We start from the raw sequence: 72,089 nt of genomic DNA, 5'->3' as shown, positions 1-72,089 counted from the left end.
GATAGCATACTGGGAAAGCCTCCAATGTTATTGCACACATTATCCTTAAGCTAAGCAAAGTGCTAGGCTCCACCGTTAGCATTGTGAGGCTGCCAGAGAAAAGAGGTCTGGCTACAGAGGCGGAAGGCTAGCCCGGTCCAGCTACACTGCAGCAGAGTCTTAGCCTGCAACCTGATTTAATGCACCAGGCAGGCCAGGCAGCATCCTAAAGCAGCTAGCAGATCACATGCCTTTTAGAGAAATGAAGACTACTTCATATAAATCCTCTCCAAATGGAGCTGTGTAAATCTTAAGGGAGAATGTACTACAGTACGACAGCCTATAGTCAGTGTTCAGATTCTAAGGAGGAGTTTTCCATTTGGTGGATATTTCGCTAGCTGCACGACTAATCTTGTCTAAGTGTAGCGAATATCAATCCTGGCAAGTTTGATTAATGAAATTGATATAGTGTGGCAATGGGCATTTCCATAACCTGTTTGATATATTGTTCTGCAGGTGGTGTCGTCGTCACCTAATAAATGAGCAAAGGCTTTCTGTCTTTCCCAAATGAAGATGTATCACCACGCGTCACCCAGATCAGGGATCAAACTCCTATCTTGACTCGGATCCTCTTCACACAGATCATCGACACAATGGAACGCTTGTGGTATACAGAAGATAGCCCTATTTGGTAAAATACCAAGTCCATATTATGGCAAGAACAGCTCAAATAAGCAAAGAGAAATGACAGTCCATCATTACTTTAAGACATTAAGGTATTTTGGTATTTGGTATTTTATTAGGATCCCCATTAGCTGTTGCAAAAGCAGCTTCCTGGGGTCAACAAGGTCAGTCAATACGGAACATTTCAAGAACTTTTAAAGTTTATTCAAATGCAGTCGCAAAAACCATCATGCGCTATGATGAAATTGGCTCTCATGAGGACCGCCACAGGAACGGAAGACCCAGCGTTACCTCTGCTGCAGAGGATAAGATAATTAGAGTTACCAGCCTCAGAAATTGCAGCCCAAATAAATGCTTCACAGAGTTCAAGTAATAGACACATCTCAACATCAACTGTTCAGAGGAGACTGCGTGAATCAGGCCTTCATGGTCGAATTGCTGCAAAGAAACCACTACTAAAGGACACCAATAAGAAGAAGAGACTTGCTTGGGCCAAGAAACATGAGCAATGGACATTAGACCGGTGGAAATTTGTCCTTTGGTCTGGAGTCCAAATTGGAAATTTCTGGTTCCAACCGCTGTGTCTTTGTGAGACGCGGTGTGGGTGAACGGATGATCTCTGCATGCATTCTGCAGCGATATGCCGTCCCATCTGGTTTGGGCTTAGTGGGACTATCATTTGTTTTTCAACAGGACAATGACCTAACACACCTCCAGGCTGTGTAAGGGCTATTTTACCAAGTAGGAGAGTGATGGAGTGCTGCATCAGATGACCTAGCCTCCACAATCCCCTGACCTCAACCAAATTGAGATGGTTTGGGATGAATCGGACCACAGAGTGAAGGAAAAGCAGCCAACAAGTGCTCAGCATTTGTGGGAAATCCTTCAAGACTGTTGGAAAAGTATTCCAGGTGAAGCTGGTTGAGAGAATGCCAAGCGTGTACAAAGCTGTCATCAAAGTAAAGGGTGGCTATTTGAAGAATCTCAAATATAAAATATATTTTGATTTGTTTAACACTTTTTTGGTTACTACATGATTCCATATATGTTATTTCATAGTTTTGATGCCTTCACTATTATTCTACAATGTAGAGAATAGCAAAAATAAAGAAAAACCTTTGAATGAGTAGGTGTTATAAAACCTTTGACCGGTAGTGTAGATTATGCATGTTTTCACGCTGATTCTATATTCTTTAACAACATTTAAACAACATATACTTTAGAGCAACACACACTTTGGCTGAGTCCCAAATGGCACCCTATTCTCTTTATATAGGGTATATAGGCCTATAGGGTTCTGGTCAAAAGTATTTCACTATATAGGGCAGTGGTCACCAACCTTTTCTGAGTCAAAATGCAAGCTGGGATCTACCGCTCAGATTTAAAAAAAAAACATAACTTAAAAATCATAAGCCTATGCAACATTAACCAATTAAAAACAGTTCTGTAGTAATGAGGTGTGTGCAGTAGGTTATAGGCCTAATACATTATCACTGCATATTGGCTATACTTGAATTGCCCTGCCATTGTTGTTCTTCTCAGACAATTTTGAAACGATATTAAACAATTTTAGGTACATGATCACACTGGTAACAGATCATTTGTTGTGTTACTTTTGAGGCACAGCTGAGTGAGCATAATAATTAGCTTTTATTTTTACTGGACTGTGGGCCTGCATCTGATGGTCAGTCTGAGGGGAGGGAAGGAGCAGCGGTGAGGCTGTCTCTCACCCGACTCACTGTCCCTCCTCTCTCTCTCCCTCCCTCCTCTGAGAAAATGGGATACAGTTCCAACTGATGGAGAAACTCAAATTGCACTGCATTATTTCTGCCTCATGCACCAATTCGTGTTATTACTCCTATGACCAAAGAAAGTGAAATATCCCAGGATATTAAAAAAGACACAAGCCGCTAATAATAACAACGCAAGCTTATCTTATCGGAACACTTTGCTATACTCATTAATTGCAGCTACTGTGCTGGTTGTAGCGTGAGTGGAAGTAGAGAGAACGTGCATTTTATATGTTGACAGTGCTGCTGAATAACAACTTAAACATGAACTTACTCATAAAAACAGCAACTATTTGCAGTATTCATTGAGTCTCTCTCTAGTCATGGTTTTAAACGTTTTGAAATCTCACAGTATCAACTTTGCTGTGCGTTCGAGGCTTCTTTTTACAGTCTATGGCTCGACGAAACTCAGCAGACACAGTGATCTGAGGTATCTGATTGGCCAGCTGTTGGCCTATAGGTGCATTTGATTTGCTATCTGGGCCTTCCAGGTAGGTGGAGTTCTGCCTTCAGACACATGAAGTGGTTCATAATGGGAACACTGTATCTTCCAGGCGCTAGGGCTGCTGAATGAAGTGCTCCTACCGCCATCAGCGCGAAACGAATAAAAAAATAGGAACGCAAGGCTTTATAGTTGTTTTTTTTACAGAAATGTTTGGTGATCGACTAGGAATGCCTTGGAGATCGACTGGTTGGTGACCACTGATATAAGGGATAGGGGGTCATTTGCGATGCATACCTTATCATCACTTTGATTGGTAATACTTTACTTGAACCTTCTGTCATCCCATTGATTTATAGTGTGCATGTACGTAAATTGAATTGTGGCTGTTTATTACTGACGTGGGTGGATAGATTTAAAGGAGGACTGAATATTATAGGGGGCCTTTCTAAAATACAAAGGACACTCCTCGACAGTACGTGTATAATTATACCTTCTGTTGTAGGACTTGTCTTTGTTTTTAGACGCTCTATTGCTCTATTCCTTCTCTGTTTGAACATCACAAACGTCATTCAAAAACACAGGAAGTGTCATTTTGAAATCATTACCAATGGAGTCAGAATGAGAATGAGCTACATGGATTCACTGTGTTTACATCAGCTACATCAGATGTGACAGATGCAGTCAGCATCCAGTTGATCATGAACTCTGTCTCTCCAGATGTAGAACTCAGGAATCAGCCTGACAGTTTGATCAGGTTTCCTCTGACTGGATGACACTTTGAAATTGGGGGAATCCTTCCAATCCTGTCATTGTTTTGGGGGGAGATGAAAAGGCAAAATGAATTCCGGAACACCCATCGTGATGACAGATGAAGGGAACAGAGGAGAAGAGCCCTTTGAATGATCCCAGCTACATGTTGGGGTATTGGTACTAATGCAATTTGGGTATTGATCCAATAGTTAAATGACAGTACTTTTTTATTGAGGAAATTATGGGGGATCTCTCTGTTTTTCTCTACCTCTCTCTGTCTCTGTCTCTATCTCTCGCTGCAGCAGTCAGAACAGGGTTTCTGCCTCGCCGGCTGTGTCTTCCTATATCTCTGTCACAGAGGGGCCTTAACAGACCTGTTATCGCTCCATCTCCTATCAGTCATTCCCGCCGCATCCTGCCATCCCAGCATTCATAGCTCCCGGTTGATAGCCCTCCGCGCCGTCATAGCTGGGTTATCTCCTGTCGTTGTAGCAATGCCGGTCTCCTCTCTGAATATTGGGTAAAGAGAGCTATCTTATTAACAGCACGCTCCCTTCAGGGGAATGCTACCCCCATCCAAAACAGTTTCCAGAGCAAAGTACTTCTTCTCACAAACGCCACCAACATGAGGAGAGCCCCATAGGCTTTTATGAAAGCTTCAGGTATTGGTTGATGTTTGTTTTAATGTGAATCAATGAGTCACTTGATTCTGTTTTTGCTGTTGCTGTGTGATTTTCGATGCCATCTTTAATCGTGACTTATCCTAGATCCAAGTCCCAAATATGACTAAACTGTGTTGCCAGCATGACAACATCCCAGCTTCCCTGCATCAAAAATTTGCCTGATTTCAATGTCACACCATAAGAGAGAACACATTTGGACAATCTTGGACAGTTCTTTATTAGTAACTGGGGCAAAGAAAGGGGAAAAAACTGTATTTCTTGGACCCATCTGTGGACGGATGATTCATGACCACAGTATATTACAGATTGAGATGTTATTATCAAACATTAGCCTTCTGGCCCCCTGCCTCGCATAGGGGTGGGATAGAGGGATAGAGGGATGGAGGGATGGAGGGATGGGTGGATGGGTGGATGAAGGGAAGGGAGAGTGGGGGTGGGGGGGGGGGGGGGGGGTAGCTCTCACCATACTTCACTGCACCGTTGCCCATCTGTGAGTGTCTGCCTATGCAATCTAATAAAAGGACACAAAGAATGAACAATTTGTTCCCAAGGGGCTGTCTGATGTATCATGCCCGTCATGAACACAAAACTTTGTGAAAAAGTTTGGTTTGCTAAGTGTAATATTGTGCTTCTGGGCTATATTTCAAAATGTGTTTTCAGAGCTGGTTCATTATACAGCGCAATGGTTAAACATAAAACTGTAATGGCAGGGTCTGAATAAACATTGGGCTGTTTTATGACTTTGCTTCTAGAGCAGATGAGGCATGATGATGGTTCTGTGGGGAGAGAGATGGAGGGATGGAGGAGGAGAGATGGAGGGATGGAGGAGGAGAGATGGAGGGATGGAGGTGAATAATGACAGTGTGTGATGTTAACAACCGACTATGAACAACAGATAACCACTAACCTTAAAAACCATTCAACAATGGGCGGTAGGCCTGGGCTGGGCCCTTCTCAACTTAAACATGCAACCATATATTTGCACTTCTATGCCTTTGTATCAATCAGACAGCTCCAGAGTCAGCAGTAATGTAATTCAAACAACCGTGGTATATATGATGTAATGACGCTATCGCTATTCTATTTGAAGTACATTTTCTAATTTGTTCAGTTCAGTTCAGGACTTTGTAATCCCTATAGCTTCCAGGCTTGTCTCTCTCTCTCTCTCTCTCTCTCTCTCTCTCTCTCTCTCTCTCTCTCTCTCTCTCTCTCTCTCTCTCTCTCTCTCTCTCTCTCTCTCTCTCTCTCTCGCTCTCTCTTCGGTCTCTCTTCGGTCTCTCTTATGGACTGTGTTTCCTTTCATATCTTTCATGCTTCTCCATATCTATTCCCTGTGTATCTAACTCCCCATTGGCGATAAAGGGGTTAATCTTCTTCTTCTTTTTTTATGTCAGGCTAAAAGCCTGGATGACTAAAACACATGCCTAATCATACAGCACCCTAACAGCTGTTGGAGATTTGTTCTTGAGCGTTGTCATGGTGACAGCTCGCCATGTCTGTCCACCCGCCTCGCTCTGTGTTTTCACAGTCCCCTCCAATCACACTTAGAGCTCTGAAATGACTCAGGACAGTTCTGTGTCAGTGGAAATGCATTTGACAGCACATCCAATACATTTATGATATTCTGGGTTCTAATCTAAAGTTCATAAGAAACATTGAAGGGCATATTGGGGTTGTACAGTAGCTTTGTTTGTGAATTTCTTTCAACAGCCAGGATTAGTTTCCCCTAATTGCAATGAAAACAGAGCTTGTTATAATCTATGCAAGGTGTTATATAAGGTCTACCTCCTGAGAGGTGAGCGGCCTCATACCATTAGGCTATGACACAGCAGATAATCATTGAGTTTGTATTTGTATATCTTATTGGTTGCATACTGTAATTCTTTATGTGGCTACACTCAACCTTGAGTCCCTTTAAATGCACTCCCTCACCTCTTGCAGAGCTTAGTTACCTCATTCAGTATTCAACATTCAATAAAAACATTCAAGAAATAATCTTGTCACATGGCCTCTAATAGGGTTCGAGAGAGGAAAGTCAAATATCATAAACCTGCTGTTTGAATAATCAGAATAAGCTTTTGGGGGAGAACTCCCTTGACATATGTCAGCTTTGCCGACAGGAATTTTATGGTTCATGTTTGACATTAATCTTGTTTTTAAGAGGGTCTACTTATCAGAATTTGATAGATACTTAAAGGACCCTGCATGTCTGTAATTCATAAAGCAACAATGCTATTTCTGTCAGGTTCAGGAAGAAGAAAAATAGGTTTGATTAAATATCAAGTTATTTTATATAATTGAACTTAGAAACAAACATTGTTAAGGTATTTATACTACTTCTTTGGTCTGTGGTTTTGTTAATGGAAACTAGGCTATTGTACCTGCATGTGTGTGGGTGCATAAAGAACTGTTTGGTGAGACAAAGCCAAGTGAACGATGCCTCTCGGCACTAATATTGCAGCAATGAAAATCACATACTCAACCCCCTCGGCATCCAATTTATTTTTAACTCGTCTCTTGCTCTTGCCCTGCTGTCTGCGAAAGATGCTCTTCGCTTTCCACTACAGCATGTGTTTAGCAATGCATGAACACAGCGCAAACCTCCCATGCGCACATTGATAAATACATTTCACTGCCTGGCTCACAGAGACCTGTAGAGCATGAAAAGGTAGGGCTGTGACCACGGTAGAGAATTTATATTACTGTAATATAGTTAAATTCTCTGAGGCAGGAATTGTCCACAAGTGACAGTAATTCAATCAACGAGGAATGGTCTCCTGAGGAAAGCAAAAAGTTAGACACGTATGTAATAGTTAGCAGAAAACCACTAAAGTACATTAGGGCTATTTGGTCAGTAATTATCAATATCTGTAAATCTATACTGTATGAATAGGGCTATATTATTGTGGCATTAGAGATGTGATGACGGATTTGAAGGATCTTCTGCAACATGGACAGAATGGTCTGGGTGGACCAGTTCTGTAATGTACATGGCAGCTCACAGGCTGCAGGGTACCTGAAGTTCTTAGAGCTGTGAGGGGAGGTGTGTGTGTGTGCGCGTGCATGCGTGCGTGTGTTAATTCATCAGTGTGCGTGTGTTGGACCAGTTTACAGTAGCGTGGTTTGTGGGCAGTGTTGTATCTAATTGATTCAACATTTCATGGGCTGTCTACTGTCAAGCAAGCCCTGTGATTGTTACTGTAAATATGTTTTCTGAGGTTTCTCTGTAATGGTAACCTACAGGACAGGACACTCATTCAGCACAGCTCGCGTTGTCCTCATTATATAAACCTATCCTAGTCATGATCAGACACTGACCTACACAGATCCCTCTCGTACCTTCACAATGATAATTTACTGACGCGTGTGTGTTTTAGGAGTCATTTTCAGGCCAATCAGGCATATCCCACTTTATTTCTATGCTGTTATCACTGCTCTGATGAAGCATGAAAGTACCTCGCTCCCTCACCTTGAGTTTGGATGTTCGAGGGGAGAGGTGTGTGTGATGGGAGAGAGGTGTGTGTGTGCGTGTGTGTGTGTGTGTCGAGTGCCTCTCCGGACTAGCACTTTGAGAATGAGGGGCGCTGTCTTTGTTACAAGTTGAATCACTAGCCTGGAGACAGTTGTGTTAACACTGTCATTCCTACTTTGTGATAGGTTTTCACATATGCAGACATATTACAAAAAAGGTGCTATCTTAGAGGGTTCTTCAGCTGTCCGCATAGGAGAACCCATTAAAGAAACCTTTTTGGTTCCAGGTAGAATCATTTTGGTTCCAGGTAGAACCCTTTTGGGTTCCATGTAGGACCATTTCCACAGAGGGTTCTACGTGGAACCAAAAAGGGTTCTCCTATCGGGACAGCCGAAGAACCGTTCTGTAACCCTTTTTTCTAAGAGTTCCTGTATTTGAGGATGGCTCCATCTCTTATACATCATACATTTGCTTATAATCTACTACAACATATGTTTCCTCCTCAAAATTAAAAAGTCAGTTCATTCTTTTGACACTGATTCTACATACTGTCATCATACTCCATAATACTTTCTGGTGGCCTATAGACAGTAGTATCCTCCTTGCCAACCACGTCTGTACAGTACGCATTTGACAGAACAGGGTTTCCTGAAAGGCTTCTGTGTTGCTTATTTGTTGCTGCGGGGAGTGTGTCTGTGAACACGTCTGCTTATGTTTGGGCTTCTGGATGCTAAGTGGCTAAGTGATGTGACGTTTGGCTCATTGTGCTTGGCAGTTCTGTCATCCATTTTGAGACGAGAACCCCTTTGGCTGGGCCTGTGGAGCTAGGAGTCAAGGCAGCAGGGTGATGAATGGGACCGTTCATAGAGACCAGGATGGGGGCCCTGCCTGGCTGCACTCAACGTATTGTATGGTGGTGGGACTGGGAAAGACACATTATCTTTCATGACTGATGGGTTTGGAACCGGTGGTAGGCAGCACACAGGTGAGGCAAGAGCTGTTTTGGCAGATGGACAGACCAGCCCACCTGCCATTAGTGCAGAGTAAAGTGGTGGAGTAGGATGTCTTACTGTAGAAAGGAAAATAATCTATGAATAGACTAATAAGTTCAATGGCGACGATGGGGATGGCTGCCGTTTTACGGGCTCCTAACCAATTGTGCTAGTCTGTGTTTTTTTGCAACTTGCTTTGTACATAATTTGCCACCGTCTCTTATGACTGAAAATAGGTTTTGGACATCAGAACAGCGATTACTCACCTCGGACTGGACAAATATGTTTTCTTTAATGAATCAGAGGTGAAAGATTTACGGCTCCTCCCGGACCAGGCCCAAATCCCCGTCATTCGCATGAAGAGGAGACGCAGATACATGGGCCGCAGATCCGGGTGCTTGATGAGAATTCGTTGGCGAGTGGATAATCCGCCTTTACCATCTGTCTTACTGGCGAACGTGCAATCACTAGAGAATAAACTGGATGAGCTCCGTTCGAGACGATCCTACCAACGGGACATTAAAAACTGTAATATCTTATGTTCCACCGAGTCGTGTCTGAATGAGGACATAGAATGGCATTTAAGCCCAAATCATTGGAACCCTCAAGTAACTTCATTGCAGGGGGTCTGTTGTTTCTTTCCATAGAAGCATAGTTGAAGCTCTGAATTCTCATGTCAATTTCTTTTGAGGTTAAATGCTCATTTGGCAAGTGCTGTAGTAGCATTTTCACCTCATATTGTCCAAGATGTCAGGCATGATATCAACTGAAATATTCTCACTTGTTTGAAAGTACTGTAATGAATTTAACAGGTAGAATTGTTTAACACCATCACATAGGGCAGAGTGGGATTTCTCTCCATTGTTTGTTCCACATGCATCTCTTTAGTTCGCAATACTATCTTGGGACTGTCTTCACTAAACTCTGTCTGAAATACAAGAGTTGAATTTGTATCACGTTTCTCTTTTGAGAATAGAGCATGATTCTTAAAGAAATATCCATCACGCAAGTCATAAAGTAGACTTTCTTTGGGACCATCCACAGGCTGCAACATTTTGTGTGCATTTTTGTAAATAGACTCTAACGTCTGCAAAATGGGTATGTACAGTACATTCATTTATCTGTAACAATAACCTGGTCATATGTTCCAGTGGTTCTATTGCGTCTTGTGTCAAATCTTGTGCCAAGAACATATTCAACTGGATCTACAGTTCCCCACTTCTCTGAGAAATATTTCAACCATTTGGTTTCAGAATTCAATACACTGAAATATTTTTCAATTTGCCCAAAACACTGATCTATTTTACACCCAATATAATTGTTGCCAGTTTCCTGTAAAGACAGACATGTCTTCACTGACTCTTTAGCTTGGCTGTGGATATCATCAACTATCTCTTCCATGGTACTGACTAAAGTGTTCAGTGTTGTTTCACCAGCTCCTGCTGCTTTGAGTTGAGCTATTGTTGCAGTACAATTATCCACAACACTCTTATTATAGAGAGCTGAATCACAATGTGAGCTTGGTGCTGGCACATCACCAAAATAATTTGCTGCAAAACTGTTAGCAGCGGTAGAGGGGCCTCCACCATCATTATCAGAAACTGCTTCGGTACGCTCTTCATATGCCCTGTTAAGATGCTTTCTAAATCCATAAAAAGTACTAGACCTTCATATAACAGTATAAAGTGGTATGTCTGTACCATTTTCCACCTCAGCTGTGGACTCAGCGTTGTGTATCAGGTCCTGAAGCTCGGTTGTTGGTGTGTGTCCATGGCTCTGCAGGATGACCTTCTGTTTGAAGACAGTAGGCCATTTCTCCAGGAATTTTGCGGAAGTTGCTTCACCAAACATCAGTCCAAAATCTTGCTTGATCTACAGACAAGACACACAAAGACAACAATAAAATCTCAGCTACAGGATTTCAAAGACATGGTCCTTTCGCTTTTTAAGGGTAATAGCCACCCTGTGACATGGTCATGCTTTGGAAAAAACAATACATCAACATGTCATTCATACGTTCTCACACGTGCATGCTATGGAGTTGACAGAGTCTATTTCATACATACCATGCCTGGTATGTCCAGGAACTGCGGAAACACTGAGTATGTCAGAGGAGTTCTGTGGGTCATGGACGATTTTTTGGCGGTAGGCAAAGGTCAGCTTAATCTTTTCTTTTACGGTTGCTTCATCAGACGTGTGTTTCATCAGCGCGATGGCCTCTCGACACTGTCCTTCTTCACTCAGCTGATGATGAGAAGAGGACATGAGGAGCCAATGATAGACAAATTGAGAAAGAGCTCAGTGGTAGCCAGCCATCCTCCTGGAGAGCTACTGTGCAAGCATTGGTTTCAGCCCTGCTCCAACACCTGGCTATATCACTAAGCTGCACATTAGGATCTTCCAAGATGATTGAAGTTAATAAGAGCAGGACTGGAAAAAGCCTACATACTAAGTAACTGTCTGGGAGTAGGCCAACCCAACATCACAAAGATGGAACCTCAGGAAGATGAATACAGTTTTTAATTATAAAAATACAATCATAGAAAATAATGAAAGGCTTACTTTGGCTGCACTATCTTCCTCTGCTCCCCTTTGTCTGTTAGGACTTGTCTGGGTAACAGTGACATCAGAGTCACATCCACGGAGCAGCTTGCAGAAGAGTTAACAATCTGCCAATTACATGAATAAATTAATACTATGTTCTCAACAATGCTACAGGGATAATACAGCCAAATTGCATATGTGTCTTTACATTTGATTGTTAGTCCTACACTAAACCCCATTTAGCATGCTTTAAATGTCAGGCCCAAAATAATCTGTTAAGAAATCATTAACCTACAATTCTATGTGGGATGTTGAGATAAGACATACAATTAATGGGGCCTAATGTGATCTGTAACATGCCACAGAATGTGTGACATGTGACTCCATCCCTCCAAACCTTGGACCCCGTGCAAACTCCCCCCACAGGCTTTGACATTTAAATGTCTCAGCGGTGCCCCCAGCAGGCTTTGGGAGATGGGGACGGGGACGGGGACAGGGTACCATCCCTGCAAACACCGACCTCCACCTGGATCCGGGTTCCAGAACTGGACCAGCGGGATTAGATCTGGCCTGACAACTTGAAAGACATTAAACAAAGTTACATTTGGCTCGCTGTTAGGGTTTCTGTAATCATTCACCTCCTTCCAAGAAGTCATTGCAAGTCAATTATCCTTGTGAAAAAATAGACTTCTTCTCATCTTTCACTCGTACAGCCAGCATCCTTAGTGAAAGGAAAATTAGACACTGTTAATCATCTCATATTAAATGTCACATCTAAAATAGTCAGCAGTACCCTAACACAGCTTATATAAACACAGCCACGTTCAACTTCAACACATTCTAATAAAAATGTAGCCTAATGAACAACGCAGGACACGATATTGATATTTACACTAACTTACCACTTTGACAGCCTCAAAACTAAGCCAAGGTGAACTGTTGCATGCGTGACATTTACATATCGCGCATGTGGATTTCAACATGAGATTGAGCTACTCCTAGCTACCTTTCTAACATTTGCTATGGTAACATAAAATCACTTCAACCGAACAACGTATTCCGTGCTTTCTCCCTGGCTTTGCTGCGCTGCACTTATTAACTCAATATTTAGTAACGCACACAAGGCACGCACCACATTTGACTCTACATTCCTTAGCTACTACACACAAGGCACACATGCCTAGAAAAAGTATTGACAGCTGACACAGATAATGACATCATAGCTATCCAGGCACATCCATTACTGAATTATCAAACCGAATGCAGGTTTAGGTTATCTATCTAGCTAGCTAGTTTGGACGTGTGGCTTTGGTAGACATCTAGCTAACGTTACTAGCCAGCCATCTAGCTAGCCAATGAAGCAACACACACGTCAGCCAAAGTGGTGGTGTATAGAATGAATGATTGACCTTAACTCGACTATATAACCTGCATTTGGTTTGAGTATTCTAGCAAATATCTTTATAACTAACCCTCATTGTTCCATCTATGATTCTAGTTTGCAAACGTTAGCTAGCTACTGTAGGCCAAGCTAGTTAACGTTAGCTATTAGCTAGCTAGGTGACGTTACCTAACTGCTGTAGCTAGCTAAATTACCCTGGCAGCTAACTGTCAGCCAATGTTAGCTATTTGGTACGGTAAAGTTACAAAACATTTGTCGAATTGCCACACGTTAATTAGTTTATTCAACTGTGGTGATAAAAAAAACACCCGATTAAACTACAATCACCCCATTAAAAGGTGGAAATCATCTTACCAATCACACCATTCAAATGGTGAATGTGGTACCCCACAGGCCACATGTTGTACATGTTACCTTTGAAAAGTGATTCAGAACCACACACCGTACTGTGTGATACGAGAACCTTTCAATGGTGATTTTACCTGAGTGCTCATGTTCACCATAGAAGCCAAACCTAAAACATTTCTTGGGACTTTTTAGTGTCAAATTCCTGGGTTTCGCGGGAAATTGTCTTTGAGCTGTTGATCGGGAGTGTACCATGTAATATTTACAGGTAAGGAAAGATAATTATTATTATCATTGGCAAGTATAGTCTATCTTATTTAGATTTAGCATGATTCTTATAAAAGCATGCTTGAATTATAACTTGGTGAGCCCTTTAGACCCTGATTTTCATAGTTTCATAGTCTCTGAGCTAGCTAAGTTAGCTGGTATCGCCAAAAGAATGTTAGCTACAGTAGCTAGCTATAAAAAGATTAGCTAGCTATCCTCATCACGTTGTGGCTACATGTATCTTCTCTGTTCCCACTCTAGTCTGTTCCCACGCAATGATGACTTCTCCCATCACTCAAGGTATGTTCAACAATTCCCTTCAATGTTTGTCTCAAAATAATAAGTAAAACACTTCAACAGGTTAAATATTTAATCAGATTAGCTAGCTACTTGTCATTAGGCTTTTAAAGGGGAAATCAGCAGTTTCTACATCCATCTTTGGACTTGTAAATTAATGATATGTACCCATTGATTCTTGAAGAATATAACTTATAAATGCCTTTTGAGCTTAGTTCAACTGTCATACCCTACCAGAATCCCAAATATAAGATTGTTTTACTCCAATGTTTGTAAACAAAATAAATGTAAACAAACACTGTATAACCTCAAGCTATATCATGGATGATCAGTCCTTGCATCCATAGCTCTGTCTAAGAATTTGAGAGTGGTAACATTTCTCCAGCCCCATCCCATAGCTTTTTATCGAAACAGGGACATGGAAGACGCTTTACTTTTTCTAGTGTTGATTGCGCTTTAAGTGCTTTTCATTTGCTTCATATTGTAACCTGCAGTAGGCTATCTATGTGAGTGCAGTATAATGAAAAGACTAGCTCCTACTACCCTGACCAAGGGCTTTTGTTCTTGCTGGCAAAGGCTAATTTTAGTATTTTTTTAACCTTTATTTAACTAGGCAAGTCAGTTAAGAACAAATTCTTATTTACAACGACGGCCTAATCCCCTGTCAGTTAGACCAAAAGGACTGAAGGCTCTTGTTCAAAGACTAGGAAACACTTACACACACCCATGTTACAATTTAATATTTAATATATCTTTGTTGTTGTTGTAGGAAGACACCTCATAATGGCTAACATCAGGGGCACCCTTGTGTCTTATCATGAACGGGGTATGAAAGGGAGGTCCTCAGCCCTGGTGACGGAGGCTGCTGCAGCTACAGGGCTACCTGTGTCTGTAGTTAAGGTATGAAATGGAGGGAAGGGAAGGGGTGGGTGGGGGGGGGGTGAGAGGGAGGTGGAATTAGGGACATGTGACCACAGGGTTGGTGGATTTTGAGGGGTTAGTGGCAAGAGGGGATTGGGGGGACAAATTGATTTCGGGAGAGTGGGGAAAGAAATAGGCTGCATTCCGATACCCTGCATCTAGAAGTGTTCACATTTTCATTTCACATCATGCATTTAAAAGCATTGGATTGGACATTCCACCACAGCACAAGACCACTGAACGACCCCAAAGCATTGGACATTCCACCACAGCACAAGACCATTGAACGACCCCAGGCCAAGTGTTTTCTTTCCTAACCCCCTGTATTATTAGAATATTGTGAAAAAATTAAATAAACAATCCACCACCTAAAACACTGCGGATCAGGCAACAATGTCAAATCCTGTTTAATTACGGTACTGTAAATGGCATTTTATCAACACAGAAGTTATACAGTGTTATGCTTGAATGTTTTTAGTTGAGTTACATCTAATGACAATGCTTTCCTTTCAAATTACATAAGTGGATTGGTAACTATGAGCGTTCACTTAATACCTCCTGCAACACCCAATGCCGCAAAATTGCTGGTTATAAGCGCAGTGTGTCTGCCTATAACTTATTTTGCACAGAGGTGCTGAAGGGGAAAGGTATGTATTCTCAGATTAATGTTTATTCCAACATAAAAAATGTAGTCCTACATTCCATAATGCGTCTTTCCACAGTAATCCTTTTTTAGTCAGAAGAATATGATATATTCTTAATTTCAAATATGTTTCCTGCTGGATTCTTTAAGTTTTTTTTAAAGTAAGAGCATTACTTAAAAAATTATATTAACTGGCCAACGACATGCTTTTTTGGGGTGTTTTTTCCCCGATACACTACTACTACTAATAATAATAATAATAATAATAATTTTAATTTGGCGGACGCCATTCAGGACACTTAAGGACATCTTACATTAAAAGTAGGCCTACATAAAATGAAGTACGATACATAAAGTAATCAATCAACAGTGCAATATAAAATAGAAACAATCTCAAATCAAAGGACTAGACAAAATAGGACAGATAATATTTAAAAAAACTTAAAGAATCCAGCAGGAAAAGAGGAGGGGTTGGGAAGAGGATACAAACCCGGTTTAGGGTAAGGGTTTGGTTTAAGGTGGTAGGGTACCCGGTTTACGGTAAGGGTTTAAGGTGGTAGGGTACCCGGTTTAGGGTAAGGGTTTGGTTTAAGGTGGTCGGGTTGGGAATAGGAGCTAAAGACCCGGGCACCCATGGTGGAGAGGTGGAATGGGGGGGAGACAAGGAGACCAGCAGAGGATGAGCAGTGGGAGCAGGAGGGGGCATAGACTGGGAGAAGACCAGAGAGGTAGGTGGGTGCCAGGTTGTGTAGGGCTTTGTAAGTGAGGAGGAGTATTTAAAAGTTATTAGAGGATTGCACAGGGAGCCAGGATTGGTTTGATGTGTTCAGTTGATCTGGTGCTGGTGTGGATTCTGGCAGCATTTCAGAACCAGTTGGAGTCTATTGATGAGTTTGGTGGGGATCTGGTGAGGAGAGTGTTACAGTAGTCTAGTCGGGAAGTAACGAAGACATGGATGAGGGTTTCGGTGCTGGAGTGTGACAGTGAGGGGCGGAGCCTGGAGATATTGCGGAGGTGGAAGAATGCTGTCTGGGTGCTGGTTTTTATGTGGGGTTGGAAAGAGAGGGAACTATCCAGGGAGACACCGAGGCTTTTGACTTGTGTTTACAGAAACCATCTGTGGTGATGCTTGGAGAGAGTGGATTTGGAGCAGATGTGCATGACCTCTGTTTTGTTGCTGTTGAGTTTGAGGAGGTTCATGCTCATCCAGCTCTGGATGTCGTGAAGGCAGCTGATGAGGGAGGGGAGTGGTGGGTTTGGTGGAGAGGTAGAGCTGGGTGTCATCAGCATAGCAGTGGAAGTGAACTTTGTGATGTTGCATGATCTCGCCCAGGGGTAGGAGGAATATGGATTCTTCTGACAATAAGCATTCATGGTTGAGGAAGGTTTTTTCACATTAATGAGTGATTTACGGGAATGAGGTCCATGGTTTGAATCATAAGTGAAATGTATTCAGAAATCTACTACTTAAAATTATGCGGTTCACTACAAATCACTTATCAATCCATAATAATTCAGCAATTGTGAGATGGATGCCTATGTAAGTAGTAATGACAATGTATCTAGTCACACTACATCAAGCTGCCCTCAAACATATATAACTAGTACACGTTAATAAATGCAGTATCAACATTGTTCTGAAACATGTTGGCTGGAGTTGTGCTGTTATCTAATAACCAATACCACTAGACTGTAATTACATAGTAGTTACATAGCAGTTATTATGTAAGTAAAGTGATGCCATGTTTCCTAATTGGTTTCCAAGTGAACAGTAAGAAAGCATTTCTATCCAGCACTATCACACCTGAATTGACTGGCCAACGAATCACAAAGCCATTGATACAGCCTAATGCAATTAGTTGTATCTGATGTGCCTGAGATAGATTTTCAAATAGAGAGCAGCATTATTTTTCTGAAGCACCAATATTAAAGAGTCACATCTTTTTAATCACCATTGGATCGCTCCGCAATAATATCACACAAACTTCAGCGCTAACGCTCATACAATGATCCTATCACCACTTCCTAGCTTTCACTTTAAATTAGAAACAGCAATACATACAAAGGTCATAGGTTTAGTGAGGGGTGCCCAGGGAGAAGGAGAGCTGCTCCTGGCTGGAGGTCATACTTTTGCCATACTTACGATTCAACTACCAGGCTGCCATTACTGGAAATTTGGTCTAAGTCACCTTCACTTCTCTTGTCCTCTCAAGGCACTCCAACCTTCACAAATAATGGGAATCTTCTGGCCACTGGGAAACACTGGAAATGTATAGTGAAAACCCCACCCACCAATAACGAGACGCACCTGGGCGCAATCAGTTAGGTGATGCATGTCACACCAATAAAACAGTTGATTTGGGTATTCCATAGTGTTTAATTAGAGAACAATTTAAAAGTGAATTGTTTTATTACACGTATTACATAAAGGAATTTGTTTTCCAACATATTTAGAAAGAGGTTAAGCTACGCGTGACTAAGTCGCATGACTAAGTCGCTTAAAAGTGTGCTTAATGGTGTATATTATTAGATCATATTATGTGGACTATAATGTCTTTATAATATTGATACAGTCATGGGTCATGTGTGTTATTGTGTGTTTATAACCTATATCTGGCCTGTTAGTCATTTGATTATCTGGTTGAATAGTGAAACAACATGGTGTGCTCGCCTTAGATCTGTCACAGTAGAGCTGTATCCCATGCGCTGGAGCAAGAGTGCCCATTGTCTTGTAACACCACATCTGTACAATAAACTGAAGATTCGTGCCAGTTTTTAAACGTTTTTGTGTGCTATTTAGGGGGGCTGCACTGCTAAAAGCAACGTCTCCTATGGAGCGGAGCCTGGTGCAAGGGATGATGAGGAGGCCATAGTTAGAGGAGTGCAGTGAGCAGGTCGGAATGTAGGGGTGCGAGAAGGTAAGTAAGGTATGAGGACACCAGTCCATTGAGTGCTTTGTAGGTGAGCATGAGCAGTTTGAAGGTGATCCTGTATTGTTCAAGTAAGCCACACGCCACTTTCACCAGGACAATATCCTCTGTTATAGTTGACATCAGTATACAATATTGTCATCTCAGGTGACCTGACAACCCTCAGTGGCAGGTGGGGGAGTTTAGGTGAGATGGAGAGGAGGAGATTCCAGAAGATGGCTGAGGAGCTCATGGAGTCAAGGGATAAAGGACAGATGACTGAAGACGTTAGGGCAAGAGAGTTGATGACCACATAAAGTCATTTAAAGCCTAGGGTCAGAGTATCAGTCGTTCGGATGGAAGCCTAACACTACATTTTAGCCCACACTTTTTAGCCACTCATTTGTAGTTTATAATTGTTTCATAGGTAGTTTATTGGACCCTTATTAGGTATTACTTAAATTCGATTTCAGCAACCCTCCAGTTTGAACCAGTGACCTTGCAGCCATTGACTCTTACTTAAAAGCTGCCAATTAGTTCCTGATAAGTGTGGGCTTAAATAAAGTGTTACTGTTTTAGAACCTTACATAGGGTAAGATAAAAGTATGAAATAAGAGAAGATGTTAATATAGGTTCAGAGATGACTTAGACAGAATGATTATGTGTTAAAGAAATGTAATTAGGCATTGGTTTTCAGTATAAAAAGTGTACAATTTACTTGTTTTTATAAAATAAATGTAATGTTTGGTTCCTCCTTATGTAGTTTAATAAATGTTGTCTGATTTCGAGGATCTGGGGGTGGAAGCTGTTGTCCTCATCTTGAAGAAAAATGGAGAACAAAAGTAGGTGCAGCACCTGGCCACTAGCGGAGCGCAACAGGTTGTCATGCCAACTGGAGTTGTCAGAGAATTTGGCCTTTCCTTTGCAGATAAAGTCTTATTGTAAAACAGATTAAAAGCCAGACAACGTGGTTGCTGTGTTTCTTGTTTTCCTAAGCATATTTTCAATAAATACCTATAATAATAATTATAATTATAATAATAACAATTAGGTGGGTGCTTAAACTTGTCCTATATTATGTCAAGTGTCATTTTGCACCATGTTATCTTAATTGTTCATAGGTGTAAACACAACTGGACCACAGGAAGGTCAGAGGAGCCGAGCAGTTCTAGATGTCTTCAATTCTAAATTTAGTATGTTTGTTTAAAATGATTTCCTTTCTCACAATAGCAAACAACAGATACATTTAATCACATCACTAGATTGCAGATACATGCAGTCACATCACTAGTTTGCAGATACATGTAGTCACATCAATAGATTGCAGATACATGCAGTCACATCAATAGATAGCAGATACATGTAGTCACATCAATAGATTGCAGATACATTTAGTCACATCAAAAGATTACAGACAAAATGTAATTTGGTTAAAATCAAATCACATTTTATTGGTCACATACACGTGTTTAGCAGATGTTATTGTGGGTGTAGCGAAATGCTTGTGCTTCTAGCTCCGACAGTGCAGTAATATCTAATAAGTAATATCCAACAATTTCACAACATATACCCAATACACACAAATCTAGTAAGGAACGAATTAAGAATATATACATATATGGACGAGCGATGTTAGAGCGGCATGGACTAAGATACAGTAGAATAGTATAGAATACAGTATATACATATTAGATGAGTAATGCAAGATATGTAAACATGATTAAAGTGACTAAGATACCGTAGAACAGTATAGAATACAGTATATACATATGAGATGAGTAATGCAAGATATGTACACATTATTAAAGTGGCTAGTGTTCCATTTCTTAAAGTGGCCAGTGATTTCTAGTCTATGTCTATAGGCAGCAGCCTCTAATGTGCTAGTGATGGCTGTTGTTTAGTGTTACCTGTAATGTATTATGTAAAATGTGATGTTTGTTATATACAGTATGTATGTTATCCATGCCAAGCTCTCTGTGTCTTCCCCTTTAGATGAATGTGGTGGAAAAGGTCGGTTCCCCTACCGCTCTTTTGAGGAGGGGACCATCAAGCGTCTGTCATCTTGAGTTAACCATCAAGCGTCTGTCATCTTTTGGAAAGAAACAGCTAGAAGACATACTGGCAAAGGCAGGAGACTTCAAATGTGAAATTAATAGGTGTAAATTAATTATATCTTTGTCTCATTCTATCTTGTTATGGTTACATTTTCCAATTAAATTATTACTTGAGATAACTGAATAGATATTGTAGGCCGGCCCAGCCACTGAAATGACTCTTAACAGCTGTAACAAGAGGTTTTATTGTGTGAAAAATAAGTAAGGGAAGCACTGCACAATAATAGATGTTTGTAGATAGAAGTTGCTCTTTTGGTTAAGGGGTTAATGTCTCTCTCCCTCTCTGATGATATGTAGAATAAAGCCTTATTAATGGAAGTAATGTCCTGTAACTTATGGTTTTACCTTGTTATTCAACATTTGCCTTTGATATGAACCTTTCAGATCTTTCTTGATAGCCTATTAGTGTAACTTAACGATAGTCCTTTTGCACATTGCTCCAGTCCTCCCCCAGACGTGGCGAGGGCCATCCGGACCCCAGTGGACCTCCAGTCCCCCCAAGAAGTGGCGAGGTCCAGCTGGGCTCCAGTGGACCTCCAGTGCCCCCCAGACGTGGTGAGAACAGTCTGGCCTCAGCGGACCTCCGGGGCCCCCCAGACCCCTTGTTGCATCCACACCTGATCAGCCGGTGGATCTACATTCTCCCCAATCATTTGATGGCCATTTTCAAAAGTCTGTCCTAAATATGCTTCAACAAAAACAGGGTTGTTGACACCTAAATGTTCAGTTGAGACCAATCATATTTCAGCTACATTACAGTAGGGGAGGTGTTGAGGGGGCTGAGCTACAAAGTAGTAGCACCTACCTGTTTGTGAATGCAGGGGAAAGGCTATGGGCCATATAACTGCTATGATGTATAATTAGCCATTTCCTATTTTTGTTTCAGACCTTTGTGGTTTCTTCTGGGTATCCTGCCTTGGAGACTTTTCTGGTGGGTCCACATCGCTTCACTCCACTGATAACCAAAAGGCCATATATTTCCTCATCATCCTTGCTTCTTCAGCTAGTAGTCCACTACACCTGTCACTCATATAAACAATCCTGAACCCATTACAGATGATTGTATTCAAGACCAAACCTTGGTCATATCAAGCAACACCAATCTATCAACACTCATCTATCAACAATCATCTACTAACTTCGACGGAAGAACAACCACCATGGGAACCAACACAGCAAACATCAGGACACTGCACGCGGCGAAAACAACAAGGAGGTTGAGGTGTAAGTGAGTTGGGTGCTAGAGCTGAAGACGGCGTTCATCATACTACAAACCGGAACCCATCGCACTCAAAAGGGAGCCCCAACAGGCACCTGGGTTCCTCCGGTACATGAGGTTGCAGGCCGGGCGCCACAGAAGGAGTGAAATACAACACACAACATGAACACCGAGGGACCACTCTACAGGTAAGTTAACACATGACAAGAAGCACTACACCATGTGTGGCTCACAAGCTGGTGGCATGCTCACAGTGGCTAGCGAGTGGTGAAAAAAAAGACAACGAGGGAGCAACCGTTCATAACAACATGGGAGCAACTGTTCAGCAAACGTAGGTCAAGGCACACGGACCGGTGGACAACGGGGTCACAGGACGCCTCACAAAAAACAATTGAATATACAATTCGTCCCACAACAGCCTCCCACACTCCTTGGACCAGTCGCTACAGAACTACACAAGTCGGATCCAAAACAAACACAGAAGGAGCCCTCAACGAATCGCCCATGCCCCTGCATGACGTACAGTGAGGGAAAAAAGTATTTGATCCCCTGCTGATTTTGTAAGTTTGCCCACTGACAAAGAAATGATCAGTCTATACATTTAATGGAAGGTTTATTTGAACAGTAAGAGACAGAATAACATAAAGACACCTGTCCACAGAAGCAATCAATCAATCAGATTCCAAACTCTCCACCATGGCGATTATTCGCAAATGGAAGAAACAAAATAACTGTCAATCTCCCTCTGCCTGGGGCTCCATGCAAGATCTCACCTCGTGGAGTTGCAATGATCATGAGAACGGTGAGGAATCAGCCCAGAACTACACAGGAGGATCTTGTCAATGATCTCAAGGCAGCTGGGACCATAGTCACCAAGAAAACAATTGGTAACACACTACGCCGTGAAGGACTGAAATCCTGCAGCACCCGTAAGGTCCCCCTGCTCAAGGAAGCACATATACAGGCCCGTCTGAAGTTTGCCAATGAACATCTGAATGATTCAGAGGAGAACTGGGTGATCAGATGAGACCAAAATCGAGCTCTTTGGCATCAACTCAACTCGCCGTGTTTGGAGGAGGAGGAATGCTGCCTATGACTCCAAGAACACCATCCCCACCGTCAAACATGGAGGTGGAAACATTATGCTTTGGGGGTGTTTTTCTGCTAAGGGGACAGGACAACTTCACCGCATCAAAGGGACAATGGACGGGGCCATGTACCGTCAAATCTTGTGTGAGAACCTCCTTCCCTAAGCCAGGGCATTGAAAATGGGTCATGGATGGGTATTCCAGCATGACCCAAAACACATGGCCAAGGCAACAAAGGAGTGGCTCAAGAAGAAGCACATTAAGGTCCTGGAGTGGCCTAGCCAGTCTCCAGACCTTAATCCCATAGAAAATCTGTGGAGGGAGCTGAAGGTTCAAGTTGCCAAACGTCAGCCTCGAAACCTTTACGACTTAGAGAAGATCTGCAAAGAGGAGTGGGACAAAATCCCTCCTGAGATGTGTGCAAACCTGGTGGCCAACTACAAGAAACGTCTGACCTCTGATTGCCAACAAGGGTTTTGCCACCAAGTACTAAGTCAAGTTTTGCAGAGGGGTCAAATACTTATTTCCCTCATTAAAATGCAAATCAATATATAACATTTTTGACATGCATTATTCTGGATTGTTTTGTTGTTATTCTGTCTCTCACTGTTCAAATAAACCTACCATTACAATTATAGACTGATCATGTCTTTGTCAGTGGGCAAACATACAAAATCGAAGTGGCCCGGGCCTTACTGACCACCACCCGGAGGTCCTGGTAATGGCGGAGAGGTCCGAGGCAACTTCCGAGCTCCCAGGAAGACGTCTCGGGGCAGGCTGCGCTGACTTCAGGCAATGAGCATAAAGGGATATAAAGGGGTTGTGTTGCTGGAGCCAAGAGAAACCCAATACCACGGGAACCTGAGGAGACTTAATTAGCAGGAATTGGATCGTCTCGCTGTGGTTCCCTGATACTCGTAGGTTGATGGGGGTGGTATTGTGGGTGACCCGGCCTATAGAGTGCCCATTCAGCACTCTAACGGCCATGGGAATGGAGAGGGCCTGAGTGGGGATGCCCAGCTCGGACGCCAGGGTAGTATCCATAAAGCTCTCATCGGCCCCGGAGTGGATGAGTACCCGGAGAGATTTCGACTGGTTCCCCAACAGCAAGATGGCATGAAAGGGGTTGCGAGTAAGGGGAGAGGAAAGTTATCCGTATGGCCCACCAGAGTACTCGCTCCTACCGGTGAGCCTGGTCTTTTAGTGGACAGGTGGACACAAAATGACCAGTAGTCCCGCAATACAGGCAACTCTTCAGGCAACTCTTCGTGTATTGCCGGTCGGCTGGAGACAGCCTAGCTTTGCCTAGTTGCATCGGCATGGGAAGAGGTGAATCGGCAGACTTCGGAGACTCTCGGGGGGAACTCGAGTAGCCTCGGGTTCTCTCGGCAACGGAGCCGTCGGGGACTTCCGGGATGCCTCGGAGGCGAGGTGGAATCCTTGGGCGGGCAAGTGGAATCGGACTTCCTCTCCTTCCTTCGTTCCCATAGTCGCCCATTGATCCAAATGGTCAAGGCGATTAGCGAGTCGATATCCGTCAGTAGTTCCCGGGCTGCAAGCTCATCCTTTACTTCCTCTGATACTCCGTGCAGGAACATGTCGAACAGCGCTTCCGGGTTCCAACATGTGGAAATCCACTGCATAGTCTACCACACTGCGGGATTCTTGTCAAAGCAACTTCCCTGGCAGCCTCTCTTCCGGACAATGGAGCATCGAAAACCTTCTTTACCTCCTGCATGAACTCCTCCAGACTGAAGCATACGCCCGACTGTTGTTCTCACACTGCCATAGCCCAGGCAAGAGCCCTCCCGGACATCAGCGTAATGAGGTATGCTATCTTAGAGCGGTCCGAGGGGAAGGAGGAGGCCTGCAGCTCGATGATGAGCGAACACTGAGCGAGAAATGCCCGACAGGTTCCCGACTCTCCTGCGAAGCGTTCCGGGGGAGGTAAGCAGGGTTCTCGGGAAACCGGAGTGGCCGGGGAGGCCGCGCTGCAAACAGCCGGGTTACTGAGGAGCTGGGAGGTTACCGCCGTGGTAGGCTGCCTAACAGACAACCCGCGGAATTGCTCCAGCAATGTGTTAAACGCTCAGTCATGGCGTTCGGCCAAGGTCTAGAACCCTTCCATGAGACCACGAAGCAACTCCTTGTGCCTTCCAATAGTGGCTTCTTGGGAGGAGATGGCATTGCGGAGCTGGTCCGTGTCTGCTGGGTCAGTCATGGCCAGTTCGTACTATCGCGTTTCAGGAGAAGATCCAGATGCAGACAGTGTCAAAGTAACAAATGTTTATTAAAAAAACAGGGGGCAGGCAAACAACAGGTCAAGGGCAGGCAGAGGTCAGTAATCCAGATCAGAGTCCAAAAGGTACAGAACGGCAGGCAGGCTCAGGGTCAGGGCAGGCAGAATGGTAAAAACCTGGAAAGCTAGAATACAGGAACTTGAGAAAGACAGGAGCAAGGGGAAAACGCTGGTAGGCTTGATGAAACAAAACGAACTGGCAACAGACAAACAGAGAACACAGGTATAAATACACTGGGGATAATGGGGAAGATGGGCGACACATGGAGGGGGGTGGAGACAATCACAAAGACAGGTGAAACAGATCAGGGTGTGACAAAATGTGAATTTCAAAACCATATTACTTACCTGGCTGAATGCAAAGACTACTTCTGTCAGTATCAGCCTGACATGCTGACTAGACCAGGCACGCACGTGCGCCATCGCACGCATGTTGATTTTGTCCATCCACACCAGACACGATCAGGACACGCAGGTTGAAATATGAACCAACTATATTAATTTGGGGACAGGTCGAAACCCATGAAACCTTCATGTCAATTTAGCTAGTTAGCTTGCTGTTGCTAGCTAATTTGTCCTGGGATATAAACATTGGGTTGTTATTTTACCTGAAATGCACAAGGTCCTCTCCTCTGACAATTAATCCACAGATAAAAGGGTAAATTTAGTTAGTTTCTAGTAATCTCTCCTCCTTCAGTCTTCTTCTTCTTCTTGGACTTTATATGGCGGTTGGCAACCAACTTTAAGGTGCATTACCACCACCAACTGGACTGGAGTGTGGACCTCAGTTAATCTTTCAATCACCCATGTGGGTATATGCTCCTAAAAACCAATGAGGAGATGGGAGAGGCGGGACTTGCAGCGCATCAAGCATTAAAAATAGAACCAAACTAGAACCAAGTTCTATTTTAGAGCCTGGCTACGCAGACGCTCATTGACCCATGCGAGCAGTTTGGATGAAATTATTGAATAACATGTATGTGTACATTTGTCTTGCAACCCTCGCACATGCAACGCGGCCAGTGTGGTCAGCATGTACAGCCACACGTCTAAGCTAGCTTGATAGTTAACCTAAACCTGCATTTGGTTTGAGAATTCAGTAATGGATGTGTGCCTGGGTAGCTATGATGTCGTACTCAGGACGCGTACTCAGAGCATAAGCTGACCAACCTGCAATTGTCTTCACTGACATTTTCAACCTCTCCCTGACCGAGTCTGTAATACCTACATGTTTCAAGCAGACCACCATAGCCCCTGAGCCCAAGAACGCAAAGGTAACCTGCCTAAATGACTACCGCCCCTTAGCACTCACGTCGGTAGCCATGAAGTGCTTTGAAAGGCTGGACATGGCTCACATCAAAACCATCATCCCAGAAACCATAGACCCACTACAATTCGCATACCGCCCCAACAGATCCACAGATGATGCAATCTTTATCGCACTCCACACTGACCTTTCCCACCTGGACAAAAGGAACACCTACTCTACCAGTCAAAAGTTTGGACACACCAACTCATTGAAGGGTTTTTCTTTATTTTTACAATGTTTTACATTGTAGAATAATAGTGAAGACATCAAAACTATGAAATAACACATATGGAATAATGTAGTAACCAAAAAAGTGTTAAACAAATCAAAATATATTTTATATTTGAGATTCTTCAAATAGCCACCCTTTGCCTTGATGACAGCTTTGCACACTCTTGTCATTCTTTCAACCAGCTTCATGAGGTAGTCACCTGGAATGCATTTCAATTAACAGGTGTGCCTTCTTAAAAGTTAATTTGTGGAATTTCTTTCCTTCTTAATGCGTTTGAGCCAATCAGTTGTGTTGTGACAAGGTAGGGGGGGTATACAGAAGATAGCCCTATTTGGTAAAAAAAATTCATATTATGGCAAAAACAGCTCAAATAAGCAAAGAGAAACGACAGTCCATCATTACTTTAAGACATGAAGGTCAGTCAATACGGAAAATGTCAAGAACTTTGAAAGTTTCTTAAAGTGGAGTCACAAAAACCATCAAGCGCTATGATGAAACTGGCTCTCATGAGGACCGCCACAGGAATTTAAGACCCAGAGTTACCTCTGCTGCAGAGGATAAGTTTATTAGAGTTACCAGCCTCAGAAATTGCAGCCCAAATAAATGCTTCACAGAGTTCATGTAACAGACACATGTCAACATCAACTGTTCAGAGGGGACTGTGTGAATCAGGCCTTCATGGTCGAATTTCTGCAAAGAAACCACTACTAAAGGACACCAATAAGAAGAAGAGACCTACTTGGGCCAAGAAACATGAGCAATGGACATTAGACCGGTGGAAATGTGTCCTTTGGTCTGGATTCCAAATCTGAGATTTTTGGTTCAAACCACTGTGTCTTTGTGAGACGCGGTGTGGGTGAACGGATGATCTCCGCATGTGTTGTTTCTACCGTAAAGCATGGAGGAGGACTATCATTTGTTTTTCAACAGGACAATGACCCAACACACCTCCAGGCTGTGTAACAGCTATTTTACCAAGAAGGAGCGTGATGGAGTGCTGCATCAGATGACCTGGCCTCCACAATCCCCCGACCTCAACCCAGTTGAGATGGTTTGGGATGAGTCGGACCGCAGAGTGAAGGAAAAGCAACCAACATATGTGGGAACGTCTTCAAGACTGTTGGAAAAGCATTCCAGGTCTCCTCCCCCCCCCCCCCCCCCCTCTTTTACGCTGCTGCTACTCTGTTTATTATCTATGCATAGTCACTTTAACTCTACCCACATGTACATATTACCTTGACTAACCTGTACCCCTGCACATTGACTCGGTACCAGTACCCCCTGTACATAGCCTCGTTATTGTTATTTTATTGTGTTACTTTTATTATTATTTTTTTGAGTTTTTTATAGAGTTTTTTTTGCACATATTTTCATACTTAAAAAAACAACAACTCTGCATTGTTGGTTAAGGGCTTGTAAGTAAGCATTTCACGGTTGTATTCGGCGCGTGACAAATAAAATGTAATTTGATTTGAATATAAAGTAGTCACAGCTCAACATGAAGTTCAACCTACAAACAAATAGGCTTTGAAGATCCATAAATAACATACATTTGAAATAATCCTCTTGGAATTCATGATCTCAGTCAGACAAACATGGTATAGAGATAGAAATATTAATTACTGTATATTTCTATGGTCTGAAGTATTGAGTTAGTCATTAGTCATAACTCTGCTTGCCTTGTTGATTGAATACACAAAGTATATGATGGAGGAGTGCATCAAGGCTCTCTCTCCTGCCCACTCTTTATTTAAATATGTTTTCTCCTTTTTCAATCCCCTCCCTCTATCACTCTTTCCTTCTCTCTCTCTCTCTCTCTCTCTCTCTCTCTCCTTCATATAGATATGGAGCCAATGGGTTTCTGGCTGACAGACTTGTGAGCAGATGCTGATTTGTTTAACCTGAGAGAGCACAGCAAGACAGCCCTGAATTCAGCCCAGTCTTTGGCATGATATTTCCTCTACAGGTCCACTCTACAGTGTTGGAGAGAGAGAGCAGGAAACAGAGTGGGAAATCTGGTGACCTAGTCTTTGACTATTTTCCATCTGTCGCAGGGGAGGCAAGAGCAACTGGATCAGTGTGTGTGTGTGTGTGTGTGTGTGTGTGTGTGTGTGTGTGTGTGTGTGTGTGTGTATTTGTGTGCGTGCGTGCATATGTGTGTTGTCGCTTGAGACAAACAGCTGACTCGTCTAGGCCAATAATGAGATAGACATTATAAGCTTAGATGGACTTAAAAAATGTAAAATTCCTCGTTTGTGAAACAGTGTGTGGCAAATGTAACGATCATTGGTGTTGTTCATGGTTCTGTTGATTCTGTTGCAGTCTATAGATGTAGGATCTTATTTTGAGCCAGTTTGCTACAGCAGATAAAAGAATCCTGCAGCAACAGGAAATTGTAATTACATTTTTGTAGGGGTTGATAAATTTTTTTATTAGGGCAAATCAAGTCTGACATTTTAAAGTGGAAATGCACTTGCACTGCTGTGCAGCAACAAAAGAGTGATCAAATTAAGATCCTACATCTGTAGGTACTGTTCTGATTTCTCAGTCACAACTACACAAACAGATTTGTTTTGAGTTGTAATTTTCTCCCCGTCAAATCAATTAATGAATTCCACTTTTATTGTCTCAGCACAGTGATACCGAACAGGTTGGATTATTAAAAAGTAATCGCTGTTCTACATGGCTGTGCCAGGGAAAGGAGCAAATTAGGTTGGTAATGTATGAATGCCCTCGACGGGTAATTATATTGAAGGTTCACGTTTATGAGAGGAAATGTCTCTATACTTTAGATTACATATGAGTCATTGTCTTTCTTTTGCACACTGTAAAATATATCTCCTCCGTTATCAACCAAGGCACAAAATGTTCTTTCTGAAGCTGAAAAGGCTCAAAGTAAATATCAGGTGAAGAAATGTGATATTGCTGTTTTGATATCATGACTGGAATATGAGTAGAAATACATTTATTCAAGGTATTGGATTGAATATGTGTAGGCCTCTCATGGATAGGTGGTGCTGAATATTACATTTCCCCTATGCAAATGTGTAATTCTGTTTATTTAACTCCTTTCAAATAAAACATCTTATGGAAGACAATTCAACAGATTACATGCCACTCTTCCCCTACATGTGACATGAGCTGAAATGATTAACATTTCCTGTGTGTCTCTCCCTCTTGGTGTCACGTCTGGAGATTGGCTGACAGGGATAAATAGTGGAATGGCTGTTTGAATTGATCCCTGTGAGTTGACAAGATGTTTGGCCGATTAGGCATCATCATTGTCCCGTTGAGATAGATGACTTTGAGCATGAAGTGACTGTGAGTGATGGATTTATTTTCCGTTGAGTATTAATCAACAGAGGATTTATTTTTGCTGTGTATTACAGAGACTGAGACTCACCCTGCCACTGCCATATAATATCGTTCCACCCCTTTGAATATCGGTACTTCTGGGGGAAAGAAAATGAATAATATTTTCCCTTAATTCGGCTCATTCAATTTTTTTTGTCATCATAGCCTTTCCGAAGTTCTCTTTGCTCTTGACAGATACACTGAATGTGACAGCTTTTGATTTAGGCTATGATGTGCCTGCCTCTCCAAACATTCACTTTGTGCGACATACCCAGTCCATCACATTGATTTCTGTGAAGATGAAATTGTGATTGAACAGGCCTCTCCTCCTGCAGGCTCTCACCGTATGTCTCATGTAGTTAGAGAGTATGAAGGATGAGCTTTATAAAGCCTGACACCTGACCAAATATGAGGTGAGGAGTGTACCTGCTAAACACGTCTATGCCTGCTGCCGTGCCAGGCAGGGTTCACCTGGGGGTGGAATGTGGGGGGCATAGAGTAGGTGGGCAATGTGGGGTGGAGGAGGGGGGTTAGTTGGGCTAGATGGGTTGAAAGGGGTTAGATAGGGTGAGGGTATAGGCATGCAAGGTGGCAGCTTGCTATCCAGCCTGCTATCTCTAAATAAACCTGCATAATGTGGTGGAGAGGGGTGGAGGGCTTTAGGTAGGTAATATGGTGTGGGATGTTGAGGCAGAAGGAGGATTCTATGTAGGCCTAGGTAATGTGAGGTGAAGTGGAATCTGGGCATTTGAAGTGAGTGGAAGGGGGTCTGGTAGAGGCTGCCTGGGGAGAAGAATGAAGCGGTGGCTGTTGCTAGGTAGGCAAAGCGACCCAGACCACAGACCTGGCGAGGCACAGTGAACAATGATAAACATCAGCAATTTAGGTCACTCAGCTGGAGGCCTCAGATCTGGGTCTCTCACCGTCTGAGTGGACCTGGCCAGGGTTATCAACACATTCAAACCAACCGCCGGACAACAGGCAAATAACACACACTCTCACCACCACACCTCACCATAAGGACACAGCTCTGCATTTTTTATGAATGCTAAAATCACTGAGGACTTAAGAAGGGGATTGCCTCTGCTCTATATGAAGAGAGCAGAAGAGTGTGGATACTGTCAGTGTTGGGGAAGCTACTCTGAAAATACCAAGCTTTACTCTGAAAGAAGTTAAGCTACACTATAGCTACCCCATGAAAAATATTGTTTACTTAACTAAAGTTGATTTGAAAAAGTAGTTCACTACATCTAAACTACTTAGTGAAAAATTATCATATGTAAATCTGAAATGTCAGACTATGAATTGCAAGAGCACACTTTGGGTCATATGTTAACAGAATGTGTAATTTATCTGATCACCCATATTTTATTGTATTTTTGCAAAACAAGTAGAGTATAGTTCCAGTAGTTACAGTGCCTTCAGAAAGTATTCATACCCCATTTTGTTACGTTACAGCCTTATTCTAAAATGAAGTAAAAAAAATAAAAAATCCTCAGCAATCTACACACAATACCCCATAACGACAAGGAGAAAACATGTTCTTTGAAATGTATACAAAAACAGAAATACCTTATTTATGGAAGTATATCTCAAGGATGATCAATGGAAACAGGATGCACCTGAGCTCAATTTCGAGTCTCATAGCAAAGGGTTTACTATGAGACTCGAAATTGAGCTCAGGTGCATCCTGTTTCAATTGATCATCCTTGAGAAGGACAACCATCTCTGCAGCACTCCACCAATCAGGCCTTTATGGTAGAGTGGCCAGACGGAAGCCACTCCTCAGTAAAAGGCACATGACAGCCCGCTTGGAGTTTGCCAAAAGGCACCTAAAGACTCTCAGACCATCAGAAACAAGATTATCCGGTCTGGTGAAACCAAGATTGAACTCTTTGGCCTGAATGCCAAGCGTCACGTCTGGAGAAAACCTGGCACCATCCCTACGGTGAAGCATGGTGGTGGCAGCATCATGCTGGGGGGATGTTTTTCAGCGGCAGGGACTGGGAGACTAGTCAGGATCGAGGGAAAGATTAATGGAGCAAAGTACAGAGAGATCCTTGATGAAAACCTGCTCCAGAGTGCTCAGGACCTCAGACTGGGGCAAAGGTTCACTTTCCAACAGGACAACAACCCTAAGCACACAGCCAAGACAACGCTGGAGTGGCTTCGGAACAAGTTTCTGAATGTCCTTGAGTGGCCCAGCCAGAGCCCGGACTTGAACCCGATCAAACATCTCTGGAGAGACCTGAAAATAGCTGTGCAGCAACGCTCCCCATCCAACCTGACAGACCTTGAGAGGATCTGCAGAGAGGAATGGGAGAAACTCCCCAAATACAGGCGTACCAAGCTTGTAGTGTCCTACCCCAGAAGACACAATGCTGTAATAATAATAATAAAATTATTAATTAATATTATTATTATTATTATTATTATTATTATTATTATTATTATTATTATATTACTGTAATCGCTGTCAAAGGTGCTTCAACAAAGTACTGAGTAAAGGGTCTGAATACTTATGTAAATGTGATATTTCAGTTTTTTTACTTTTAATACATTTTTCTACAAACCTGTTTTTGCTTTGTCATTATGGGGTATTGTGAATAGATTGATGAGGGAAAAACAACATTATGGGGTATTGTGTTTTTAATCCATTTTAGAGTAAGGCTGTAACGTAACAAAATGTGGAAAAAGTCAAGGGGTCTGAATACTTTCTGAATGCACTGTAGCTACACCACCACATGGCAAAAAAAGTAATTAACTACTGAAAACATTTGAAAATGTAGTTAAATTACTAGTTGAACTACATGTAGTTCAATACTCACCAACAGTGGATACTGGATGGTGGTGGTTCCGTTAGGGTGGCCATGTTTCCTCAGAATGTTGTTGTAAAGTCATCTTGCCACGTCTTATTGCACATCTAAGAATGACGAACACACGATGAGTCCTGGACTCCCTGCATAACTCTCTCTCTCTCTCTCTCTCTTTCTCTCTCTCTCTCACCCTTTGCCTTGAGGACAGCTTTGCACACTCTTGGCATTCTCTCAACCAGCTTCACCTGGAATGCTTTTCCAAAAGTCTTGAAGGAGTTCCCACATATGCTGAGCACTTTTTGGCTGCTTTTCCTTCACTCTGCCGTCCGACTCATCCCAAACCATCTCAATTGGGTTGAGGTCGGGGGATTGGGGAGGCCATCTGATGCAGCACTCCATCACTCTCCTTCTTGGTAAAATAGCCCTTACACAGCCTGGAGGTGTGTTGGGTTATTGTCCTGTTGAAAAACAAATGATAGTCCCACTAAGCCCAAACCAGATGGGATGACGTATCGCTGCAGAATGCTGTGGTAGCCATGCTGGTTAAGTGTGCCTTGAATTCTAAATAAATCACAGACAGTGTCAGCAGCAAAGCACCCCCACACCATAACACCTCCTCCTCCATGCTTTATGGTGGGAACTACACATGCGGAGATCATCCGTTCACCCACAACGCGTCTCACAAAACACAGCGGTTTGAACCAAAAATCTCAAATTTGGACTCCAGACCAAAGGACACATTTCCACCGGTCTAATGTCCATTGCTCGTGTTTCTTGGCCCAAGTAGGTCTCTTCTTCCTAATGGTGTCCTTTAGTAGTGGTTTCTTTGCAGAAACTCGACCATGAAGGCCTGATTCACACAGTCCCCTCTGAACAGTTGATGTTGAGATGTGTCTGTTACTTCACTCTGTGAAGCATTTATTTGGGCTGCAATTTCTGAGGCTGGTAACTCTAATGAACTTATCCTCTGCAGCAGAGGTAACTCTGGGTCTTCCTTTCCTGTGGCGGTCCTCATGAGAGCCAGTTTCATCATAGCGCTTGATGGTTTTTGCGACTGCACTTGAAGAAACGTTCAAAGTTCTTGAAATGTTCCGTATTGACTGACCTTCATGCCTTAAAGTAATGATGGACTGTCATTTCTCTTAGCTTATTTGAGCTGTTCTTGCCATAATATGGACTTGGTATTTTACCAAATAGGGCTATCTTCTGTATAACGCCCCCCCCCCCCCCCCCCCCCCCCCTACCTTGTCACAACACAACTGATTGGCTCAAACGCATTAAGAAGGAAAGAAATTCCACAAATTAACTTTTAAGAAAGCACACCTGTTAATTGAAATGCATTCCAGGTGACTACCTCATGAAGCTGGTTGAGAGAATGCCAAGAGTGTGCAAAGCTGTCATCAAGGCAAAGGGTGGCTATTTAAAGAATCTCAAATAAAACATATATTTTGATTTGTTTAACACTTTTTTGGTTACTACATGATTCCATATGTGGTATTTTATAGTTTGGATGTCTTCACTATTATTCTACAATGTAGAAAATAGTAACAATAAAGAAAAACCCTTGAATGAGTAGGTGTGTCCCAACTTTTGACTGGTACTGTATATATATATATATTCTTGTTCTTTCTCTCCTTCTCCTTCTCTCTCTGTCCCTTTCTCCCCCCTCTCCCTCTCTCCTTCCTTCCCTCTCGCTCTGTCCCTTTCTCCCCCCTCTCCCTCTCTCCTTCCCTATCTCTCTCTGTCCTCAGTCTCCTTCACCCCTCTCTCCCTCCCACTCTCCCATTCCTTCTCTCTCTCTCTCTCTCTCTCTCTCTCTCTCTTTACGTGGGAGTTCATTCATTGAGTGCTGTGACCTACAGGGGGTAATGAAAACATCGGCACCATTCATGAGCTCTGATTTCGGAGAAGAAGTAATCACAGGTGTGCTAGCCTGCTCTGCCTCGTGGAAACAGCACACCAGGGAACTGCTTCTGTAGTGGGGCAGGTGCTGCTGAGCTGCTTTTCTGTGCTGCTTACCAAGAATAGTCTTATGTTCCAACCAAATATTAACAGCGGGACGCCCTGTTCAATTATGGATGAAGCAACTCAGCACTCATTTAAAAAATGGTCACTTGAATTCTATTGTAACAGTTATCGTAGTCTTGCAGGAAATACGTGGCCTATTTAATACACGACGACCTCAATATTTCATTGAAGAAAAAAGAGCGAGGTTGAAGTGGACTAATTGGGTGTATTTATAAAAAGTGATGACCTATTAATGCACTCTGAAACACTCACAAGTGTTCTTTCTTCCTCTCATCAGTCGATTTCCCCGGAGTGCAAACGGGTGTGACTTCTGTACCCTTCAGGCCCTCCGGTTCACCACGCGACACTCTGCCTTACTCTTCCCCAATCAGCTCAGCAGAGAGAAACACACTCTGAAGAGATTCACATTTCACTTTTACAGTACCTGGGGTATAGCACACACACGAACACAAACACACACACACACACACACACTTATCTCCGCAGAATCTCACTTTGCCCTCCTCCTGATACTTTGAGATAACACCCTATCTGAGTATTTATATAATAATTAATTAATTAATACTGTCTATTTACTTCCATGCAATAAATAGGCTGTTTATAAGCTGTGTATGTTGATTGTCAATCTCTTATAAACATACACGTACACACACACAGACTTTCTGGATGCTTTATAGCCTCAGGATAGTGAATTAGCCTGTCCCTTGATGTTCATCCCATCCTTACATTTATCATGTTGTATCAGCAGAAAATCCTAAATAAACCTTTTAAAAAGGCTTCTCCTCAGTAATGCTGTAAATGATACAAGAGGCCAATGGGTTTATCTTGGTCTTAAAAGCCCAATGCTGAGATTTTCGGTGCAAAAAAGAAGAGGACAATCAAAAGAAAATCATAGAATTTGAATTTTTCAACTGTATTTCTTGTATTTACATTACAATCCTCAAGTCCAAATGTATCATTCACTTTGACCAAATGTATGTAATGTAACCTATACAGAACATTTATGTGGTCCCGATTCTCATAACTACGGTCTAGTGTTTTCCTGGTCATGTCATCATATGAAACGGTGAGGAAAACCTCAGGGCCCTAAATCCCTCCAATTACAGTAGGTTGATATGATTCTCGATGAGGGCTGCGACTGTGTTATATATTGTGTCTCCAGACGTTTCTTGGCTCTGTGGGATTCACAGTGATGTGTAGGAGGGAGGACTGCCGCTGTATCTGTATGTGCATTATTACACATAGTCAGTCAGTCAGAAAAGATCGAATCAAATGTAATTTAATTTGTCACATACTTCGTAAACAACTGTGAAATGCTTACTTATGGCCCTTCCCAACAATGCAGAGAGAAAAATAGAAAAAGGATAGAGCCCTGCCTCCACAGTGCCCCTGTTGAGATAAATCCACACTACTCCACATAATCATTTTCCAGAAATGATCATAATCAACCAGTGTAATCTCTCTTTGGCTATTCCCATATAGTGTAGCATTTGGACAGAGCTACTGTATGTGGAAAAGTTATTATTTGAGTAGGGTGTCATTTGAGATGTGCACCTTGGCCACCTTCACGGTGATATCTTCACAGACTATACAGGATAATTGTATGCTCGATGTGGTTGTCTTTTCTGATCAATGAGTGTTAAAATTACTTTAATTGTTTAATATCAATACTGTTAACATAAATAATTATATTTCATTGATGTCACCTCTAATGGATTAGTAATTTACTGAGAGGGACAACCTGCTGTGAAACCACATTCGATTTCTCTGCAAACGCAAAATCTCAGCTATGTTTGTCTCATCATCCTTGCCGTAGTTTGGAGTCCGGAAACGAAACAAGTTTTTAAGCAAACAAGAGTAAGCAACTCAAGATTAATCTTTCGTTTTGTCATCGCTAGTTATTTGTGAATACCTTTAATGATTTGAAGTAGTTTTACTGTGATGCCTCTGGAATTGCGTCAGATGTCATCACTTACTCAACCTTACGCAGCGTAACTGGCTAGCTACTATAGCTAGCCATTCTTGTGCTATGTGGCATTGTTGTGCTATGTGCTAGCCATTATAGTGCTATTGACAGCAGCACCTAGCTAGCTAGCTGTCTGACTTAGCTAGCTAACTGTTTCTCAAATCTTCTGTCAATAGCAACTGATGAGTGTCAATGTTTATTGCTATGATAATTGTCATCCAGCCAACATATGACAGCTAAATTAGGATAATCGTTGTGTTGATGATAATTCATGTAAACATTTTTCACATTCCAAAAATATGTTCTCCTTTCACAGTGGCTGAATAGCCTATTTCATCTGGATCTCATCCTTAATGTTGCCTAAATTCAAGTGCCCCAGTCCACTACAAAACCTGCACAAGCTTGCTACTGTCAGTGACATACCTGATCATTGAATCATGAGTCCCTCCAGTTGAATGTTCAGGAGGATTCGTTACTGCCTCAGCCACTGTCTCTACGCAGCCATGTCACGCCTGGAGCCGGAGGAGGAGTGCGGGCCTGGACCTGCGCCCGGCGTGGAGGTGGACATGTGGTCATCGGTGCGTTGCCTTGGTTACCTGTCCAGTTTCAACCTGATGGTGGCGGTATGCCTGGGCCTGTACGTGCGATGGGAGCAGACGGACGAGCCCATGATCCTTGTCATCTTCATCCTGGGTCTCTTTGTCCTGGGCATCGCCAGCATCCTCTACTACTACTTCTCCATGGAGTCAGCCAGTCTCAGCCTCTTCCACCTGTGGTTTGGCTTCCTTCTGGGCCTCCTGTGCTTCCTCAATAATCCCTCGCTGGAGGAGAATGTGAAGGAGCAGGCTACTAACTACCTGCTGCTGGCTAGTGTGATTTTGAGGACAGTGTGGGCCTTAACAGATAGGATAATGGGCTGTGTTCACTATAAACCCACCCTGCTCTCGTCCGAGGAGCTCCTTGAACTCCTGGGCTTTGGCATCGCCAGCACCACCATGCTGATGCACAAATCTATCGCCCTCATTGCCCTAGTGGTGGCGCTGGGGGCTCTGATCGTGGGCCTGCGCGTCAAGTCCCTCATAGCCCTGCCCAACTTGGCCTGCTTCGCCCTAGTCACCTCCCTGCTGTTCTTCAAGGCCGTGGGGATAACCACCAACCCCTTCGCTCTGGGCTGCTACCTGGGCCGTCTGATCTGTGACCCCCTCCTGGACGTCTACTTCAGCAGCCTGGGGGCCACTGAGCGCTGGCTGCCCCTGCTTTCCTGGGGACGTGTCTGGCGTCGACTCTCCCTGCTCCCTCTGGGGCTTGTGGAGATAGCCTTCTTTGTCCTAGCCGCTGTAAAGATGAGCCATCTAGAACTGTGGTACCTGGTGATCCCTGGGTTCTGTGTGTTTGGCCTGTTCTGGACAGTCTGCCACGTGGTGCTGCTGATCACACTGTGGGGCTTCCACACCAAGCTGAGTGACTGTCAGAAGGCGCGCTCGGTCCAGCAGTCAGACACACGCAGCCTGGACCGGGTCATGGCATCGCGGGGGATGAGACACTTCTGCTTGATCTCTGAACGCCTGGTCTTCTTCAGCCTGGTGTCCACAGCCATACTGGCAGCTGTGTCCTGGCAGGTAAGATGCTACATAGGGCTGAATGGTGAACTGGCAGGGTAATATATGTTAAACTAATGAATGAAAAGATGGATTGATAAATCAGTTGGTTTATTGATCAGCTGATTGATTAATGGATTGAGCGATTGATTGATGGATTGATTGATGGATTGAGTGATTGATCTGAGCTTTTCATTTATTTGGGTTTTGCCTCATTGAGAAGATTTGAATCATTGAGAAGATTTGAATTATCTTATTCGAGACAGACCTGACCATAATAGCTGCATAGCCTAGTAACAAGACAAGTTGAGTAGCATCATCAACATTGAAACATCAAGCTTCCCGTCATAAGCCCCAGAGACTGATGCTTGCTAGAGGCCTGGCATGCATTCACAACAGTCCCAAGCCGGAGAGGAGAGCTGCTTCTGCTCTCAACCGTGACCAAGTTAATTAGCACTTTAATATGTCTATCTCCTTACATAAAGAGCCATAAATGATCTAGCCCTAATTTAGCTTTACCTTGAAATCTGCTATTAGCATAACAGGCTACACTGAGGCATGTCCAACTATTTACCACATAATATAAGATCTCCAGCCAGTGTATGCTACCTTACCTGTAGACTTCCAGTTATTGCGCTAATACTAGGCGAGTAGTGTCATCATTGGCTTGCGAAAAAAACCGACCTGTAACTTCTTTCATACTGCACGCAGAGACATAAACATGGTATCCACGAGTTTGTCTGGGTAGGTAGAAACATTAATTGTCCGAATCTCGCTGTATCCCTTTAAGCTATGACCCCACCATTTATTTTAATCATGAGTAAAAGCTATTTGTTTTCTATTTAAACTTCCAATGGGTCCGTTTAAAGGCCCTGTACAGTCAAAAATGTGATGTCCTGTGTTTTATATATTTCCACACTATGAGGTTGAAACAATACTGCGAAATTGTGAAAATTATGATAATGCCCTTTCAGTGTAAAAGCTGTTTGAAAAGGCCGCCTGAAATGTCTGCCTGTTTTGGTGGGATGGATATTTGGCCTGACTGGTGACATCACCAGGCGGTAAATTAGTAAATAGACCAATAAGAAAGAGTTCAGTTTTCCCACTCAGACCACTCCCAGACAATCCTAGTAAAATTCTTGCTTGAGAAATTGCTCTTTGATAAGAAGCTATTTTTGGTTCTATTTGACCATTTTAATTTGAAACAATCACAATCAAGGTACTTAATTGTTACTCAGAAATGATTTGATATTGAGATAAAAAGGACCTTTAATAAGCACGAGAAACCTGCAAAATTAATGAAAGGGTGTGTCACTAAGAGCAGGAACAGCAGCATCTAGTGGGCAAAACCTGGTACTTTCACACTAATTTATGGGGGGAAATGCAAGTGACTTCAATGGCTAATTTCTCTGAACAGGGGAAAAAAACATCACCAAATTTACTGAGAATACATTACATAGTATGAATTAACAATACTCCAAGCAACAGCTTCATACTACTTGTCAAACATAGAGAACTGATACTGTATACTGGCGGTTGGGGTGGGCTTGGTTTGGGGGGGTACGTGGGTGGCTTTTTACAATTTATTTGGATTCCTCACATCTTAGGCATTTTAAGAAGTGGTTTGGTCCAAATCGGATGTTGGGTATTATATTTAATGAATATTATATGAATCATATGAATTCACATGACCAATTTGGGTGCAATCAATTAGCTTAATTTCTCAAAGTTCAAATAGTCTTTCAACAAAATAATGTTGTTGGAATGCTTATCTTATCTGTTAAAACTACAGAAACCATTTCAGAACAATCGAAGATGGTGGGTGTCATGGCTGGCTGAAATGAAATGGAACTACCTTTGTATACTTTTTAGCCAGTAGTTTTGAAAGTGGTACTCACGAGCCAAAAGTGTTCCCCAAAAATTGCATACTACGTCACATATGTGCAACTACAGTGGGGAGAACAAGTATTTGATACACTGCCGATTTTGCAGGTTTTCCTACTTACAAAGCATGTAGAGGTCTGTAATTTTTATCATAGGTACACTTCAACTGTGAGAGACGGAATCTAAAACAAAAATCCAGAAAATCACATTGTATGATTTTTAAGTAATTAATTTGCATTTTATTGCATGACATAAGTATTTGATACATCAGAAAAGCAGAACTTAATTTTTGGTACACCTGTTTGAACTCGTTACCTGTATAAAAGACACATGTCCACACACTCAATCAAACAGACTCCAACCTCTCCACAATGGCCAAGACCAGAGAGCTGTGTAAGGACATCAGGGATAAAATTGTAGACCTGCACAAGGCTGGGATGGGCTACAGGACAATAGGCAAGCAGCTTGGTGAGAAGGCAACAACTGTTGGCGCAATTATTAGAAAATGGAAGAAGTTCAAGATGACGGTCAATCACCCTCGGTCTGGGGCTCCATGCAAGATCTCACCTCGTGGGGCATCAATGATCATGAGGAAGGTAAGGGATCAGCCCAGAACTACACGGCAGGACCTGGTCAATGACCTGAAGAGAGCTGGGACCACAGTCTCAAAGAAAACCATTAGTAACACACTACGCTGTCATGGATTAAAATCCTGCAGCGCATACAAGGTCCCCCTGCTCAAGCCAGCGCATGTCCAGGCCCGTCTAAAGTTTGCCAATGACCATCTGGATGATCCAGAGGAGGAATGGGAGAAGGTCATGTGGTCTGATGAGACAAAAATATAGCTTTTTGGTCTAAACTCCACTCGCCGTGTTTGGAGGAAGAAGAAGGATGAGTACAACCCCAAGAACACCATCCCAACCGTGAAGCATGGAGGTGGAAACATCATTCTTTGGGGATGCTTTTCTGCAAAGGGGACAGGACGACTGCACCGTATTGAGGGGAGGATGGATGGGGCCATGTATCGCGAGATCTTGGCCAACAACCTCCTTCACTCAGTAAGAGCATTGAAGATGGGTCCTGGCTGGGTCTTCCAGCATGACAACGACCCGAAACACACAGCCAGGGCAACTAAGGAGTGGCTCCGTAAGAAGCATCTCAAGGTCCAGGAGTGGCCTAGCCAGTCTCCAGACCTGAACCCAATAGAAAATCTTTGGAGGGAGCTGAAAGTCCGTATTGCCCAGCGACAGCCCCGAAACCTGAAGGATCTGGAGAAGGTCTGTATGGAGGAGTGGGCCAAAATCCCTGCTGCAGTGTCTGCAAACCTGGTCAAGACCTACAGGAAACGTATGATCTCTGTAATTGCAAACAAAGGTTTCTGTACCAAATATTAAGTTCTGCTTTTCTGATGTATCAAATACTTATGTCATGCAATAAAATGCAAATTAATTACTTAAAAATCATACAATGTGATTTTCTGGATTTTTGTTTTAGATTCCGTCTCTCATAGTTGAAGTGTACCTATAATAAAAATTACAGACCTCTACATGCTTTGTAAGTAGGAAATCCTGCAAAATATGCAGTGTATCAAATACTTGTTCTCCCCACTGTATGTGCACCATGTCATTGTTCTCTCTCTCGCTTTCTCTCTGCTGTGTCCATTGAGCCGTTGGGCCCGCACTGCAACCTCTTTGGATAATGATGGGCAGGCGTCTTGCTAGCTGTCACTCAAATGCGAGGGCCTGAAGCTCATTGGCTAGAACTCGAATTGCTAGGAGGCTGGCCCACGTGGGGGGAAATGTAGGGAAAATGGCGCGGCACAGCTTTAAAAAAAGCAGTCGTTTTCAAACCAAGGATTCCGTGGCTAATTAAGGTGACAGTAATTCTGCTCATATATTATGCATGTATGAACACATCCAGCCCAAAGCGGGAGGTTTAAAAAAATACTTTCTTAGTCGCCAAAGTACCGGAGCATGTCTTTAAGCAAGGATACTTACTCAACCCACCCACACACACACTCTTCAACATTTTAAAGTAAAATATACAATGCAATGTCCATGTTACCAAACATATAGGCCTAGCTATAGCCTTGAATTGTTTCTATAATCTAGGCCTATAGCCTTGCTCTACATTAAAAGGGCTTGAAGGCTGGGATGGCATAAGAGCTTCAGTGTTGCTGTGTCATGAGAACTGAGGAGATGAAGCTGGACCAGCTGTGAGGCCTTGGGCAGTAGGACCTGAATTTAACAAGAGGTCTGCTGCCTCCATCCAAAACTCACTAGCTAATAATGAAGCAGGGAGCTCTGAAGTGATGTGGTAACCTTGCTGGTGCCTCGCTAATTGGACAAGTCGTATTGAGGAAAAATATGGATTTTAATAAGGATTTTAATTGCAAATGTGAATGTAACACAAGTGTAATTGAGGAAACGCAAGGCTACGTGGAAATCGTCATGGCAACGGCATAAAATTATTTTGTTGTCCATTTTTTCTGTGTAATTTGTGTGTATTTACTGAATTTTAACAGCTTGGTGAATTTATATAACAGAGTCCATTGTGGCCTTGGAATTTCATTCTCACTCATTCCCACAGCTTCACTTGAGTGTGTTTTGAAGGGTGTTTTGAGCTGAAGCCTTGTGATAGAATTTTCTTTATGTGTGTATCTAACTAGCTAAATTCTCTTATGCTTCAATACATTTAAAAAAATCACAAATTAAATGCTCTCTTGTGTTGCAGCCCTCCAACGGTGTGTTCATGAGTATGTTCCTGGTGGTCCTCTCTCTGGAGTCTCTGGCCCACGGGCTCTTCCATGAGCTGGGCAGCTGCCTGGGGGGCACGTGTGTGGGCTACGCTGTGGTCGTCCCTACCAGCTACAACAGGTACAGTGCATTCGGAAAATATTCAGACCCTTCCCTTTATCCACATTTTGTTACGTTACAGCCTTATTCTAAAATGGATTAAATAAATAAAAGTCCTCATCAATCTACACACAATACCCCATAATGACAAAGCGAAAACAGGTTTGTTGAAAGTTTTCAAATGTATAAAAAAACAAAACAGAAATACCTTATTATATTCAGTATTCAGACCCTTTGCTAGAGTCTCGAAATTGATCTGAGGTGCATCCTGTTTCCATTGATCATCCTTGAGATGTTTCTACAACTTGATTGGAGTCCATCTGTGGTAAATTCAATTGATTGGACATGATTTTGAAAGGCTCACATCTGTCTATATAAGGTCCAACAGTAGAGCGCCGAGACAGGATTGTGTCGAGACATTTCTGCAGCATCGAAGGTCCCCAAGAACACAGTGGCCTCCATCATTCTTAAATGGAAGAAGTTTGGAACCACCAAGACTCTTCCTAGAGCTGGCCGCCCGGCCAAACTGAGCAATCGGGGAGGGCCTTGGTCAGGGAGGTGACCAAAAACCTGATGGTCACTCTGACAGAGCTCCAGAGTTCCTCTGTGGAGATGGGAGAACCTTCCAGAAGGACAACCATCTCTGCAGCACTCTTCCAATCAGGCCTTTATGGTAGAGTGGCCAGACGGAAGTCACTCCTCAGTAAAAGGCACATGACAGCCCGCTTGGAGTTTTCTAAAAGGCACCTAGAGGACTCTCAGACCATGAGAAACAAGATTCTCTGGTCTGATGAAACCAAGATGGTACTCTTTGGCTTGAATGCCAAGCGCCACGTCTGGAGGAAACCTGGCACCATCCCTACGGTGAAGCATGGTGGTGGCAGCATCATGCTGGGGGGATGTTTTTCAGCGGCAGGGACTGGGAGACTAGTCAGGATCGACGCAATGATGAACGGAGCAAAGTACAGAGAGATCCTTGATGAAAACCTGCTCCAGAGCGCTCAGGACCTCAGACTGGGGCGAAGGTTCACCTTCCAACAGGATAACGACCCTAAGCAAACAGCCAAGACAATGCAGGAGTGTCTTTGGGACAATCTCTGAATGTCCTTGAGTGGCCCAGCCAGAGCCCGGACTTGAACCTGACAAACATCTCTGGAGAGACCTGAAAATAGCTTTGCAGCGACGCTCCCCATCCAACCTGACAGAGCTTAAGAGGATCTGTAGAGAAGAATGGGAGAAATTCTCCAAATACAGGCGTGCCAAGCTTGTAGCGTTCATACCCAAGAAGACTCAAGGCTGTAATCGCTGCCAAAGGTGCTTCAACAAAATACTGAGGAAAGGGTCTGAATACTTATGTAAATGTGATATTTCAGTTTTTAAATGTTTAATACATTTTCTAAAAACCTGTTTTTGCTTTGTCATTATGGGATATTGTGTGTAGATTGATGAGATGTTTTATTTTTAAAATCCATTTTAGAATAAGGCTGTAATGTAACAATGTGGAAAAAGTCAAGGTGTCTGAATACTTTCCGAATGCACTGTATATAACCGTACACACACACATCAGGGTCTTCATTAGCCGGTAATAGCCGGCTTTTGGCAAAAATAAAATAAAATGAAAAGCCAATAAATATAACTGGCACCGGCCAATTGTCCTGGAGAAAAATACAATCCCATTGCAAAATAATGGAAATACAAGTTGATGTAAATGCATTTGACCAATTATGCTTATCAGTCTATAAGTTAATTTGCATAATTTTGTGGAATTAAATTGGCACGTGTGTGTTTTCGTTAGTCGTTATGTTTATCACACGAGATACAGAGCCTATGAGTGGAAAATCTGTCACACAGCGTGAGAGCTGCTGCTACAGCTTCTCAAACAGCTCGTTTGTTGCTGCTGGAGTGAAACTTGCTTTTATAAGCCCAATCATTGCGTAAAAATTCTAAATGCAATCGCGTGTAAAAAATTGTTTTGATGGCCACAATTTAAAAAAGCTACTATTTTTATTTCTCAGCTGGTAATTGAAGCATGCTTCCCATTCGTCATTCAAGTGCATATAGGCAACGGTATAGGCAGGCTTCAGCGTGTCACTCACCACTTTGCAATGAGCTGGAGGCAGTATGCATTTTGAAAACATATATTTAACTGTTTGAAACCTGAACGTTTTACTTCATATTATGAGGCATGTCTTACCTTACTTCAAAGTCAAATCCGACCATAGAAACGTGGAGGCAATTCTTTTATAAAGACTTCCATATGCCATTGAAACCAGTAGCCTATTTCTCTCATGTTCTATTGGTTTTCAAATCAACTTTCTTTCATTGTCCAGTAGCCAAAGGCACAATCCTAGTCATATTAGCAACCCATGCTAGTTGTTGCATCTTTAGATCTCCCCTCTTTCAAAATGTATAATGGATGTTTTTATCTCTGTCACATGAAACCGCTTGCATGTGCAGTTTGCTTTTGAAAATGGTGGTTTCCCGCTAATTGCATTATGGAACAAACGTTTGTGCGCAGCTTACTGACGTGTGCACATTGCTAAGCTTATAATGTGAAGAAATAATAGTTTATCAACATTTTTTGCTGAGAGTTCTTTTCTGTTGCATCAGCCTCATTGCTTTAAAACATTTTATGTAGCCTAGGCCTACTAGTTGTATGAATTTGGGATCTATCATCCCACAACTGTCCCAGAGTCAGTTTGGAATAGGCTATTTCTTTCTCGCACAGAACAACAAGCTGACCATAAGAATAGGTCAACTTTTTGTACTATGGGGGATATTACATTGACATAGGCTAGTGATTTTGCTGTTCGTTACTTGTCTTGTTGGCTGATGAAAGTAAATGTGGCAGTTATTCTTACATCAAGTATGCATTGGAATTCGATAAGAAGGACGCACGCCGTTGCATGTTTTGTGAAGATAAGTAATCTAAATGTGATTTCTGTCATTGGGTGGACGCCCTAATCAGGTTAAGCGCCCAATGCATATGGGTCCGGTAAATTTCTCAAATGTCTGTTAAATTAAAATGCTGCCGGTCAAAAGTCTGGCGCCACATTTTCCTAATAGAAACCCTGACACACACGCACAGGCACACACAATTCAGTATACACGTACACAGACCTCACACACACAGACACACTCACTATATTTTTCTCCACAATCATCAATCTTCCCTGCACCGAAGTCAAAAAATCCCTGTCCGGAGGGACAGACCATAATTTAAATTCCCTCACTGGACAAACTAAGTGGAAAAATATCCCAATAACCATGCATAAACATGGCCCTAATGTTTCCCCCCTGAGGCTGCTCTCTCCCTGGCATACTAAGTGGCTGTGGGTGGAAGATGTGTTTACGACCAGTCAGGGCTACTCTCTGTCCGAAATGGCACCCTATCCCTTTGATTAGGACCCATAGGGCTCTAGTCAAAAGTAGTGCACTATGTAGGGAATAGGGTGCCATTTCAGACTCTACCTCTATCTTTGTGCTAGGGCAGTTAGCACTTAGCAGTAGCTAGCTGCTGTCTGTCTGTGGTGGTGATTCGGATGCAGGCCCATACATCTGCTCTGTATGCCAGGGCTGTGGATGTAGGCCCCAGCGGGAGACCAGAGTGCATGTTGAGAATATAGCAGTGTATTATCTACTGTTTGATGGGTTCAGATCATGTTTTTACAATGATGAGGGCCCCTTGGGAAGATGAGAAAGAGGAGGAGGAGAAGAAGGGAACGGCGAGGGACAGAGAGCATAGGAGAGAAAGTCAGACAGGGACAAGGAGAGAGAGGGTGAGAGGGAGAGAGACCCAGGCCAGGTTAGTGAAACAAATCTGTCACATCAGCCTCCAACAGCCATGTCATCCACTGCCCCCAGTCATCTCAATACAACTACTCAGACAAAATCTACTCATTATTCAGACAGAACTCTCTCCAACTCTCCAGCCCAAGGTCTCTCTCAAGATCATAATAACTCTGCTTTCAGATGACATGTTTTGAGTTATGCAGATGTCTATATGAGTGAATGGAGAAAGTCGTGAGCAATGCCAGGGACAGACAGATACAGAGTGAGTGGGGCTATATTGAGTAACAGAGACTGGGGCAGCCTTGACTCCTGTCCTTATGCCTGGTGCTGTGGGGTGGAGAGAAAGAGAGAAAGGTGTGTCGGATCGAACAGATGGATCTGTCTTGACCTCCGAATCTTGTTGTGGGGTCGTTGGGTCAGAACTCATCTTTATTGTCACTCATCTTAGTCCTCCACACACACACACACACACACACACACACACACACACACACACACACACACACACACACACACATTCATATTATCTCATATTCCATCTCTACTGTTCTGCCAGTGCCTGCACCTCTCTTTCACCTCTATTCCGTTTCTTCCTCTACATTCTCCTCATCTTCCTCTTTTCAATTCTGCTCTCCATCTCCACTTGCCATTCTCTCCTCATATTCATACTCTTCCTCCCCTCTCCCACCCTATTCAGCCATTCTCGTTCCCTCCTCTCCTCCACCCATCCACCCATCCTTCTCTCCCTTCCCTCCACAGCCCAGACGGCCAGCCCACCCTCCTACCTCCGGACCAGGTGCAGGAGCTGAACGTGCGCTCCACGGGCATGTTGAACAGCGTGCAGCGCCTCTTCTCCCACCACATGATCGAGACGTTTGGCTGTGACTACTCCACCAGCGGGGTGACCTTGGAGGCCCTGCAGGCCAAGCTCAAGGCCTTCCTGGAGCTTCGCACGGCCGACGGGCCCCGCCATGATACATACGTGGTATTCTACAGCGGGCATACGCAGCGCACCGGGGCCTGGGCACTGGCAGGTGAGGGTCACCATAGCTTACAGAGTCTGGTTGGCTGGCTAGTTGGCTGGTTGGTTGGCTGTCTCTCCTCAACTCTCAGAAAGCAGCAGACAAGCTTATTGCCTCTCTCTGTCTCTCATCATCAATCAATGTTTATTTTGCACCTATTTGTTTCCAGACTAGATCAAAAATGAAAAATACAAATACAGGATCAAATTAAGGTTATATGTTTGAATAAAACATGATGATGAGGGTAGAATAATGTATTCTTGCTTTGCCAAACATTTTAAAGTTTTCCATTTGTTTGTGAGAAATGTCTGGAACAACAGCAGTAGTTAGAACAAGTACAAAATATTTTGTAGTCTGCCAGAACCTTTCAGTAATCCATGCGACTCTTAGTAGAAATGAAGAGTACAACATTTTCCCAGTGTGATAACTGAAGTTTGTCTTTAGAGTGGCTGCCAACACACACCCACGCTTTATCCAGGGACGGCCTGTTCAATAGGGCGATATGGGCGACGCACTGCCAAACGGGAAAAGGAAGGGATTTTTTTCTAATCAATTATATCACGGCAACAGTAGTTATCAGTGTTCTAATCTGATCTGACTGCCACTAAATGTCAAATCAGGCTAAAGTCGTGCTTCAAATGGCCCCGCCCGTTTTTGGGGCGATTTCAGTCAGGTTGAAAATCGCCCAGAAGTCTCTCATAGCCTGTCATGTAAAATCTATTTTTTTCAAATTTCAAAGCTTTCAATACATTCTCTATGGGTGTCTGTGGGCTTGCACTTACGCGCTTTCGTCATACGTGACGTAACCATGAACGTAACTAAGAAAATAGCGGCTAGCAGCGTCTCTGTTGCGACCTGCAGTGTGGCGTTATTTTATGTTTTTAATTTGTAGACTTAGTTTACAAACATTCTGCCAACCATGGATTTCCAGTGGTGGGTTTTGGACTGATCTTGTTGATCGTGTACATACCCGCTACGAACGGACTAAATAATGAAAACGCTGCTGGCAGCGGAATCCAATACAGCTGGGAGACTTGGCTGGATGACAGAGTCCCGGACAGAGAAGTGGAGCCGGCCGGCTTCACCCTGGTCAGAGCGGACCGCGATCCTGGTAAGAGAGCGACTCTGTACCCCCGACATTGAACTGCTTTCTGTGTCACTGCGACCTTACTATCTGCCCCGTGAGTTCCCCCAATTGTTTGTTACCGTTGTGTACTGTTGATAATCACAAGTTTACTGGAGAACTGAGACCAAGTAGAGACTTTGGACAGGGTGGATATGGTATAATAAAGGCAGTTTATTCAGAGGTAAAGATATCTGGAATCGCGTGCACGGACCCGTTCGTCAAACTCTTAGGGAGCTATCTGAAGAGAGCCCCGAAAACATTGTGTGCAGACATTTTATACAATAAATGATGTAGGTTGAATCTAGTAGTTCTGATCTTCTGATTGGTCCTGATGAGTTGGGCGAGGTCCCCTCCACTGTTGCATTGGCTCTGAGTCGGGTTCTCTGTCTTCAAATGTTCAGCCTAAAGAGAGGGGATTTTTGTGTGTGTGTGTGTGTGTGTTTAACAGTGATGATGTGTGTGTGTGTGTGTGTTATCAGTGATGATGTGTGTGTGTGTGTGTGTGTGTGTGTGTGTCCTCAGAGCAAGAACTCGTGAGTTGGAAGAACTGAGAGACCTATGGCGTGGGTGTTGTCCTTGGCCACCTGCTGACAAGGCTGACAAGATAGGACTCTTTTGTCCATTGTTATAGGATAGGAACAGCATTGATTGAAAACAAACGCCCAACACAAAATGGGTCATGCACAAGATTTTAGTCAGACCAAGCTATAACATTATATATTTACTACGACAGTACATTCAACCAAAAGCTAATATAACAAAGGCATCAGAGATTATTTATAATCTGTCACAGAAACTGGAATCCATCTCCCCAGATCAGTCAATAAATGCTTCTGGTATTGACTTATATGCTGCCCCTGTCTTCATGTTGTTGCTGGACATATCTTTTTTAAAATGTGTGTAGGTCACCTAAATCATCAGAAAAATTGCCCCTCCTGAGAATTTTTTCAGGAGCCGCCACTGGCTTTATCACTGCATGGTGCTGCTAGGAAGACAAGCTCCATGACAATTAAACATGACTTGACCATGTTGTTAACTCCCACTCCTAACTTTTATTTGTCTCCATAAACTCAGACAACTTTGACCCTTTGTCTTTAATGTCCATTACTTGCTCACCACCTACCTTAACCTAACAGTCATCGTGACTCATCGGGCAAGTCAGCTGTAATAAGTAGATAATTAGTATTATTATTAACCCATTACCCAATTATTCTTTAATGGACTATGGAAGGAATATATGTTAATCATACTGTAATTTTTTAAAACCCTTGTTATCAAACTAGCTGCTAAACTCCTAACATTCAGGGTGAATAAAAAAAAAACTAGTATGTATTGTCTTCCTAAAGATACAGATCCAACTACGGACCAACCAAGTATTCTAGTAATATGTGTCAAAACATCAACGTGGCCACAGTATAGTATCCCGGTGCTCCCCTGAAACCCACATTTTACTTAAAACATCAGTGTGTCGCGACCACACAGTATCGCTCCTCCTAACCGTTCCCTTTCTGAGCAGCTCCCCAAGCTGTAAAGAAATATCTTATCTTGGCTCCATCTACGGGCACCTCTTAATCTTCCTGCCATGGAGCACACTGCCGTATTAATCCTCATGAAGGATACTGCGTGTCATACCCTGTGTCGCAGTGTTTGAGCAGTGGAGGCCGAGGGGGAAAAACAACCCGGGCCCTGGCTGGCGTGGGAGCTTTACAGAACAGTCTGGGAAGAGCGTGCTGGGGGGTGTCTCTGGCACTCTCACTCACTCACGCAGGCTGCTCACGCACACATATAGACACTCATACGCCGCTCACATATTTGCCACAGAGGAGGGGTGTCCAAACAGAATGTCCCTGTAACTCAAGATTTAGGCGCCTTAGACTAGGGATAGGCCATACAGGCGTATAGCTGTAGATGGTATTCAGAATAACAATAGAGATGATTTGACAAATAACTTGACGAGTCACATGTTCCTTTTGTTTCCATTGTGCATGTTATGATATAGATCATATCAACTTTTCGCAAATGGTTGTTCCTTGTTGGTCCCAGCCTAAGACTAGGTTGTGGTTATTAAGCTAGAAACATGTTTATTTCTCTCTCTCTTCCAGGAGGAGACTCTCTGCGTCTGGAGCAGCTGCTGGAGTGGTGGAAGGAGAAGAACAGCGGCTTCACCTCCCGCCTCATCCTGGTCCTGGACACAGAGAACTCCCTGCCCTGGGTAAAGGAGGTCCGCAGCTTGGAGGGAGTCTACGTGGCCGTGCAAGGGGCCGAGCTCGCCCCCGCCGGTGACATCGAAGGTGTGGACGCCGCCCGCCTCGGGGACTTCACCTCGGAGTGGGTGGAGTTCAACTGCAACCCGGATAGCGCCACCCAGTGGTTGGAGAAGGACAGGACGGTGGCAGCGGCCTACGGCGTGTCGAAACACTGGAGCGACTACACGCTCCATCTTCCCACGGGGAGCGATGTGGCCAAGCACTGGAAGACCCACTTCCCCCAGGCTACCTATCCTCTGGTGCACCTGTCCAACTGGTGCTGTGGGCTCAACCTCCTCTGGCTGTGTGGAGTGTGTCTGAGGTGCTTCAGGCGATTCAAACTGGGCTGGTTCCCTCCCAATATACTGGACACGGGACAGGGCATCAAACTGGTCCACTCATAGACTGAGCTGTGTGTCTGTCTGGGTGATCACTTGCCTGACCACTCACCCTGAATTTAATTCCTCTGCTCTATCAATCGCTACATATATTCAGTCTGAAACTGCCATCCTAGAAGTTGTTTGTGTGACTTCAAAACAAATTCATCAGTGATTGGATCGTCTATAACAAATCTAACCAATCAGAGAATCAAAGTTGATAATTTCATCAGGTAGGCTGGCTCTGGCCCAACCCATCGGTTTCTGGGACCAATCAGATTGGTCAGATTGTGTTTGCATTCTAGAAATCGTCGGGGAGGGAGGCAAATCCAGACGCATCTTGGAGAAGAAACGTCCGTTGGCCGGAGCAATGTGGATGGGTAGCCAGGCAAGGAGATCACAATGGTGTTTCAGCAGGTAGCCTAGTGGTTAAGAGTGTGGGGCCAGTAACCGAAAGGTCGTTGGTTCAAATCCCCGAGCCGACTAGGTGAACAATCTGTCAATGTGCCCTTGAGCAAGGCACTTAACCCTAATTGCTCCTGTAAGTCACTCTGGATAAGAGCGTCTGCTAAATGACTATAATGTAAATGTGTTAACAATCATAAGTATCAATGGTAAGTCATGTGTAGACAATCACCAATAGTATATGTGGTAAAGTACAGTCACCACAATAGGCCTGCTTTCTATGGTAAATCTGTAGACAATCACCGCAATCAGTCTTATTGCCACAGAACGCTACCATGCTAGTATGGGCCTTGCATCTAATGGTACAAGGAGACAATCTCCACAATATTCTTTGTATCTGTGGTTTACTGACATCCACCCTATGTGCCTTGTGTTACTTTGTAAATTGAACTTTCTTGGGACAGTGTGCTTTATTTTGAAAGTGTTTTTTCTGGGATTTTTTTTGTAATTGTTTGCCATGTTTATTTCCGCTTCTGAACCCGATAGTAAATAGGTTTTAACATTTAAAATGTCTAGCCAAAGATTTTGGGACAATTTTCAAGAGTCATGTGGCCAGTGTCTTACCTTGTGTTTGGTGTTGGTTTCTATTGACTGATTATTTAAAATGATGAGATGAAAGCCTTATTACCTTATTTTAGCACCCAATTCTGTTCTATTAGATGGATCACAACAAATGTGGTTAATTTACTTATTTGTTTTTTAAACATTAATTTAGTAAATGTGCTGTAAAAACAATGACTCACCACATGTAGCCTATCATTGCATCATAAATAGTTCACTGTGCCCTCATTGGTTGCGATGGCCATGGTGACCCATATTGGCCAACCTTTCTGCTTCATTTGATGTTGGTCTTGCTCTCTCTCTCTCTCGCTCTCTCTCTCTCTCTCTCTCTCTCTCTCTCTCTTTCTCTGCAATGCTGCCTTTATGATACACTGTGATGTTTTTGCTAAAAAGGTCAAATTGTATTATTCGACATATAAATGAAAGCCAAGCCTTTTGTCTCGCTATATCTTTGTTGTCCTGATTTGAACCGATGTGATGCCTTATCTCAGATTATGCTGGAATAATAAAGTTAATATGTAAAAAGTTGTATACATGTGTTGATCACTTATCTTTAGAAATGTATTGCCTTTTGTAAAAAAAATTGTGCAGCTGAGCAACATTCTGGTATCTACCTGGACATTGACATGGGAAGTTTCCCCCAGAGATTAAAAGTCACTCAGTTTAGTTTGGAAAGCACAGTCAATGGGTTAAATTGGGCCCAATCGCCTCTACATAATTGCTTTTCTCTCAGTTGTGGTTTGAGAGGATAGGATGGGTAGAGAGAGGATGATGCATAGAGAGAGAGAGGGAAAAGAAAAAGCAGAGTGGGAAAGACTAATCATGAAATGGGGGAGGGGGAGATGACCCAGAGGTGTCCCTAGCCATCCGTTCCAATTCCAGACATTAATATTTCGTACTAAATTCCAGACATTAATATGGCATGGTTTACAGACATTGAGCAAATACAGACCCTCGCTGTATAAATGTTAGTGTTGGCAGCAAATATTGGGTTTGGGAACCTAGAAGTCCGGACAGATGTTGTAGGAATAATTGTCCTGTGCTGCTGTAAAAAGCTGTCAGTTCTTTCTCTCTCACCGGGGAGTCTAGCTAGACACAAAGCGTTCACTTCAGTTTAGTCCCCCTTTCCTCAACATGTCTCCCAAGGTAGAGCTGCTTTCAATGGTCACATTTTCGATGCATTTTATTGGTTTCATAGAGCAGGTCAGTGAACCGCCGCATGGTGCCTGGAATATACTATTAGACTAGAGAGAGGAAGGAATAAAACAATGTTGATAAGCTTTGGGAGGAATAGAGAGAACTCCATTGTCAGCTTTGATGCTTTCATACAGGCCATTTAAACCTGCATCCTCACACAGACGCACGCACACACACACTGTCTCTGTCTTTCTATTGGCCGTGGCTGGAATAGAGTGCTGTTATTGGGTAAGGTCCAGTGGCGGCTCCTGAAAAAATTCTCAGGGGGGGCAATTTTTCTGATGATTTAGGTGACCTACACACATTTTAAAAAAGATATGTCCAGCAACAACATGAAGACAGGGGCAGCATATAAGTCAATACCAGAAGCATTTATTGACTGATCTCAAAAGTGTTGGCTTACCAGGGTTGGTGGAGCCCTCAGTTTCATCTTTGCCTCGCAAAGCTAACTCAAACACTCCGCAAAACTTCACACACTGGATTAGCCGGCTGAGGATGTGGCGGTTCTTGCTAATGTCGTAGTAAATATATTTGTTATAGTGAATATGGAATATGATATGTTGAGTAAAATGTTGTGCTAAGATCTATTTAGGTCAGGAGCTGGTTATAAGTTCTGTTCCTATCCAATAACAATGGACAAAAGGGTCCTATCTTGTCAGCCTTGTCAGCAGGTGGCCAAGGACAACACCCACGCCATAGGCCTCTCAGTTCTTCCAACTCACGAGTTCTTGCTCTGAGGACACACACACACACACATCATCACTGTTAAACACACACACACACACACACACACACACACACATCATCACTGTTAAACACACACACACACACACACACACAAAAATCCCCTCTCTTAGGCTGAACATTTGAAGACAGAGAACCCGACTCAGAGCCAATGCAACAGTGACAGTAGCCTGGAGGGGACCTCGCCCAACTCATCAGGACCAATCAGAAGATCAGAACTATTAGATTCAACCTACTTCATTTATTGCATAAAATGTCTGCACACAATGTTTCGGGGCTCTCTTCAGATAATAATAATAATAATAATAATATGCCATTTAGCAGACGCTTTTATCCAAAGCGACTTACAGTCATGCGTGCATACATTTTTGTGTATGGGTGGTCCCGGGGATCGAACCCACTACCTTGGCGTTACAAGCGCCGTGCTCTACCAGCTGAGCTACAGAAAGTGGATACTCATGGATGCGCATCGCAATTGTAAAATGTCAACACAATTGGAGACACCACGTCATTTTTGGAGACATGTTATTGACAGTAAACTATTGTAGATGCGACTGCTAACTAAATAAAACATTTTAGCTGGCTAGCTAATCATCTTAGCTAAATGTGGGGCAAACAATTCAGTTATTTACCGTTAATTTGAGGGATTGGGGTGAAAGAAATCGAGTTACATAGTGATACTTTACGATATACTGTATTGACAATATCGCAATATTTTAGCGCTAGTTGGCTGTACCTGCACCAAAACACCATTATTGTTCCTTCATAGCTTGTTCTCAATCTTTTCACATTGGGAGCCAATTTGTTTTCAGCACTTTTATTTCCATGACTGATCAAAACTCGTTCTCATGGCTTTCTGATCCCTCTGCAACAGACATATGGTGCGCAATAAAATCACAGTATCGAATCGCAATACGTATAGAATCATGAGACTCGCAATGCATATATCTTATCGTGAGGTTCCTGGCAATTCCCAGCCCAAGTTCATTTGCCACAACAAATCTCTTCGCTAGCAAACGCGATGTCTTCTCCAAAACGGCAATGTGTCTCCAGCAATGTTTACTTTTTTGACGTTCTATGGCATCTCCACTTTCCAAGCATATATGACCACATGTAATATTTTGGTAAGTGATGCAAATAGTGAACTATGTAGGGCCAGGATGTAAAATATATGTAGCTGCAGCAATTTCTCTTATCTGATATGGTAAGTAATGGGGCTTAATGTATAGCTCCCTAAGAGTTTGACGAACGGGTCCGTGCACGCGATTCCAGATATCTTTACCTCTGAATAAACTGCCTTTATTATACCATATCCACCCTGTCCAAAGTCTCTACTTGGTCTCAGTTCTCCAGTAAACTTGTGATTATCAACACTAACCTCATCGTTGTGGCGGCGGACAGCTAGCCTGTATCCCTCATCCAGTTGAGTGGCAATGTTATTTTTTCGTTCGTACCAATTTTTGGAAAATCCTCGGGTGTAGGACTTTCCGCCTTTAGTAGAAACCTGTTGAATTATTAAATTTGGTCTGGGAGGTCCTAATTGTTTCGTTGCCAATTTATCTTCATTTGTTCGCCGACAAAAAGGAACTTCTTTCAAAGACACAATCCGCTCTTTTCTTAGTTACGTTCATGGTTACGTTACGTATGACGAAAGCGCGTAAGTGCAAGCCCTCAGACACCCATAGAGATTGTATTGAAAGCTCTGAAATTTGAAAAAAATAGATTTTACATGGGAGTCTATGACAGACTTCTGGGCGATTTTCAACCTGACTGAAATCGCCCCAAAAGGGGGGGGAGCCATTTGAAGCACGACTTTAGCCTGATTGGACATTACAACACTGATAACTACTGTTGCCGTGATATAATTGATTAGAAAAAAAATCCCTTCCTTTTCCCGTTTGGCAGTGCGTCGCCCATATCGCCCTATTGAACACACCGCCCCTGGTAAGGTCAGTGATTCATGTATACAGGAGGAATCATTTATGGGGATATTAGATTTAAGGCTGGATTCATCTCCTAAACTGGATTAGGCAATAAAAGAGCCTGTCTCTCGCTCTTCTCTCTCTCTCTGTGGCCCACATCAATGGTCTCTCTCTCGCTTGCTTCCCCTTCTCTCTGCACCCCACATTAATGTGCTGAGTCAGAGCCTGCCACTCACATACACACACACACACTGACAGGCAGACTACCCAGCATGCTTCATTCAGCAGCTGTGCCTCATCTGTACTGAGTGGGCAATTTGAGCTCGTCATAAAATGTTTCCCTAAAACAGGCAAAATGATGTGCGTGAGTGGTATCCAGAATTTACTTGAGCATTACTTAGCTTTATATCATGCTTTTGTAACCGTGAATTAAGTCACTTGAAAGAAGCGTGCTTGAAAGAACAGAAACATTGAAACAGCCCACATTAGGAGGTCATGGGTAGAACATCTTCTTCTAGAAATCTTATTTCGCTGCTAGACAGCAACACACCAATATGAAATGACTCACTGTCTTCATTTAACCATTTCTCCACAATCAGGTAGGTACACATCATTATTCCTAGTCTCATTCATTATGTTTCCAAGCCTTTGCATTGTTGCAATATGAACCATCATGCAGTACTGTATGACTATGAGCTCATTCCACTCTTTCCTATTCAGAGTTATGGGCTGTCTATGGTCTGTCTGTTCTCCTGTGTGTCCTTCAGGCCTTTAAGTGTGCTGCTCACAATCATTCAGCATCTGCTCGTTGCGAGGGAAATGTACTGTAGATGTATGAATGCTGAATTTCTATTTTCTCTCTGGCTGGAAATGAGCCTGACTGGCTGCTGAAGTAATAGGATGAGATTATTGATTCATTCGATTCCTGACCTCTCCAACCTTTCCGCCCAAAAAAGACAGTTGATGTTGCTGTGACATTGAAATGTCAGAGGCGTTATCTCTTATCACGAGGTGAGGAGGCGTTTAGTCGCCACATAACCACTGAACGCTTCCCTCTCCACATGATTGTTATTTTAAAGAAGGCTGCCAAATACAAAACCTTCCATCCAGCTCACTTGTCCTTCCTTCATCCAGCAAGGGAATTAAACAAACTAGCTACCCTTTTGGTCTTTTGAAGTAAAAAGGTCTTTCTCTGTCCCACTGTCCTTCCATCTATCTGTCTGTCTGTCTCCTTATTACCAATAGCAATATATGCTCCTCCCTTTTGATGATAATAAGAAACGTGCCATGAGAAGGAAATAGATATTATCCTGTTATTTTGTACTTTGATCAGTTTTTACGGGAATGACTCATAAACAACCATTATATTAGTTAACTATTGATAGAAAACAATAGTTGCTTCCTTGTGGCCAGGTGTATATAGGTGATCCCCTTTCTCCAACTAAACAGAACCTATAAAGACTTCCAGAGATTCCTTAAACAACAGGTAAGTCCACTATACTCAACTCCACCTACTGTGGCTTGCGAAAGTATTCACCCCCCTTGGCATTTTTCCTATTTTGTTGCCTTACAACCTGGAATTAAAATTGATTTTTGGGGGGGTTGTATCAGTTGATTTACACAACATGCCTACCACTTTGAAGATGCAAAATATTTTTTTGGGTGAAACAGACAACTTGAGCGTGCATAACTATTCACCCCCCCCCCCCCCAAAGTCAATACTTTGTAGAGCCACCTTTTGCAGCAATTACAGCTGCAAGTCTCTTGGGGTATGTCTCTATAAGCTTGGCACGTCTAGCCACTGGGATTTTTGCCCATTCTTCAAGGCAAAACTGCTCCAGCTCCTTCAAGTTGGATGGGTTCCGCTGGTGTACAGCAATCTTTAAGTCGTAAAACAGATTCTCAATTGGATTGAGGTCTGGGCTTTGACTAGGCCATTCCAAGACATTTAAATGTTTCCCCTTAAACCACTCAATTGTTGCTTTAGCAGTATGCTTAGGGTCATTGTCCTGCTGGAAGGTGAACCTCCATCCCAGTCTCAAATCTCTGAAAGACTGAAACTGTTTTCCCTCAAGAATTTCCCTGTATTTAGCGCCACCCATCATTCCTTCAATTCTGACCAGTTTCCCAGTCCCTGCCGATGAAAAACATCCTCACAGCATGATGCTGCCACCACCATGCTTCACTGTGGGGATGGTGTTCTCGGGGTGATGAGAGGTGTTGGGTTTGCGCCAGACATAGCGTTTTCCTTGATGGCCAAAAAGCTCAATTTTAGTCTCATCTGACCAGAGTACCTTCTTCCATATGTTTGGGGAGTCTCCCACATGCCTTTTGGCGAACACCAAATGTGTTTGCTTATTTTTTTCTTTAAGCAATGGCTTTTTTCTGGCCACTCTTCCCTAAAGCCCAGCTCTGTGGAGTGTACGGCTTAAAGTGGTCCTATGGACAGATACTCCAATCTCCGCTGTGGAGCTTTGCAGCACCTTCAGGGTTATCTTTGGTGTCTTTGTTGCCTCTCTGATTAATGCCCTCCTTGCCTAGTCTGTGAGTTTTGGTGGGCGGCCCTCTCTTGGCAGGTTTGTTGTGGTGACATATTCTTTCAATTTTGGGGTGAATAGTTATGCATGCTCAAGTTTTCTGTTTTTTTGTCTTATTTCTTGTTTGTTTCACAATAAAAAATATTTTGCATCTTCAAAGTGGTAGGCATGTTGTGTAAATCAAATGATACAAACCCCCAAAAAATCTTGTAATCAGGTTGTAAGGCAACAAAATAGGAAAAATGCCAAGGGGGGTGAATACTTTCGCAAGCCACTGTACGTGCCGCAATGCATAGTACCAACTGTAAAATTTGGTGGAGAAGGAATAATGGTCTGGGGCTGTTTTTCATGGTTCGCTCTAGGCCTCTTAGTTCCAGTGAAGGGAAATCTTAACGCTACAGCATACAATGCCATTCTAGATGATTCTGTGCTTCCAACTTTGTGGCAACAGTTTGGGGAAGGCCCTTACCTGTTTCAGCATGACAATGCCCCCGTGCACAAAGCGAGGTCCATACAGAAATGGTTTGTCCAGATCGGTGTGGAAAAACTTGACTTGCCTGCATAGAGCCCTGACCTCAACCCTACTGAACACCTTTGGGATGAATTGGAACACTGACTGCTAGCCAGGTCTAATCGCCCAACATCAGTGCCTGACCTCACTAATGCTCTTGTGGCTGAATGGAAGCAAGTCCCCGCCGCAATGTTCCAACATCTAGTGGAAAGCCTTCACAGAAGAGTGGAGGCTCTTACAGCAGCAAAAGGGGGACCAACTCCATATTAATGCCCATGATTTTGGAATGAGATGTTTTCGGTCATTTAGTGTACTTACAAATCTGATGGATAGGTGCTCTAAATCCTTTAGCTTCAAATGTTCTTAGATTCCCACATTTATTAATGGCTATATAAATATGAAAACAGATGGGAGCAGAGTTTGAGAGCTGGGCCCTGTTTCCCAAGAGCATCTTAAGGCTAAGTTCATCATTAGAACCTTTGTAGGAGCATCGTTAAATCTCCGAGCTGTTTACCAAAACCATCCTTATTAAAGTTGCACTTGAAAATGCTCGTAAGCTAACGCCTGCCTCAGACTTCTCGTAGAACAGCTAAGTGCTTTGTTAGATGCTTCTTTGCCGGCCCGCGTCACTTTATACACAGAAGAATGGTTTATCCGTCTCTCTGTGAATGCGATCACTACAAAACATATTGTCGGACCGCTTATATACTATATTAGGCCCAGCCTTTGGAACTTTGGTTTTCCTAGATATGGCTACTATATTGTGATCACTACATCCAATGGATCTGGATACTGCTTTCAAGTTAATTTCTTCAGCATTAGTAAAGATGTGATCAATACATGTTGATGATTTCATTCCTGTACTGTTTCTAACTACCCAGGTAGGTTGACTGATAACCTGAACCAGGTTGCAGGCTCTGGTTACAGTTTGAAGCTTTTTCTTGAGTGGGCAGCTTGATGAAAGCCAGTCCATATTTAAATCACCCAGAAAATATACCTCTCTGTTGATATTACATACATTATCAAGCATTTCACATGTCATCCAGATACTGACTGTTAGCACTTGGTGGTCTATAACAGCTTCCCACAATAATGGGCTTTAGGTGAGGCAGATGAACCTGTAGCCATATTACTTCAACAGTATTTAACATGAGCTCCTCTCTAAGCTTTACAGGAATGTGTTAGCAAGCATGGCGTTTTCTTTTGTCTGCGCACAGGTCACGCAAGCAAACAATGATCATTATGATGTTGTTGTTTTACCTGGATGCTTTGTGTGCAACCTGCACCCCTGCTACTTTTTACTTGTGGATAGAGACTTCAGGTTTTCGGGAACACATTGAAAAGTAACTTGACACTGTGTTGATCAGTCAGCATAAATTTGGATTATAATGACAAGAAGAAAATGTCATTGACAGAGGAGGGAGCGAACTGAATTAATGTATAAGGTAAGTGCTAGAATTTGCTCTGGATCTTCTAACAGCATCACGTCTGTCTGGTGTGTGCATGAATTATAATTAGCAGCGTGGCAGTTTCCCCAAAGTTCCCAAAGTTTGGTGTATCTAACTGGCTATAATAGCAGCCAATAGGAGGTTCGCTAGCTTATTTGTTTGTTCTCTTATTACGCGCAAGTGTCCAGGTCAGCAGTTTGCTTAGGAGCTAGAAGCAGAGCTGCAATATCTGTCGGCACCATCATATTGTGTTTAATGGTGCCGACAGATTTGCACAGATGACTGTCTTCAGCCACATGAAAACCTTCCACAACAAAATATACCTAGCTAGCTGGGTAGTTATTTTATTTTGCTTCTCATCCAACTGGTGTTAGCTAGCCAGCTAAAGCTGCTGGCTTTCTACTAGCTAGCTGCTACTGTTGCGCAGCAACCGAGTTGCTCGACTGGTTTTAGAAATGTATCTAAGTCTAATGGTCACCTTATGGACGCTGTAGCCTTGTTTTAATCCAACGTCTAAAATTTGAGCTAGGTTTGGGAGAAAAAATAAATTGGACAACCCTAATGCTAACGGGCCTGAAGTTCACCAAACGGAAGAAAACAGACAAGCAGGGAGGGACTACCTGGACTTGTCCAACAGGAACCACTTGGTTTTCATTTTTAAACTGTTTGCTACAGTGTGCCCTATTGACTAAAACCCTGGTCTAGAACAAAGGGTGATGCATGAGAAATCCTTCTGCTTCACATCATCACATTCACAGTCCAGTTCATACTTGGAGCTCCCGAGTGGCGCAGCGGTCTGAGGCACTGCATCTTGCAGGCTGTATCACAATCCGGCCGTGATTGGGAGTCCCATAGAGCGGCACCCAATTGGCCCAGCGTTGTCCAGGTTTGGCCGGGGTAGGCCGTCATTGTAAATAAGAATTTGTTCTTAACTGACTTGCCTAGTTAAATAAAAATATATATATACTCAATAAGCATCTAAGACCATACTCATCAAATGCTATTCATTCTTCATTCAAAGGAATGTGGGAAAGCTCCCTCAAACCTTTTTAGTGATGGATATTTTACCCTCTTTATGTAATGTTGGGAGATGGGAGTAAATTGTTTTAATTGCCCATTAAGTCATATATTCATATGAAGGTGCTTTTTGACCTAGACCATCCAGACCCACAGAGGGCGTTGTTCTGCCTTGGCACTACACCCTTCATTATGACAATAATGATGGCAGCACAGTGCGAGAGGTTCTTGAATGGAAGTGGTCCTCATTAACACAATGTTTTCACACCCAAGACTGTTTCCCTGTTTTATAGTCCATTCACACGTCCCATGAAAGATATTCTTCATCCAAATGGAACAGCTGAAGCAATAACGGCAATAACAGGTCTCCTGCCCCCCATGCATCATCAGTGTGTTTGTGCCTCAACACAAAATACAGTCTTGGTCTCAGTTGCTTTTTTTGTTCCCTCGCTCTCTCGTTCTCTCTCTCTCTCTCGTTCTCGTTCTCTCTCTCGTTCTCTCTCTCTCAGCAGTCACAGCAAGGACACAAATGAGACGAGCCCTGGAATGTCCCCACACTGCATGCCACGGAGGATGACAGATATTCTCATGGGAAATGTGGTTATGTCTGTTCCGTACTTGTGTCTCTTACTTTTGCTGTTTGTCGCATATTTGCGTTTCGCACGCACACACACACGGTCATCTACTTTAGGCTATTCCATTCCGTTGCCCAATTGCCCAACAGCGAGGGAGTCCTGCCTCTCTACAGCAGGGCAGGGACCGTGCAGGCTTTTATATCCTCCACCCAGGCAGGCGATGATGCTGCTGAGGACGTGCGTGTGTGTACGTGCATGTTTGTTTGTCTATTCTATCTCTCTCACACAAACAGATAGAGAGGGAGAGAGAATGATAAAGAGAGAGACTCCTCCCACCTCTCTTCCCAATCCAGCACCAGGGTCCAGCCTGATTTTCAGATTTTCACAGCTGGGGGCAACTGACTCGCCCCCCTCCCCTCCTCCCTTCATCATTCCATTCAGGCCCACATCACAAGCCAGCTGTGAGGCTGCAATCAAACAAGCTCCTGCAGGGAGGGCCTCTTGGGGAGGCAGTGCCCAGGAATGAGCTAATGGCTCCAATAATAAGGCACGGGCAAATCTGGGAAATAAATCAGTTATCTGCATCATTTATGTCTGGCATCTTTACTCATACAGTTCACACTGGATATACATCAAAATGTAAACCGAACTAGTTGCGAATGGTATTCCACATTCCAGAGAAGGAAGGTAATATTTGAATATAATGGTATAATTCTGGAGATTCCTCTGGGCAGGACAAATCTCATGTGTACTGTATGTGGGCTACCGACATACATGCGTGCAAGCATGCACTCTGTCATGCATGTAATATCATGCAATATTTTATCTCAGCAGAAATGTCATACTGTAATATAATGAAGTGGTCAAATCTCTAGTGTACAGTGTGTAGGCTACCTACACACATGCATGCATGCAAGCATACATACATACATACATACATACTACAGGCACAACATCTCTTGAGACAACACACACATGAGTATTACACACATAACATCAGCCCATGTAGCTAAGTAACACTGTAGGGTACAGTATTCTGCACTACCATGATGCGTTTCCCATTTGTTATTCCTCCTCCCCCATCCACCAAACGGTTGCCATCCATGCTCTACTTTACGGTGCAGTAAACAGGTATGTCTCCAGCAAGCTACAGTCTGAGTGCATGTGTGTTATGGCGGGGAGGTGGAGGAGACCCCGTCTTGTCTCCATAACCCAATTTTCACTGCGCAGCCAGATGGAGAGCGCTTAAGTCATGTCAGCCACTTCATTAGGGGGAGAGTGGATTTGATGGCAGGGACTTAGGGAGAGGAGGCTGGCACGCTGGCTGGCTTTGTGTCTTTGAGGAACTCCTGTATCAACTACAGTGGGGGAAAAAAAGTATTTAGTCAGCCACCAATTGTGCAAGTTCTCCCACTTAAAAAGATGAGAGAGGCCTGTAATTTTCATCATAGGTACACGTCAACTATGACAGACAAAATGAGGAAAAAAATCCAGAAAATCACATTGTAGGATTTTTAATGAATTTATTTGCAAATTATGGTGGAAAATAAGTATTTGGTCAATAACAAAAGTTTCTCAATACTTTTCTATACCCTTTGTTGGCAATGACACAGGTCAAACGTTTTCTGTAAGTCTTCACAAGGTTTTCACACACTGTTGCTGGTATTTTGGCCCATTCCTCCATGCAGATCTCCTCTAGAGCAGGGATGTTTTGGGGCTGTCGCTGGGCAACACAGACTTTCAACTCCCTCCAAAGATTTTCTATGGGGTTGAGATCTGGAGACTGGCTAGGCCACTCCAGGACCTTGAAATGCTTCTTACGAAGCCACTCCTTCGTTGCCCGGGCGGTGTGTTTGGGATCATTGTCATGCTGAAAGACCCAGCCACGTTTCATCTTCAATGCCCTTGCTGATGGAAGGAGGTTTTCACTCAAAATCTCACGATACATGGCCCCATTCATTCTTTCCTTTACACGGATCAGTCATCCTGGTCCCTTTGCAGAAAAACAGCCCCAAAGCATGATGTTTCCACCCCCATGCTTCACAGTAGGTATGGTGTTCTTTGGATGCAACTCAGCATTCTTTGTCCTCCAAACACGACGAGTTGAGTTTTTACCAAAAAGTTCTATTTTGGTTTCATCTGACCATATGACATTCTCCCAATCCTCTTCTGGATCATCCAAATGCACTCTAGCAAACTTCAGATGGGCCTGGACATGTACTGGCTTAAGCAGGGGGACACGTCTGGCACTGCAGGATTTGAGTCCCTGGCGGCGTAGTGTGTTACTGATGGTAGGCTTTGTTACTTTGGTCCCAGCTCTCTGCAGGTCATTCACTAGGTCCCCCCGTGTGGTTCTGGGATTTTTGCTCACCGTTCTTGTGATCATTTTGACCCCACGGGGTGAGATCTTGCGTGGAGCCCCAGATCGAGGGAGATTATCAGTGGTCTTGTATGTCTTCCATTTCCTAATAATTGCTCCCACAGTTGATTTCTTCAAACCAAGCTGCTTACCTATTGCAGATTCAGTCTTCCCAGCCTGGTGCAGGTCTACAATTTGGTTTCTGGTGTCCTTTGACAGCTCTTTGGTCTTGGCCATAGTGGAGTTTGGAGTGTGACTGTTTGAGGTTGTGGACAGGTGTCTTTTATACTGATAACAAGTTCCAACAGGTGCCATTAATACAGGTAACGAGTGGAGGACAGAGGAGCCTCTTAAAGAAGAAGTTACAGGTCTGTGAGAGCCAGAAATCTTGCTTGTTTGTAGGTGACCAAATACTTATTTTCCACCATAATTTGCAAATAAATTCATAAAAAATCCTACAATGTGATTTTCTGGAGAGAAAAAATCTCAATTTGTCTGTCATAGTTGACGTGTACCTATGATGAAACTTACAGGCCTCTCTCATCTTTTTAAGTGGGAGAACTTGCACAATTGGTGGCTGACTAAATACTTTGTTTCCCCACTGTATCTATCTGTGTGTTTTTCCATTCTTCCATCCGGTCCAGATCTGACCCAGGCCCGGCCCGGTCTCGGCCCGGAGTAAGACCCATCTGAACCATACTGTGACAGCTGAGCTAATTACCGTCCTCGAATCCCACAAGGCTGACAGGCCAGTTAGCTCCCAGATTTACACTTTGAATCTTATCATCCGTTTCAACATCATCTTGCTCATACTAAGTGTATTTGGCCAGCTATACAGCAGATATATCCAGCATCCAACACCATCCTCGGTTAAAATAATCCGATATGCTGAGAGCTAAGGGGTAGGTTTGGTTGTTACAAAGGAGTACTTGCAATTAATGGTGTACATGCACGCACATATTAATACATTGTTTCATGAGGGTGCTTCTGCAAAGGAAACCCCCTCCCTGGAGCCACACGTGAGCATTTTCTTTTTTTTTTTGCAAAAACGACCACTGAACAGGAAATATTACAGACAGTGGCTTTATTGAAGAATCCCATATCCTGAGAGCCTCCCAGATGTAATAATAATAACAATAATAATATATTTTATTTTAAGTGCTTTTCAAGACACCCAAAGTCACTTTACATAATCAGCAATAATCATCAAGATAAAAAAGCAATAAAATCCCACATTACAATCAGCAAAAATATAAAAGTACACTAAACATGATGACAGACTAACCTGGCGAGTAACGATAGAACATGTATTCTCTCCTAATCTGTAGAAATCACCGTTTTCTGGAACACATGAATGGAAGTAGCATCCAGCAGGGTGCATCATTCTGGCCGCGGTCACGTGGGAAAGAGGTTAACACAGAGAAAGCTAAGTATTGTATTGATGTTTTTTTATGTAGCTAAAAAAGGAACATTCTCTTTTTAAGATTTATTTTTACATCTATTAAAATGTTTGATGCATAATGTGAGGGAGAGTGCTCTGGCAACTGCATCGTACCTCAATAGTTCATCTCCATGCAATGCTCATGGCCATTCGTGTTGTCGTTCCCAGCACCATAGTTGCTGTTATCGGGTTGCCCCTGGCCCCAGTTCTGGTACCTAAACCTGGACCCGTCGCTCCACAGCCAAAGACCCTCCTAAAGAGCATCCAGGCAGATGTGTAACCAGCAGACACTAAACACTACTGTTCTTTAAAGGAAAGTGTAATCTCTTCGCCAGTGTTTTGGTAAACCGCTGAGGGATGGGACTGGAGAAATGTAACCACTCTCAAATTCATAGACAGACCTAATCATACATGATATGAAAATTATTTAACCATGTTTTAAAGCTACACAGTGTATGTTTACAGTTACATTGTTTACAAACAATGGAATAAAACAAGCTTTATATTTCGGGTGAGACAATACTAGGCATTTATAAGTTATGTCCTCAAAGGATCAACACATGCTACTGTATATGTTAAACAGAGTGCTTCTGACCTTGATGGCATCGTTGGCTACAATCCAGATGCGCTGGATTTAACCTTTATTTTGACAGTTAAGTCATACTGAGACTAGGGTCTCTTTTACAGATGAGCCCTGTATAAATACAATCAAACACATACAACATACAAAATTACATAGCATATTATCAACATAGATGTCTCCGATCATTACTCTGAACTGACCAAGGGGGACCAGAACATCTCATTTCAGAGAGCTCTGTAAGTTGTTCCACATAAAGGGCGCAAAATAACTAAAAACAGCTTTACCCAACTCTGTGGAGACCAAAGTGGCCTCCAGTGTTATCGAAGCCTGAGAACCGGTTTGGTAATTTGTAAATCTAAATTGAATGAATTATGATAGATTCTGCATGAGTTTCTGAATTTGCAGAAAAAGAGAAGGAATAGCACATCAAGTTTTAGTTTAGCAACACTGTTAAACATACTAATCCTATGACGTTTACAATGAGTAAGTCTGGCCCTAAATATGGACATTTATTTACAGCAATTTACAAGTACCTCTGCCTCTGGCCATTTGGCCAAGATGGGGACGTAGTGATAGCAGTGTGTCCAATAACTGTGCCAACCAGGTGGGCATGATGAACTCCTGGTTTGTAGTCCCCGCTTCTCCTTCGCCCCCATCTCCTCAGACTCTGTAGGGGGGAGAGATTACATTCAATATTATGATGAAATGATTAGTCCCGACCACACAATCTGAGTGGTCAAAAGTGCGTTTGAGCCGTGATGTTATTGAGCACAACACCACGGCTGTCTGTGCTATCCGTATATTATCAGTCCGTTAACATTAGCAAACCAATGCAATATTATAGTTTTCTGCAGGTTTCAAAAAGCCTGTTGGTATGGGATTGAGGACGGCATTTTACTGATTTGGCAGGTTAAGTATCAGGTTCTCCATAATGTGTTTCTCTGCATCATTCAGATCACCTACAACAAAGACAGACAAAGACAGAGGAAAGATTAAGACTTGTGCTCTTTAAAGTGTAGAATGATACAGTATCATCAAACTGCATATGATGAGTGTGAACAGGTAATCATACCATTGACAAGAATAACTCTGCTACCTACACATCAATAAACAACTCTGTTATCTACACTCTATAACTAAAAGTAGTTTTAAAAAATCTGGTGGAATCGACGAGGTACAGTGGCTTGCGAAAGTATTCACCCCCCTTGGCATTTTTCCTATTTTGTTGCCTTACAACCTGGAAGTAAAATTTATTTTTGGGGGGTTTGTATCATTTGATTTACACAACATGCCTACCACTTTGAAGATGCAAAATATTTTTTATTGTGAAACAAACAAGAAATAAGACAAAAAACACAGAACCCCCCCCCCCCCCTTTTGAGCAGAGCCACCTTTTGCAGCAATTACAGCTGCAAGTCTCTTGGGGTATGTCTCTATAAGCTTGGCACATCTAGCCACTGGGATTTATGCCCATTCTTCAAGGCAAAACTGCTCCAGCTCCTTCATGTTGGATAGGTTCCGCTGGTGTACAGCAATCTTTAAGTCATACCACTGATTCTCAATTGGATTGAGGTCTGGGCTTTTACTAGGCCATTCCAAGACATTTAAATGTTTCCCCTTAAACCACTCAATTGTTGCTTTAGCAGTATGCTTAGGGTCATTGTCCTGCTGGAAGGTGAACCTCCGTCCCAGTCTCAAATCTCTGGAAGAATGAAAGAGGTTTCCCTCAAGAATTTCCCTGTATTTAGCTCCATCCATCATTCCTTCAATTCTGACCAGTTTCCCAGTCCCTGCCGATGAAAAACATCCCCACAGCATGATGCTGCCACCACCACGCTTCACTGTGGGGATGGTGTTCTCGGGGTGATGAGAGGTGTTGGGTTTGCGCCAGACATTTTCCTTGATGGCCAAATAGCTCAATTTTAGTCTCATCTTACCAGAGTACCGTCTTCCATATGTTTGGGGAGTCTCGCACATGCCTTTTGGTATGTGGGAGACTGTTTGCTTATTTGCTTATTTTGCTTTTTTCTGGCCACTCTTCCGTAAAGCCCAGCTCTGTGGAGTGTACGGCTTAAAGTGGTCCTATGGACAGATACTCCAATCTCCGCTGTGGAGCTTTCCAGCTCCTTCAGGTTTATCTTTGGTCTCTTTGTTGCCTCTCTGATTAATGCCCTCCTTGCCTGGTCCGTGAGTTTTGGTGGGCGGCCCTCTCTTGGCAGGTTTGTTGTGATGCCGTATTCGTTCAATTCCGTGGGATGTTCAAAGTTTCTGATTTTAAAAAATTATAACCCAACCCTGATCTGTACTTCATTTCATTTCATTTCAGTCATTTAGCAGACGCTCTTATCCAGAGCGACTTACAGAAGCAATTAGGGTTAAGTGCCTTGCTCAAGGGCACATCGACAGATTTTTCACCTAGTCGGCTCGGGGATTAGAACCAGCGACCTTTCGGTTACTGGCACAACGCTCTTAACCACTAAGCTACCTGCCGCCCTACCTGCCGCCTACTTCTCCACAACTTTGTCCCTGACCTGTTTGGAGAGCTCCTTGGTCTTCATGGTGCCGCTTGCTTGGTGGTGCCCCTTGCTCAGTGGTGTTGCAGACTCTGGGGCTTTTCAGAACAGGTGTGTCTATATACTGAGATCATGTGGCACTTAGATTGCACACAGGTGGACTTTATTTAACTAATTATGTGACTTCTGAAGGTAATTGGTTGCACCAGATCTTATTTAGGGGCTTCATAGCAAAGGGGGTGGTGAATACATATGCACGCATCACTTTTCCGTTATTAATTTTTTAGAATTTTTTGAAACAAGATATTTTTTTCATTTCACTTTACCAATTGTGACTATTTTTTGTATGTCCATTACATAAAATCCAAATAAAAACCATTTAAATTGCAGGTTGTAATGCAACAAAATAGGAAAAACGCCAAGGGGGATGAATACTTTTGCAAGGCACTGTAGTGTTCTCCTGGCATCCGCCAAACCCAGATTCGTCCGTCGGACTGCCAGATGGTGAAGTGTGATTCATCACTCCAGAGAACACGTTTCCACTGCTCCAGAGTCCAATGGCAGCGAGCTTTACACCACTCCAGCCAACGCTTGGCATTGCGCATGGTGATCTTAGGTTTGTGTGCGGCTGCTCGGTCATTTCATGAAGCTCCCGACAAACAGTTATTGTGCTGACGTTGCTTCCAGAGGCAGTTTGGAATTCGGTAGTGAGTGTTGCAACCGAGGACAGACGATTTTGACGCACTAGGTGCTTCAGCACTCGGCGGCCCCGTTCTGTGAGCTTGTGTGGCCTACCACTTTGCGGCTGAGCCGTTGGTGCTCCTAGACGTTTCCACTTCACAATAACAGCACTTACAGTTGACCGGGGCAGCTCTAGCAGGGCAGAAATTTGACGAACTGACTTGTTGGAGAGGTGGCATCCTATTACGGTGCCACGTTGAAAGTCACTGAGCTCTTCAGTAAGGCCATTCTACTGAAAATGTTTGTCTATGGAGATTGCATGGCTGTGTGCTTGATTTTAGCAACGGGTGTGGCTGAAATAACCGAATCCACCAGTTTGAAGGGTGTCCACATACTGTTGTGTATATATGGTGTATGTATTCTTAAAAGTATTTTGTACTTGTCTAATGACTTTGTATTTTACAGGTGTTTCTCAGCAGTTTCTCATTTGTCACAGTGTTTGTATCAGGAGTTACCAAAATTGCTATTGAGGAGCCACAGAGTTCTGCAGGCTTTTTTGTTCAAGTCCATTGCTACCACACCTGATTCCAGTACTCAGCTGTTCATCAAGACCTCAACTGTTCATCAAGACCTTGAATAGTAGAATCAGGTGTGGTAGAACTGGGCTTGAACAAAAAAAGCCATCATAAACCTGTAGCTCTTCAAGAGCAATTGTGGCCATCCCTGAATTGTATATACTAATTGTACTATATCTGATGAATGTACAGTACCAGTCAAAAGTTTGGACACACCTACTCATTCAAGGGTTTTTATTTATTTTTACTATTTTCTACATTGTAGAATAATAATGAAGACATCAAAACTATGAAATAACACACATGGAATCATGTAGTAACCAAAAAAGTGTTAAACAAATCAAAATATAGTTTATATTTGAGATTCTTCAAAGCAGCCACACTTTGCCTTGATGAGTACTAGGCCTTTCTTCAGTAAACTGTAAAGCACATTTTCATATCATTAGTTAATGGTTGCAAATTAACTATTTTAAGGTACTTTAAGCTAGGCTGTTTGAGAATGTTTGAATCCTAAGCAACCTGCCTACACATTGTTGGAAGTACAACAGACCAACATAGCTACTGTAGTAGGTCAAAGCTGTGTGCTGGAAAACCTTGGTAGAGCATGGGTGAAGTATGCATTGTGGTGCTCATGTGAATTTCCTTCCTTTTTCGACTTCAGACCAATGCCTACTTCTCACTTAAAACATTGTTTTTTGTTTTTAATATCATTACATTGACCGATTGAATGTATTCAAAGAGGCAAGGGGTGTCTCTTTATTAAGTACACTTATTCATGTATTCATCATTCATACATCTAGTGGAGGTTGAAAGGCAGAGCAGCAGGTAAGAGGCAAGGGGCTACGTTGAAATATTCAATGGGTACAATGTTTTCAAACACATTAATTTATCAGGACCACATTAAATCCAGTGTCAGGTGTAAATGGACCATCTTTAGAGCTTTTTGAGAATCACAACGAAACAAAAGGCAGGTCCTGTCACGTTCGCTCATAGACGGGTCAGACCAAGGCGCAGTGTGATATGCATACATGTTTATTTTAAACTTAATAAAAAACGACAAAACAATAAACCAACGAAACGTGACCTCCAAAGGTAACACACAACAAACCTCACACGGAACAAGATCCCACAACCCACTAGTGCCAATAGGCTGCCTAAGTATGGAACCCAATCAGAGACAACGAGCGACAGCTGCCTCTGATTGGGAACCACACCGGCCAACATAGATCTAGGCCTACTAGATCCTAAAACATAGAACAAGCACAACAAGGAATATACACACCCTGACTCAACATATAAGCCTCCACTGAGTCAGGGCGTGACAGTACCCCCCCCCCAAAGGTGCGGACTCCGACCGCACAACATAAACATAACAGGGTAGGGGCCGGGTGGGCATTCCGCCTCGGAGGCGGATCCGGCTCAGGGCGTGACGACCTCTCACTCTTCGCCTCCCTGTTGCGCCCCTGGTCTGGTCTAGACCTCGGCGCGTTGCTTCCCCTCTCCTTCCTCCCA

The 72,089-nt window shown here is 43.1% G+C and overlaps 1 protein-coding gene and 1 pseudogene across 2 annotated transcripts; one reads left to right on the top strand and one right to left on the bottom strand.

The window, feature by feature from the left end:
* Window positions 1–36,396: 36,396 nt before the first annotated feature.
* LOC311128894 (transmembrane protein 168-A-like) lies at window positions 36,397–53,005 on the top strand. The gene is made up of 5 exons (XM_084161122.1): window positions 36,397–36,439; window positions 36,865–38,167; window positions 42,764–42,906; window positions 47,437–47,711; window positions 50,928–53,005. The coding sequence occupies exons 2-5, from the start codon at window positions 37,004–37,006 to the stop codon at window positions 51,473–51,475; spliced, it is 2,130 nt and encodes a 709-aa protein (XP_084017248.1). The 5' UTR covers window positions 36,397–36,439; window positions 36,865–37,003; the 3' UTR covers window positions 51,476–53,005.
* Window positions 53,006–66,340: 13,335 nt separating this feature from the next.
* On the bottom strand, window positions 66,341–68,785 carry LOC311129245 (ladderlectin-like; annotated as a pseudogene). The gene is made up of 5 exons: window positions 68,746–68,785; window positions 67,707–67,767; window positions 67,342–67,475; window positions 66,821–66,853; window positions 66,341–66,478 (listed from the first exon to the last, which is right to left on the bottom strand). The product of its transcript is annotated as a ladderlectin-like (transcript).
* Between the last annotated feature and the right edge of the window lie 3,304 nt (window positions 68,786–72,089).

Source organism: Coregonus lavaretus (genome assembly GCF_964263955.1).
Source record: "Coregonus lavaretus genome assembly, chromosome: 5".
In the NCBI taxonomy this organism is placed as follows: domain Eukaryota; kingdom Metazoa; phylum Chordata; class Actinopteri; order Salmoniformes; family Salmonidae; genus Coregonus; species Coregonus lavaretus.
The sequence above is the reverse complement of the archived record's forward strand: the minus strand, read 5'-3'. Positions and strand labels throughout refer to the sequence as shown.

Excerpts from the sequence above, each read along its gene's own strand:
- LOC311128894 (XM_084161122.1), top strand. The coding sequence starts at position 37,004 with ATGTTCAGGAGGATTCGTTACTGCCTCAGCCACTGTCTCTACGCAGCC. Across the intron at positions 38,168-42,763 it reads TGGCAGCTGTGTCCTGGCAG|CCCTCCAACGGTGTGTTCAT; the intron begins GTAAGATGCTAC and ends CTTGTGTTGCAG. Across the intron at positions 47,712-50,927 it reads CGGGGCCTGGGCACTGGCAG|GAGGAGACTCTCTGCGTCTG; the intron begins GTGAGGGTCACC and ends TCTCTCTTCCAG.